This window comes from Danio aesculapii, chromosome 19 (assembly GCF_903798145.1).
Source record: "Danio aesculapii chromosome 19, fDanAes4.1, whole genome shotgun sequence".
In the NCBI taxonomy this organism is placed as follows: Eukaryota; Metazoa; Chordata; class Actinopteri; order Cypriniformes; family Danionidae; genus Danio; species Danio aesculapii.
This window is the reverse complement of record NC_079453.1, coordinates 19,386,585-19,458,673: the sequence shown is the minus strand read 5'-3', so window position 1 is coordinate 19,458,673 and position 72,089 is coordinate 19,386,585. Positions and strand designations below refer to the sequence as shown.

The following is a 72,089-nucleotide window of genomic DNA, read 5'->3' as shown; positions in this document are numbered from 1 at the left end:
TGTACTGAACCACAGTGGGTTCCAGTGAGCTGGGTTTACTGAGGACACCTTCAGAACATCACTATGTGTGTGTGTGTGTGTGCGTGTGTGTTGATATCTGAGATGATTAATGTGAGCCAGAGTGAAGATATGTATGTGGATTGACCAACAAAATGAGCGTCATCCCACAAAAGCACAGTTTGCCCCAACCTCCTTTTTTGTGAACACAAAGCAATGTTTTTTTCTACTCAAACTCAAAGGGAAGAGTACTTATTTATTTTAGTATTTGTATGTTTTTAAAATAACTTACTGTTTTGGAGTCCAAACGATGAGAACCTTGGCTATCCAGAGGCCACATTTTTTTATTTATTATTGTAGTTGTTTTTTTACACGTGTTCCTGCTCTTTAATTTTTGTAGTTCCTGAATGTACTGTGATGTTTTGATTCTTACTCAAATGAAGGACTTACCTGACAAGAGTTTACCAGGCCAAGGGCTCATGTAGAACTTTATAGATCCTCAAACCATGAACCGCAAAACTGTTTACACCCAGCAAGCACTTTTTGTTTTCAAAAGATGTCTAAAAGATCTCTAATAGATGTCAAATAGACGTCTAAACATAACTGTCTCTGCTAAAACAAGGCTAAATTTGGGCTGTCAGTGAAAACCGAATAGACATTTAAGAATAGGCCAAAACTAGACTAGTCATCAAATAAACAGAAATTATTGACCACACATATAAATTTTGTCTATTTAACGACTAGTCTAGTTTTGAGATATTCCTAGATGTCTAGTCGGTTTTCAGTGACAGCCCAAGTCCCTTTAAGGCAAGTCTTTGGTTAGGAAAAAAATCTTTGAAGCATCTCTCAGGCATCTGCTTTATTCACCATATAGCAATCGATTATTGGCTCGTGTACTAGAAGGTGGGCTTTATTCGGTATAGAGCGATCGATGATTGACTCGTGTACTAGAAGGCGGGCTTTATTCACCATATAGCGATCGATGATTGGCTTGTGTACTAGAAGGCGAGCTTTATTCGTCATATAGCGATCGATGATTGGCTCCTGTACTAGAAGGCGAGCTTTATTTACCATATAGCGATCGATGATTGGCCCGTGTTCTAGAAGGCGGGCTTTATTCACCATATATCGATCGATGATTGGCTTGTGTACTAGAAGGCGGGCTTTATTCGCTATAAAGCGATCGATAATTAGCTCGTCTAATAGAAGGCGGGTTTTATTCACCATATAGCGATTGATGATTATCTCCCATACTAGAAGGCAAGCTTTATACGTCACATTGACCATTACACTTTTCTCCTTTCAAAAACATACGAGTGACATGTCTTGTGTATTCTATAGTCTTTTAGACGTCTATCAAACACAAAATTGTTTGCTGGGCATGCATCCTTATCTCTTAATCTTAAAAGTTTATTTGCTTGTTTTCATATCCAAGAGATCTCTCTCTTATGCAAAAGTCCATATCAGTGTGCGCAGCTTGTTATGTTTATAGTGTTTTGTAAAATGTCATTCGCTCATTCTTGTCTGCTGTTCAACGTTAGGCTGCACATTGTGTCTGTATATTCTGATCCTGATGTTGTTTTCTTTAAAGTCTTTTAAGGACAGTCCTGTGGGTTGTTTTAGTTGTTGTTTTTCTCGCTGTTTCTTCTTTACTAAATGTCTCAGATTGTCATGACCTACTGCCAAATGTATTTTTGTCTCCATGTCAACAAAACCTCTACAAGGCAATAAACAGACAGACCATTGTTACTGTCTTCCTCTTTTCCATTTAATAATAAATGTGCAAGAAATGAAACAGAAGCTCTTTATTTGCAGAAAAATACACAGGCACACATAATACTTTGTTAAATTATAGTTTGATTGCAATAACAATAAAGTCTTATTCTATATACATTATGTATAATCTGTAAAAAGTTTGCTAGAAAATACAGAAACAAAAGAAGTTTTTTCAAAAATAACTGATAAACTATAGCAGGGGTGCTCAACCCTGTTCCTGGAGATCTACCTTCCAGCAGATTTCAGTTGCAACCTGTATCAAACACACCGGCCTGTAATTATCAAGCAGGGATGTGATTCTTCCCAAGGATTTCCATATTTTCCGAGCTCAATGGGGCGACCCCTGTAATTTGCGTACATTTTTTGAAAGGGGGGTGGGGGGGTGGGTGCTTGTCTTCCGGTATAATGTCATAAAGGTATAATGATATTGTGTAGTCCTATGTGCGCCTTTCACGAAGCCGCTGACAAAATGCAAGATTATGAAATTGCTTTAAAGGCATGCGCAGCTGTGCACCTTTTCAGCTTTCACATTTGCATGTCATGACCACATGCGCTCTACATACATTACAAACACAGATGCAGGACGCACATTTATTATCCTTTGCAAGTCATCTGTCCTTATGTCTTCATTTATTCAGTGCTACAGCCTGGCACCTGAAATAGTCATGAAATTGTTTAGTTGATAATACCAATTTATAAAAATATATTTTGTAATTAATTAAGTGAAGTTTATTTACAATCTACTTTCGAGAGGATCACATGCTTATCATTGAACACAGCTGGTCATGCATTAGCCAATTCATAATTCACCAATCAGACGATTCCTAAGTCCCTATAAATATTGTTAAGCCTGGTTTCTACTTCTAAGTCGAGTAATCAGCGTGACCAACAGAACATGCCTTGCGTGTGCTGTGCATTTTAAACTTAGGCTCGCTGTTTGTGTTGCTCTGCAATAACACTTCCAAACTCTAGCGGGCAGTGAGGTGTTTATATTCCTTTGTGTCGAGTTTCTTCGCTGGTGTTTTTTTTTATTTTTATGAACGCTACATTAATTTACAAGAGGCTCAAACGCGCTCATTTTGAGGCGGGAACCGGCTGACGTGCAACAGCTTTAATCATAAGGTAAACACAAAACAACAGTCTCCATCTGCAGCTCCTTCACTGGACTCGACTTATGTGAACACTTGCTCAATCGGGCTCACGCTGCTCTCGGTCCTGCGCACGCTCGTCAGAGCTTCCAAGCCAACCAATCACAGAGCTTACGCTACGTGTTGTTGCGATGTGTAGTTACATTTTTTTGAGAGGTGCACATCAGCGTCAGCGAGGGCTATGCGTTTTTCGCGCAGGCTGCGCCGGAGAATACGCGTGCGCTTGACGCAGAAGTAGAAATCAGCCTTAACCCATATCACAGCCATCTTCGTTTTGAAGAATCCCCCCTTCCACCGATACTTCTCATTCATTCCTAGCATTAGACTGTTGCCTCACAGCACGAACGTCACTGCTTCTAGTCCTAACCAAGTCAGCCGACCTTTCTGTACGGAGTTTACACGTTCTCCTCGTGCTCACGTGGGTTTCCCCCAGGTCCCCCGGTTTCCTCCCACCGTCCAAAAACACACAACTTAAGTTAATTGACTAATCCAAATCGGCACCATAGACGTGCTCCTAGTACGTAGTTATCTCTTAAGAGCAATCACTATCTGTTCATTAGCTACTACAGCAGGGATGTTTCGAGACCTACCTGAGCTCAAACTCCCCTTTCGCCCTGCAACGGTAGGCTCGAGGATCTTATGAGCTCAGGGATCTCTCCCGGGACAGCATGCCAAACACACTTTATAATCAGTCATCAGCTATGTGTGAACTCTTGAAAGCTATTAAAAAGCAGGGACTATGCCGAAGGAATGCATGATATTTTTCAGGGTGGAATGTTTAAGCATATTAGACTGCTCAATTCAACTGGACTTAATATTTTTACAGTTCGAACTGTTGACTGATTAGTAGTTTATTTATCACGTGGAATAAAGAGTTGACTAAATTACAGGGAAAATTATATTCTTTAGACACAACTAACCGAGTTAGTGGTGCTATCGAGTAGCGGTGTGTGGATCTGTCCTGACATTGAGGTACAATTATAAACCCATTAAACATTATTTAGGTGACCATTAAACTGATAAACATTTAAACTTATAAGACAAATTGTGTGGCCAATAAAAAATATTTATATAAAGAATATTATTATTTTTTTAAAATATTATTACTATTGTTATTTATCTGTTTTGTTGTCGGCTGATCACATGCCTGATCAAGTGCTGTTCAGGTCCTAGTTAGTTGGTTCAGATGTGTTTGATCAGGGTTAGAGCTGAACTAAGCAGGAAGGTCGATCTAAAGGAACAGGGTTGAGCATCCCTGAACTATAGGAATCTTAACATTAATTCTGCTAAATCTCAATATTTATAGGTTTTTAATTATAATTTTACCACATTTCTCGTCAAAAATAAAATAGTTATAAAGTATATATGCTAGTAAAAATATAGCTCGTTTGGGATGTGTTAGCTTTTGAATAACGTTTATGCATGTAGCTTTCAAACTGAATCATGTAGGCTACTGTATACATTTCTAAGGTTATTAAGAAAACTGTAGCATCCCAATTTATGCTATCAGTCAAAGTACTGACGCTTTTCACGCAGTGCTAAGTGATGCAAGGCCATGAATGGCAATGCAGAGTACAAGAGGAAGGAATCCCACACAACATGCCATTTCTGAGGTAATCGTGTCATTCTCTTTCTTTAGTAAAACATTGCAAGACTTAAAAAGTTCCTCCATTCTGTGGAATTCTTCCTCATCTTGAAGCGAAACAGGAACTGTGTCCTTGCAGAGTGGCGTGACATTGAAAGTCAGATGAATGACCTAGGTGTACCGAAAATAATTCCAATTTTACTTATTTTTCCCTTTATTCTCAGTGAGTCTGAATAACAATTACAACAAATTCAAACACCGAGAATTATACTCACTAAATCCTGAAGACAGTTGAGACGTTCAGAAGTGCAGAAGGGTTCTAGCAGTTTTAGTCCTGCATCCGTCAGTTCTGAATTGAAATATGAAGAGAATGAAGTAAATCCAGAGTTTATGTACATTAGAAAAAATATCTTTACATAATACAGACGTACTGACCCTCAAGAGCGCAGAGAAGCATTTGCATGGCATATATGAGATCCATGTTTGGCTTGCTTGCTGCTTTTGAACATCCATTCTGATTGGATTTGGCACTGTGACAACCATTCTGATCAGGCACCATGACAGGATGGCTGTGATTGGCTGTTGATTTCTGACATCCATTAGAAATGGACAATGTCGATGTGGGATGTTGATTATTTTCATGTAATTCCAACTTAAGTAAGTGCAAAAATTCATTGATAATCTGGCTCTGTTTTTGAGATGGCTCTTTGGTTAAGAAACATGGAGCTTCGTCACTGCTCAAGGTTTCGAGCTGAAAGACACAAATACAATGAGATCAGAAACACCCATTAAAAGAAAAAAGCTATAGATCTTTTTCTTCATTGCTGCATGGAAGCCACCCAAAGACTATAGAATACACAAGACATGTCACTCGTATACATTTGAATGGGGAAAAAGTGTGACTGTCAATATGGCGAATGAATCCCCGCCTTCTAGAACAGGAGCCAATCAGCGATCAATATATGGGGAATAAAGCCTGCCTTCTATTATAGTAGCCAATCAGCGATCAATATAGAATTACAAGTCTCCAGGGGAGGGGCTTGGACCAGACGTGAGTTTTTGTGATACAAATATTTAGAAATGAAACTAAATAGACAGTTGTTGTTTATTTTTGTATTGGTTATTCGTAATATGAAATGTAATTGTAAGCTTGGCAAGTATTTGTATAAGTTTTGGAGAATTTGAGGTTTCCCCATTCAAACAGAATGCCCGAGTATACTGCCTGAGAGGCTTTTCAAAGATGGCCGCCGAGTGAAATGACTTGCCCTAAAGGGACTTTGGGCAGCCATAGCGACCAGCGTTTTCTGGTAGGATGCTGAGAACTTCCGTTTACAGCGTTTACAACTGGTTAATCTTGATCAGAAAATGGTTGTCGATTTGTTTTGAGTGGCTTACGGAGTGCTTTTGTGATCCACAACTTTGATTTTGAAAGGAGTAGTTAAAGATGTTATTCTTCTGTCAGATGCGCGAGTTCAAGCGCGAAAGAAAGATTTTCTCCTAATTCAGTGTCTGCAGGATAAGACGCTGAAATACAGCGCCAGTGTTCCCAACCTGTCAGCTGTTATACTGGACCCAGCAGCTCTTCAATGCACACACGCACACAATAGATCACTGCATTATAGAGCAAACCATATTACTGGCATGAAACTTAACAGGTATGTAACGAAGCCATGCAATTTACAAAAAATAAAAGTACATTACTGATAGTTTGCTGGCTGATTTGCATGTTGATTCTAATCGGGAGCTGTTTATGTTACATTTAGTTAGTTTGTATTGTGTAGTACCATGTCTTTTCAAAATGCCACTTTATTTTCACTTTGTGCCAGTCTTTCAATCAATGTGTTAGTGGGACAGTGTGTTTGTGTGTATGTCTAACATTTTGATGAATTTCATTTGTTTGAGTTGGTTATATATTGTTAAAAAAAGAGAAAACGTTGACTTTGACTTGAGGCTCCATTTAAATGACACAAGATGCCGTCTAAAGCCTGGTTTCTACTTGACGTGTCCGCTATTTTGCTTGAATTCGCACGGCGAATGTGACGTCATCGCTGTGTTTGCGGAGGTTCGCTTTGGGTGTGCGCAACATGATTTCGGCTAGCGGAGTGCATGAATTTTTTTTTAAGCCTGAATTTATACTTTCGCACCTCACGAAACGGACGAGGCTTTTATACTTGATGCGTTTGCCGTTGTGATATTTTTTAAAGCGAGCAGTCAAAAGAAACTGATTAACAGAGAAGTAGAAAGTTTCCAGAACTACGTCATATCATTAATATCATTCAATATTTTTAAACTAATTATTTTTAGTATTTTTATTAATTATTTTAATGATTATAAAGATTTTTATAACCGTTCAAGATTTTTTTTTAAATCAAACTTTGATGCGTCACTTGCTTTTGTTCATATCTGGGAAAGTTTTACCTATTAAAGTTTATTAAAATATTATTGACAACAGAACATAGGTTGCTCTACAAATATATTTATTATGGCATGAATAAAAGCAAAAAAGTACACTTACTAAAAATACAGATTTTTTTTATAGATTTAGCCCACTCTACAATTCACACATTACTGTCTGGCTAGTTTTTGTCCTCTACTGATGCTATAAAGGCAATAATGGTCCAACATTCCTGACCATTATCCCCAATAAAGCCTAGAAAAACAGGGCATCAGTATACGTACAGTATATGTACACCGATAGGTTCAAATATTCTTTTCCAGTTATCAAAGAAATTATTTGTTCCTTAATTATAGTTTTGTAACTATTAAATTGTTTTAAATTCAATATTGTAATATATCAGGGGCGTCGCTAGACCCAATTCACTGGGGCACGGGGCCCAGTAAAAATCTCTAGTGCCCCAGTAAATGCATTGAGATATGATTTACTTCATTTGCAAGTGTATTTATTAAGAGTGGTAATTCCGAAATAAAAACGGTTATTCTCTATGTGCAACCGAACCCCCGCTGGTGAAAGCAATGTAATCAAAAAGCAAACTGATGCAAACTCTCGCATGCGCTGCTCTTCTGCCAGTGCAAGTCCCGGTAGTTAACATGCGCGCCAAAAAAGCAGGCTACCTGCTTGTTAAGCGCTGCTCATGCATTGTAAAACCAGCGTAACAGCCTTTTTTGTTTTGCAAATCGACAAAACTAAAGTTTAAACAATATGATGATGATCTTACTAAGCATGCCTCCTGATAGATTCTTTCTTTGTATGAAGCAAAAAGGAGGGATGACGAGTCAGGGAGGTAACACTTAATAAACCTAATTAGCTGCCAAGTGTCAAGTCTACAACAGATAATTCTAAAACACATCTTTTTTTTTTGTATTTTATTGAATTGTCTATAGAATTTAATTCAAATGAAATTAATATTTATGCAAAAGTAATTTCTTAAAGGATCTTAGCATATCACTCCAGTTGTCTTAACATTGTTTTCCCGTTACATTTAAGATTATTTAGAAGAATAATTGTATAATAATAAGAATACTTTTATTTATAATATATATATATATATATATATATATATATATATATATATATATATATATATATATATATATATATATATATATATATATATATATATATATATATAGGACGTGCCCCAGTAGAGCTTTATGTCTAGCAACGCCCCTTTAATATATACATCAGTGTAAAACCCGTGACTGGTGGAAAAACATATTTCTGTAATTATGTACCCGGGTTTCCACTTTTGCCATGGCCTCTTTTGACTTTAACAAACTTATCCCTCAGGTTTATCCAAACTTTTTAACAAAAACCTTCCTCCTTTCCCATTGCTGTTGCAATTTCTAGCCAAGAATTATTGATCATCTTGTTATCTCTATGATCACGGCTCATAAAGATGTCTGTACAGACGTCAAGTCAAATCACTTTTATTGTCACATCATCAGCAGCACGTGTGCTGTGACGAGTGAAAAGAGTGATGAGTGAAAAGCTTAGGTACTTGAACGTATACCTAATTCAGACAAAATCTCTTCAAAGTGGTTCACATTCAACTCAAATCAAATGCGGCGCCGCACGCACTGTTTGCGAGTCTAAAAAAAAACATGTGCTCCGCCGACCGAAATCATGTCACGCGCACCCAAAGCAAACAACCTCCGCAAACTCTGCGATGACATCACATTCGCCACGCGCACTCAAGCGAACTAGCGGACGTGTCTACACTTCTTTCGGTACTGTTCCTACACAAAAATATTTTGGGGTAACTTTTGCAAATTTGTGATTGAGTTTATTTCAATTTTTCTTTGTTTTGGGAAAATGTGCTATTTGGTTTTATTGATACAGACAATAATACTGAGAAAGCGTTCTACTTCATAAATTTTTTTCTTTTACTTGCTAAATATCACATGCATAAATGCAAATTCTCCAATAATAAACCGCTTTTTAAGGTATTCATAAAAGAATTAAAACAATACTTTGAAACGTTCAGGAAACACTAAGGCTAGGAAAACATTATCTTGTCATGCCTATTTAAAATTCCCCTGTAACATCGGTACTTCATTTTGAATTAATTACACTCTTAATATTTACTTAATATTATTTTTATTTTAAGCTTTACTTTATATGTATTTCTTCTTTAACTTATTGTATTTGTCTTCTTTACTGTTATACCCCCCTGGCATCCTCTATGTTCCTTCTATAGTTCATAATGTTTCATTATGCTGTAATAATTGCTGACCATTTACTGTTGGATAGAAAAAAAAATAAATAAATAAAAAAGAACTAGCGGACAAGTCGAGTATAAACTCCTCAACCAGGCTTTAGACCGCATTATTTAAATAATAAGTCCAGGAGGTGGCGCTGATCGACAGCAGTATTACTTCAAAGAAGTTAAAAGCAAGTAAAATAGATTAAAACTACCGTTTAAAAGCTGTTCGAAAGTGACTGTTTATAAGCATCAAGCTGGCGACCGGACATTACTAGCATCCTCCTTACTAATGGGTAATTTTGTGTTCTAAGAAAAAGGTCTATATGAGGGACTTTCTCAACTTGGAAACTTGAAGAATGTTAATGTGGCAGTAACTGGGAAAGTGCTGAATTTGCACATTCTGAGGAAAACAAGTAGAGCAAATGCAAGCAAAAACCCTCTGTTAAGGAGTTTGAAGAAGAATCTGCCTCATTTCTAGGATTGTGTAAAGGGCAAGTAATAGGCAAGGCAAGTTTATTTATATGGCACATTTCATACACAATGGTAAGTGCTTTACATAAACAAGAATAAAAGAATCAAGTATAAGATAAGATTAAAAATAACAAAGAATAAAACTGATTAAAAACCTATAAAAACATATTAAAATGTGTTAAAACGGGTTTTAAAAGGCACCTATGATGAAAATCATCTTTTGGAAGCTGTTTGGGCAGAACTGTGTGTAGGTATAATGTGCCCACTGTCATATTGGGGTGATATAAACACAATAAGTCTCTTTTTTTAAATTTCTGACATTAAAATAGTATCCAAATCCTTCCCATTTTGAGGTCGACTGCAACGTGACATAGGACAGCCATGTATTAACACGTCACACATATAATCATATCAAGACAGGACGTGCGCAAAGCCAATGGGATTAAAAGATCTGTTCAGCTCGCTGTGATCATCAATCATCATCAAATGTGATCAAGAATGAGTTTTGCAAGATTAAAACGTTTTTAAAACAGTGCATGTTTGTAATAAATTACAGCGATTTTTACAGTCTTTATCAACACAGCCGCATGTCTATCATAAAAGCATAGTATTTCTCACAAACGTTACGTGAGATCTGCTTCCTTCATGTTTTTCACTGTGCTGTTTATCTGAAGAAGACGAGGCGGAGATTGAGGCACAACCTGACTGGCAAGTGGAAATGGTGGGCGGGGAGAACTTAGCATTAAAGGCACAGGCAGCAAAAACAGATACAAGGTGTTCAGAGCAGAAAATTCCAATATTTTGAAAGGTCTAATAAATAATCTGATGGGTGTTTTGAGCTGAAACATTACAGACACAAGGGGTAAAATAGGTGCCCTTTAAAGGAATGAAAAAGAAAAGAAAGACAAACTTGTGATCTGTTGGATGTAGCATGGTGCTCATTCAGTAAAGGCACAGCTAAACAGATCTTGATGTGAATGTGTCTAATGTTAGAGCACATCAGATCATTTCTGAAAGCTGATTCGATCAGCGGAGGGTGTTTCACCCTGCTTTGAACTCTAGAAAATTTACTTGATCCTAATGATCTTAGCAATCTGTTAGGTTTGTATTCAGTGAGCATATCTGCAATGTATTGAGGTTCTAGGTCATTTAGTGAATTATAGACAAGTAATAATACATTAAAATCTATTCTATTCGTAACTGGGAGCCAAAGACCTGAGGACAGGAGTGATGTGCTCAGATTTTCTGGTTTCTGGTAATAAAAGCCTCAAAATTCAAAAGCCTTGTAATAAGCCCTAGTAACACTCTAGGGTTTTTCTACAAGTATTTCAATGAATGCCCAATAAAGGGTTATAATTTACTTTCTCAAAAATGTCTTTCAAGAAAAAAAGATACTTAAATAATTTACTGTTCCTTTTTGATGTAACTAACTCTTTATTATGAATGGACTCAAAATGTATTAAAAATGGCTTATTAAAAACACCAGTTAATACACCTTTGCTTGTTGTTGTAGTTTTGGTTGCTAGACTTATTAAAAGTACATTGATTCAATATGTTAAATTGTTCTCTTATATACATAGGTATGTGGCTCAGGTAGGTACAAAAATACCCCAGAAACAATTTTATATGCTAATTTATAACCACAGGAAAACTTGGTTCTGACCAGATTTGTAACTCTCAAATTAATGAGGTCTGCAGCTTGTGTCCGTACCTAACGCTACTGAAAATAATTTAGTTACTTAATTTCTTAATTAGTAAACTTAATTTAAAATACTTAATTTCCTCCAGTCCCCCACTACACCTTGGCCCCACATTCATTTTAAAAGAGTACTACCCTGTACCAAAATGGTGGCTTTATTGACGCATTCTTTCCAAAAGACAACAAAAACGTAGGCCAGTGGTTCTTAAACTTTTTTCACCAAGTACCACCTCAGAAAAAAAAATGTCTCTCCAGGTACCACCATAATGACCAGTATTGACATACAGTAGCAAAGTAGGCCTAATTAAGCAGCTACAGCACTGCACAGTTCAAAAACTAGACAGATTAATATCTATTATTAAGAATATGTATTATTTTCAGCCACTTTAAATATTAAATAGTTTAAACATTAACTGTATTTGCAGACAAAAGTTTTTAAAAGTTAATTAAAAATGGCGCTGTTCTTTAAAAGTAAAAAGAAAACTGCTGTACTTAAAGTATTAATGTATAGCCTATTCATCAAAACCTGGAAATGTTACTTGGACCTGATATATATATATATATATATATATATATATATATATATATATATATATACACCATTTTTTATACATTTTGAAATATAGGTTGCATGTACATATGACATTACTTGCATTTTAATATGATTTGGAATTACATATTTAAATTAGAAATTAGATCTGCTGCTCATCATTTACAGTAGGCCTATATGTGTCAGAAAAGCGAGGGATTAAATACATTTATACAGTGCTTGACCAACTCATACATCACATCTTAAGTGAACCGTGAAGTTTGTGTTAATCGCGCTCTGACCACCACTGTTTTCAAGCAGACTCGGGTACAGTTCGCGGTTCCTCCTTCTGTGCACACGAAGACTAACTTTAATTATATTCTACCTCTAAGCTTCAAGCAAGGCAAGTTGCTTGAGTCTATGTTCTGTGTCTCGAGCCATTTGAATCACATCCAAATTAATTAGCTTAAATCTGAGGTAACAAACTAAACCAAAAGCCACAATGCTTTACAAAACAAACAGCTTTATATATCGAAAACAGACATTATTTTACACAACTATGAGCACACATTTTAACACATTTGTAACCATTATTTTACCAATGATGCAGCATGGAGAAATTCCTGAGTTTGCAGTAATTGAAATGCCAACACAACAGGACTGGTCTGCAGAATGGCTTCTCTAGTGCATGTGTATCTGCTCCACAACTGCCGGACGCCTTTTCCTCTGGCTCTGCGGCAAGCAGACTGATTTTTAACATCTGATGATGCGATGCACTAAAGTAAACATTCTAAGCACACCGGTGTGAACGTATGCTTCAGGGAACAGCCAATGCTGTCTGATCATAGTGTTATCATATGCGTCAAAGGGTTAAACATGTGTTTTATTCTTTTATTATTAGAAGGAAGGAAGCCCGTGTACCTTGAGAACCACTGACAAAGCCGACTTTTAAATATCTAGATAACTAGATAACTATGTTCCATGGGGCAGGCGTTGCATTGCAAAACCGCCCAAATTTTCACTACCCGCCTATGTCCTTTTTTTAACCGCGAAAATAAATTCAAAACCGCCCAATATGGCAACACTGGCTGCCTGCTTCACAAAACTGCTCCTATTTAGTCCACCTGCCTCTTTTAATTTAAAAATAAGAGTCCCACATGCATAGTATGTTTAATGCAAGCTAAGACCAACTAAAAAACTAAAAAATCAGGGGAAAATATCAAATGCAGCCAGAGGTGTGCATATTAATGTTTCCACGTGGATGGTCAGAGTCAGTGTTTTGTTTCTGATAGGCCAGTGGATTTTACACATACGATTTACATGAGAACAGGGAAACAATTAGGCTCACAGTCAGTCATTTACATGTACTGAACACTTATGACTCAGCTATACCTATTTAGATATTCATCCTAAACCACGTTTTAATCTGAGCTACTGAGTTCTTCAAAACAAGACACAGAAACTTTCCCTATATAAATCACTTCATTCTGTTACATTGTTGCATAATCCTAGTCCTTATTCTGCTCATTATGACATTATTGTTTTAAAGTGTGTTTAAATATGTTGTGAGTTTCATGGTAGCGCTGTGGGTAGCACAATTGCCTCACAGCAAGAAGGTCACTGGTTCTTGCTGTGTTGAACCAGTATCCAGTTGATACTGATATCAGCCTTCATGTTTAGCTCAGATCTTCAGTGCTTGCTACATAATATACATACATTACAAAATCTGTAAGCAATGTTTATAAAAAGCAAGGTATTGCATTGCGAATCAGTCATGAATGTAGGAATGTAACAATTCACTTATTAACTCATTATATGACATAACACTAATTGCAAAGATCTCACTATGCAATGTGAACAATTTTACAAAAATGAGTTAAGGTGATTTAATGAAATGAGCCAGTGCCCTTTTACAATTTCAAACTAAATGTCAATTTAAAACAAATAAAAAATATAAATAAAATAAATAATCCTACCTACTTGTCCGTTGCTACTGTGCATGTTAATCAAGTTTGTAGTAAACACAATGGTCAATGCTGTTAAAACAATTTGTTTAACATCTCAACCATTACATCTCTAGTCACAAATGAAGGGTGTTGTTATGCATGAAGCATGGTGAACAAACATTGTATTCATTATAGAGTACAGTCTCTAATAATTTTGTTTACATAATTTACTGTAAACTAGTGATCCATGTGATAAAAACAAAAACCACCCATTTATGCAATTTTACAATATCCTTGATAGCGCTGATAGCTCCAAATAGACCTTCATATGTTGTCATCTTGAAATGATGTATGTTACGACATGGGGTAAACTCAGCATTAGTACAGGACTTTAGTAATTGTTCCTTTTTAAATACAACATCACTCACTGTGTCCGCCAAAGCTGACAAGATAGTTCGGTCCAGCATAATTTTTCTCAACAGGATCAAGATGGAGGAACGGAGATCAATAGACAGGTCAGACAGTGCACAAAAGCGTGTCTGTACATCTGAAAGTGCTGCAAATAGACCACAAATTATTCTCATTAATTCAGAAATATCCTAATAAAGACTAGAAAAAGGGAAACAGAAAACAAGTCAATTCCCACTTCTGCTTCCTCACACACTGATGCAAGACAAAGAGGAACAGAAACAAACCTTTCTTCTGGGTGTGAAGTGGGAAACCTTTCTGCATCAGTGCACACTGACCATCCACTTCAGAGGGAACGGGAGAGGGAATCTCAGACGTTTCATCTGTGTCTAATCCTCTTGGGAAAAGGCACAACTCTAAACTCACACAAAATTCAAATAAAAAAAAATATATGTTTTGTCATTATTTAATTATTTGTTTGTTTGTTTCAGTAAATGACAGTTAGTAAGAATAACAAATGTTTTTATCTGCTGTGACAGAAAATCAGGGTTATTTTTATTTTGAATTCTGAAGTTTAATCATTAGCATTGTGTTTTTCTCCTTTTTTATTTATTTAAACAATGTTTTTATGCTGTAAATGTAAAAGTTTTTATTTTGAATTTAGAAAAAAATGTCATGAATGGTTTACAAAATATAAAAAAAAATTTTACTTTAAAAAAACTATAAACTGTAAATCCAAAGTTTAATTTGTATTATAATCTTTCCCATAAAACTAAAATTGTTTCGGCATTATAATTAGAAAATATAATTAGAATTTTCAGGAAACTGAAAATGCCATTTTTGACTAATAATATTTAGCGGCAGAAAATAAAAAAGGCTATGCTGCGTCAATGTTCAGCACACAGGTTTCATTCTTCCTCCAGCCATTGTTACCATGTGGTATGAAGCAGCTTTCAACGATGCAGAAAGCACTGCGCTATGAAGCCCATTAATTCCAATGTTTTTTTCATTCAAGCGCTGTTTGTTGCAGCACTATCCGAAGTAAGAGCAGTGAAACATACTAGCTATATTTCCATCCAAAACTGCAAATAAAATTTATGCGCAAATCAGGAATATCACGTAAAAGAAATGTGAATAAAGCATTCGCATTTTCCATCCAACAAGTAAAAGAGAACAAAATCGTCACTTTCTGGTTATCTGGCGCCAAATATGAACAGTAAAATGGAATTTGCTGCGAGAATCTTCTCTTTATTTAATAAATGACTTACATCTCAGAAGACAAATGCCGACAAACAATGAACATGTGGTGGCGTTTGAAGCCCTGAGACGCAGAGCGCAGACATTCTTGACAGTTCTGGAGGTAATTAATAATATAATAAAACTAATAATGCAATGGTCAAGGCGTTTTAGAATGACCAAAACAACATTTCAGATGTTTTACAATTTGCCCAGTCGGCTGGTTTGTCCTTTCACAGCCACACACATTTTTATAAATCACATGAATTTTTTAATGCACATACAGGAATTTGTTAATAAAAATAAGTTTATCTTACTTAATTATGTGCATAAAATATTATTATTTATTAATATAATTATTATTTTCAAAATTCATGTGCGTATTGCCGTTTCCATCAACCGATTTTTTTTATGCGTACATCCAGAATGCACATAAAAAAAGTAGATGGAAACATAGCTACTGTCAGCAATTTTTCAGATGTGCAGTGGTTAGAAATAAGCTCAATAATCCACTTTGTAGATATTCACTCATGTACATGTATTACTATGTATGAACTGCACATGCTCACAAGAAAAGCAAAGGCCGCTCAAATATACAGACAGGGTATTTTTAGTATACTTGTTCCTGCTGCCTGCAATAGTGCTAATGTGCTGTCATGGCAACCCTGGTAAACAGACCAGGCTTGTTTTTTATTTAATATAATTTAAGTAATTGAGTAATTGAATTGATTTTACAAAATAACATAATATAATTTAATAAAATAATAAATAATTATAACAAAACATTTTTGGTTTTGGTTTTTCAGACAAGTGCTTCCAGAATATTCAGTTTTGGCCCATAACTTTCACTTCAAAGGATCTCTACAAATTAGCATAAAAAATTGATTTTTAAAAAATCTATAAAAACAAATTTAATTCATTCATTCATTTTCTTTTTGTCCAGTTATTAATCAGGAGTTGCCACAGCAGAATGAACCGCCAACTTATCCAGCAAATGTTATATGCAGCAGATGGCCTTCCAGCCGCATCCCACCACTGGGAAACATCCCTACACACTCATTCACACACATACAACATAGACAATTTAGCTTACCCAATTCACCTTGTGGGGAAAACCAGAGCAACCAGAGGAAACCCACGCAAACATGGGGAGAACATGCAAACTCCACACAAAAATGCCAACTGACCCAGCTGGGGCTCGAACCAGCGACCTTCCTGCTGTGAGGCGATTGTGCTACTCACAGTGTAGGTAATTTGAATAAGCTAAACTCGCCGTAGTGTATGAGTGTGAATGCAGGAGTATATAGGTGTTTCCCAGTGTCGGATTGCGGCTGGAAGGGCATACGCTGCATAAAACATATTCTGGATAAGTTGGCGGTTCATTCCGCTGTGGCGACCCCTGATTAATAAAGGGACCAAGCCAAAAAGAAAATTAATGAATGCATAGACATTATAATAAATAAAGTGAATTGTAGTATTCAGCCACATATAGGAAATGTTACTGACCGAAACAACCTTCTGTATCGATGCTTATTTCCATGACACTGTAAGCCAATACTGTGTCCGGTGGAATGTCTAATTTAGTTTCAGAACCATGGTGTTGTTTACCACTGCCTTCAATGGACATCTGAAACAGCACAATAACACAAGGATATTTATTAATGCAATAATCTAAACCCATTCACTTCAATAGCTAAGCACGTGTCTTACAAACCTTATTCAAACACCCTGTAAACACAGCATGGCATCCGCTTTTCTCCTCTTGGTTCCAAATAATTTTGCAGTTACGGGTGGTGAAGATTCGCTCTTTAAGGATGGCAAAGGTCTTGTTCTTACTTTTGGACTGCTTGATTAAAGAGTGTTTTAGGTCCAGCTTTCTGCAGGGGTCATCAAAATTAATAATTATTACATTAAATGAAACATTTATAAGTTGAAAATGTATTTTTCAGGTAAATAGTTTAAAATGAATGTAGGGCTGATATTTAACAGGTTAAGGTGATAGCTCAGCCAAAAATAAAAAAAAATATTTTACTTACCCTCAGATCATTTAATGTGTTGGTGACTTTTTTTTACATCAGTACAACATTAAAGCCTTTAGCTGAAACTTTGGTGATTCATAAAATGCATAAAAAAACCAAATGTGATGTACACTCTTATTGATGCGCTCAGCTGTTTGCAGAAGCTGTGAAATAATGGCATAAATGTTTACTGGACTTTAAATGTATTGTCAGGAGCTACAGCTACTCATTTTTATTTTATTTTTTAGATTATGAAAGAACTTGCATATTATGAATCACCCTAGGACAACTGAACCTAATTTTAATGTCACAAAAAAAAGAAAGCAAAAGTTCACCCAAAACTGTAAGTTTCCTCACCACTCACACTCGGGTGGTTCTAAACTTACATGAATTTCTTTCTTCTGATTAACACAAAACAAGATATTCTGAAGAATGTTGGAAAAAAGCAGCCATTGACATTCATAGTAGAAATAAAAAATACTATGGAGGTCAATAGGTGTTTCTTTGTAACATTCTTTTTTTGTGTTCAACAGAAGCTCGGAAGTGGAGGATGATTAATTAACGACAGAATTTACATTTTTGGGTGACCTGAGGGTGAGTAGAGTAACAAAATATTTTTTGTACTTTAAATTTCGTCATCATATACGCACCCTCATGTTGTTCTAAATTGTTTTGATTATCCAAGAAGATATTTTTAAAAATAAATAAATAATAATAATAATAATTTGTTTGTTTTCTAATACCGTTTACAACATATGGGCATACAGTGCTCAGCATATACTGTATGAGTACACCCCCACAAATCTCTCATTTAAATTCATATTTTAATAGGATGCTTTACAATATTATATTTGTGCATATACATTACATTAGTCAGTACTGAAGCCAAATCAGGTACTTATCTAACAAAATAACTTACAATAATGGTTAAAAAAATTAGTAGCCCCAATTTATATGTTAGGGGAATATATTAAATAAAATTTCAAAAATATAAAAAATCAAGAGAAACAAAAAATATATAAAATTTTGTTGAAATGTTGTAGTTTGTCATTTTTCTTGCAATATTTAGCATGAATTTAAATGTATTATCTTTACATTTCTAAAGATTATCTGTGATTAAAATATAATTTTAATGAATAAATCCGTTTAATATATCTGTTTTGTTCAAATGCACCAATATATATTACCCATATTCAACGAGAAATGGATAAAAATATTCATTTTCAAAATGGAGTGTTCTCATTTATGCTGAGCACTGTATATAAATTCAGGAATTCAAATCATTTTTGGATGAACTTGGCCTTTAACAGATAACTTAAGGTTAAAGTTTAAAATCTGAATTAAAAGAATTGATACATTTTTTTCTTATTCTTCTTAGTAGGCAATTAATGATTATTATTGTGGATTGACATATCATTGTGTTTTCTAACCTTCCTCTAGTGTCGTTCAGAAGTTTTGGAATATCCAAATATTCCTTCTGGAGTGTCCCGAGGTATAAATAAAGTTTTGATATGCTCCGTCCATTCAAATTTAAGGTAACATCAGGGCCTCCAACCTCTGCAGATCCAACCAGATCCTTTCTGTTTGTTTCATTGTACTTTACAAACTCTTCCTTCTTACACTCTGATGTAAACAAAGGGAAAAAGAGAGATATTCATTTAAGCATGGACAGAAGCATGACATTTTCATTTAAGCATATTTTGCTATTTTGAAAGGACTCCTACAGCACATTTACATAAAAAAAAAAAACATAACCATGAATTTTCTTATAATATACATTGCAGGTCCTTCCTTTTTTTCTCATGTGTCTGAAAAGGTTCTTTCAATATTCGGCCTCTCTAATCTCCTCCCTTTTGAGAGCTTACTCTGTTCTGATCAGTCAGATAGTTCAGATGTCAGAAACGTACCTTACACTTTTTAAGGATAAAACTTGTGAAACAAAGCAAGATTCTCAAACTTGGGGTTTTAAGAAAAGCAAAAAAATTGCCTATGGTTGATGGAAGATTAATGCCTGAAAAGTTATAGGTTGAAAATTATTTTAATAATATATTACAACTGTTGCAGAGAAATTGGTTGAAGTGCTTCCACCAAAAATTGGTGTATTCAATGATAAATTAGTTTGAGTATTAGGTATAATTAGAGTATTACGTTAATTAAAGGTATTAATCCAGGATGTATTTTGTTTAATGCTTTTAGGAGATTAATAAATCTTAAAAGTAATAAAGCAACAGGGTTAGATAAATATTCCAGGGCAGTTCCACAAAGACTTAGTTAAATGTATTACCGGTGATTGTTATAAAGCTTACAGTTTGACAAGGTAAGGTTCCTGATGAGCTAAAACAAGCACAAATTATTCCTCTTTTTAAGAAAGCTAGTAGGTTTGAGGATCCTAATTATAGGCTGGTATTGATTTTAAGTGCATTGACAAAAGACAGCAGATTGAAAACCATCTTTTTTAATATAATACACTGATTTTAGGAAAAATCCAACTACTGAGTCAACAATTCTAGACATAAAGAAAGACAAAAAGAAAAACTTTTAAAGGTTAAGGCAATGGGTTTTAGTAATATGGGTAGGCAACGTAAAGTCCACACTAGGGGCTTAGTAACTACTAGCTAGTTAGTAACTAAATTCATTCTCACTTCGGTTGCACCACATGTTCTTAAGGCAAACCGTAGTTAGTAGGTCGTAAGCTCTCCGTAAAGTCATACGTAGTTGCACTGAATGACGTAATATCCAATAAAAAGCATTTAAATTGTTAAACCGCTGTAAAATTCTGCAACTTTTAAATTACATTTTTTTTAAAAATCAAATTTTTATAGTACATTAAATTACAGTCAGTCACTAATAGCAGATGACGCTCACACCTACATTATGAGCCATGAATACACGCAAAATACACATGAAGATCTCAAAACATTAAACTTGAATTTTTTTTATAAACCTACACATTAGGCTTGGACGGTAATACGGTAATATAGTATACTGCGGGATCTAAAAATAGCAACGTGTCAGCTTCAAATTTCCAAATAAAGAGTGGGAGTGGTCGGTAACTCTGGTGTAATTTAAACGGGAGTGGGCGAGCGGTCTAACAATATCGGCCCCGAGCAAGCAAGCACGCGCGCATCTGCGTAGATACTGTTTGTGTGTGTGTGTGTGTGTGTGTGTGTGTGTGTGAATGAGAGAGAGAGATAGCTGTCTGCGCCTTACATCATAATTTTTTTATTATGATAAAAAACTCCGCTACTCACCCGTTTGCACTGGCTTCCAGTTGCTGCCCGCATCAAATTCAAAGCTCTGATGTTTGCTTACAAAGTGACCTCTAGCTGTGCTCCTTCGTATCTGCTCTCACTCCTGCAGATATATGTGCCCTCCAGAAACTTGCGTTCTGTGAATGAACGTCGCCTCGTTGTTCCATCCCAAAGAGGGAAGAAATCACTTTCCCGAACTCTCACATTCAATCTGCCCAGTTGGTGGAATGAACTCCCTAACTACATCAGAACAGCCGAGTCACTTGCTGTCTTCAAGAAACGACTAAAAACGCAACTGTTTAGTCTCCACTTTTCCTCCTAATCTGCAATTGCCTCTCTGGCTATACCACTAACTGAGCCCTCTTTCTCTCTCTCTCTCTCTCTCTCTCTCTCTATTAAAAAAAAAAAAAAAAAAAAAAAAAAAAATTCTACTAATGTTTTTGCTTCTTAGACTTTTACACGCCTGAAACTTGTCTATAGCGCTTGTTCACTGCTGCTCTTATAGTTGTGCAAATTGCTTCCTTGTCCTCATTTGTAAGTCGCTTTGGATAAAAGCGTCTGCTAAATGACTAAATGTAAATGTAAATGTAAATTATGCACGGTAATACCGGATATCAAAGTAAAATAGAGAGGAGGTTTGACAAAATTTGGTAACAAAATTTGGATACCGCCCAAGCCTACTACACATAAAGAAAAAGAGCAGAGAGTTTTAATTGATGGATAAAATTTACACAAAACACAAAAAAAAAAAAATGCGAGATTTGAGAGGAAAATAAGGCTGTGAGTAGAGGGAGATCATTCTGTATTATGATCGTGAGCTCCTCTATGTAAACTAATCTCACTGTTGTCTCTTTTCTACCGTTATACATGGGGAGAGGCTGCTGTGAATATTTAGTTAGAATGTAGCGTTACGTTTAAACTCAGTTCAGTGGTGCTAAAATATTTAGTAGAGTGTAAATTGTAACATAGTGTCCCTTTAGGTCACAACTAGGCTACTTTTTAACTTACGAACTGCTGGTACAACCGGCAATTGAAAGGGTCTCTAAATGGTTTTGCTTAATAAATTGTCTTTTGGGAAAAACTGAATTTATTTTATTTTTTATTAAAGGTCAGAGATCAAATTATTATACATAAACATGAAGTAAAATGTACTGACAGTATTTTTAGAAGAAAGGTTAAAAAACATGATTGTTTTATCGCTGATGTTGACAATCTTTTTAGTGAGTTGTTGAGCTGATGTTGCTTGCACTTCATTTATTAATTGCTCATCCATTTTTTTTATTGTGGAGGAATCAGTTTTATTGGACTTGTTTAAAAGTAAGTAAAGGTTTATTTATATAGCACCTTCCACAGACATTGGGCTCTATTTTAACAGTCTAGGCGCAAAGTCTAAAGAGCAGGATGCAAAAGCATTAAGGGCGTGTCCGAATACACTTTTGCTATTTTAAGGATGGAAAAATACGCTCTGGGCTGTGGCGCATGGTCTAACAGGGTTGAGCTTATTCTCATAATGAGTTATGGGTGTGTTTTGAGCATAAACCATTCAGGAGTCTCATCTCCCATTCCCTTTAAGAGTCAGTTGCAGCGCATTAAGCTCTCTCGGCCACCATACTTTAGACCTGCTCTCAGCTGGTCTATTGCACAGTCTATTTTAGTTCCTCAAAAAAGCAACACGCCAACAATGCGCCTTAACACACCTCTTTTCTAGACCGAAACACCCATGAGCCCACAAAGTGGCACAAATGGATTTGGCATTTAAACAACGTGGCAGAAAATGGGAAAAGTAAGGTTGCGTTGGTCTGAAAATAGTAACACGTCGTGGACACACGTCTTGCACCTTATTGCGCCGGGTGTATGATAACCAGAAAACAGGTATAAGAAAACATATCAACAAAAGAAAACATATTAAAACAAGTTAAAAATCCAAGAAGAAAAACACCAGTGTAAAACCAGCTCACCATACTGTTATTTAAAAGCTTGACCAAAAAGATGTGTCTTTAAATGTCTTTTAAAAAGTTCAACTGATCCCAAAGTTCTCAGTGTTAGAAGAAAAAGATTTCCAGAGTCTTGGGCCACAACACAGAACACACGATCACTTTTAGTCTTAAGACGTGTTCTGGGAATGACTAAAAGATGTGCCACAGGAGTGACCATGTAAAAGATCTTAAATATAAAGGGGGGCCTGACCATGCAGAGCTCTATATGTAATTACCAGAATCTTAAAATTTACTGTAAAACTAATAGGAAGCCTATGAAGAGCCTTAAGCACAGGAGTAATGTGCGACCTCCTTCTAGTGCTGGTTAAAAGCCTCGCAGCTGCATTCTACACAACTTGCAATAGCTCCATAGGAGATTTGTTCAGACAAGTGTACAGAACATTACAATAGTCCAACCGTGAAGAGATAAAGGCATGGACAAGCATCTCCATCTCTTCCTTTGAAACAATATTTCTGATTTTTGCTATATGCCTCAGATGGAAAAAACACGTACGAACAACATGGCTATTAAAACACAGAGCTCTATCAAAGATGACACCCAGATTTCTAATGTCACTGCAATTTGAAGATGAAAAAACCCCAAAAACTTGCCTAATCATTGGGGTGATGCTATCGGGAGCAAAAATCAACATTTATATATATATTATTTTAAATTTTGTCAAATAAATCAAACAAACAAAAACCAAACAATCATTTCAATATCTGATTGTCAGCACCAATGACTTCTCTCAATCATGATCATACAAGAACAGAAGAAATGATTTACTTTTTACTATACAAAGTCAAGCATGCGTCCACATCCTTTGAAAATGCATGCAACGTGGATTTACTTTCACAGAGACAGTGCCTTCTCCACATGTTACCCAGACTACAGTGTTAGAGAGTGGATGCTTATATGCATGAAAAACGCACTTTACCTGGTTTGAGCTGTGTTTTTTTCTCCTTCAGCAGGTTATTGAGTGTAAATTCTGTTGGTCTGTATTTGATTCGCTGCCAAAACCAACATTTCTTGCTTTTCAGTACCACTGCAAGCAGTTGGAGGTTTTTAGAGTCATTGAGGCTGGATGCTGGAATCAGAACACCCGAAGGATCGATGTGTCGGACAAACTTCTTTGTTGCCGTTTCAAACATCTTCTGCACAACCAAATAAAGAGAAAGCATTATATCACAGTGGCAAATTGATCAACATCTTTATATACTGACTTTTGCAAGCAGTGTTCTGTTCTCACTGTTCTCCAAATATATGTTCATTTAGATCAGGGGTGTTCAAACTCAGTCCTGGAGGGCCGGTGTCCTGCTGAGTTTAGCTCCAACTTACTTCAAACACCTGCCTGGAAGTTTCTAGTATATCTAGTAAAAGCTTGAATAGCTGGTTCAGGTGTGTTTGATTAAGGTTGGAGTTCTAGGACACTGACCCTTCAGGACTGAGTTTGGACACCCCTGATTTAGATTGACCATCCTCCATTTGTTGTGAAACTGGACACTTATCATAAAATGTGAAAACAAACACCACATTTCAGTACTGCCCATAATACACCAAACGTATTTTAGCATAAACTGTGTATAAACCTATTTTGAAAGAAGCGAAAACCATGACAGTACCACAAAGAGAAATAAATGACAGATATAGAACGGCTGAACATGAATCGCAAGGATTAGCTGAGATTAGCAAAAGGTGAAACAAATCAAACCTCACAGCGAATCAAGATGTCAGAGACTGCTGTGAAGTGCTGAAAATAGAATTTCAAGTGTGTCTGTGCGCCGCAGATGGTGGTTTGTTATTGTTACAAACCTGATTCATTACGCTAACAGAATACAATAACATAAATCCTTTAGGGGAGAAAATAGGGGGAAGTTTAAAAAGGGGGATTCCAGTCAGTGGAACGTCCCTAACACTGACCTGGTAAACTCATAGTAACAGCTGCGCTTATTAAACAGCCTTACTGAATGGTAGACAACAGATGTGAAACAACTGAAACACCTTATTTCAGGAATACCTCAAAATGAATTGGCATATTTACCTATCTTCATGTCATTCCAAACATGTACGATATAATTTGTTCCACTTAGCATAGTTTAAACAATATAAGAAGTAGATATTTTAAGTATGTTGGAAACCAGTAACTACTGACTTCTGCAGTGTTTCTTCTCCCTACTACGTGTGTCAATGGTTTACCATTCTTCAAACTATCTTCTGTTCTACTCAACAGAACAACAACAACTGGTTGGAACAAGTCAAGATTGAGTAAAAAATGACAGAATTTTCATTTTTTGGGTGTACTGTCCGTTTAAATTACAATTGACATGTAGCTGTTCAGTTCTTTTGAATTGTTTTCAAGCTTAACAACTTCAATAATTGTAATTACAATAAATAAGACAGAAAAAGAACAAAAAAAAAATTACAAAAACAGAACTTTACTTCGAAGGTGAACAATAAGAGTATCTACCTTATTTTGATTCAGATAAATGGACGAGTTCTCCAGAAGCACTAAACAGCATGTTTACATAACCCCACAGCAAACTGAGACAAAAACCCACATGTAAAACTTTGCAATTTCCTTTACATGACCATGGCGCTATGTAATTTGTTTATACTAATATTAAATTAAGAAGAAATAAGCAGATTAAGAGAATGATTGTTTGGTTTCTAAATAACAATAAAAGTTTTAGTACCTACTTTTGGTCAGAAATTCCGTCTTCGGTCGCGTGCTGTAGAAGCGCAGCCAAAAGAATAGAAACAGCGGTGGATTATGAAGAAATGCTTCAATATATATAGCCTAACTACAGCTCCTCACAGTACCTCGCCTGTCACTAAAGTGCTATAACGCAGCACGTTCACTCACACTTGAGCGTCTACTTGACTCCTGAAAAGTCCCCTTAACGTAACGTGAGGGTATAGGCTAGTCATTGAACTGACTGACAGGAGGAAGCGCTACTCAACTTCGGGACATTCTTAAAGGTTAAACGTAAAAAAAGCTTAACGTGGCTTAAATGTACAGTTAAAGTCAGAATTATTAGTCCCCCTTTGAATCTTTTTTGCTTTTTTAAATATTTCCCAAATTGATGTTTAATAAAGCAAGGAAATTTTCACAGTATGTCTGATAATATTTTTTCTTCTGGAGAAAAGTCGTATTTTTTTTTTGGCTAGAATAAAAACAGTTTTTAATTTTTAAAAAATATTTTAAGGTCAAAATTATTAGCCCCTTTAAGTTACTTTTTTTCTATAGTCTACAGAACAAACCATCATTATACAAACTTGCCTAATTACCCTAACCTGTCTACCTAATTAACCAAGTTATGCCTTTAAAAGTCACTTTAAGCTGTATAACAGTGTCTTAAAAATTATCTAGTAAAATATTATTTACTGTCATCATGGCAAAGGTAAAATAAATAAGTGATTAGAAATGAGTTATTAAAACTATTATCTTTAGAAATGTGTTGAAACAATCTTCTCTCCATTAAACAAAAATTAGGGGGGGGGGGGGTAGATAAACAGGTGGGCTAATAATTCAGGGGGGCTAATAATTCTGACTGCAACTGTACCTAAACACCAACCAGAGAAACCCAAATTTCCGTCAAACTTTACATGTAATTAACACTAACTATTGTAAAACGAACAAGCCCCAGTTCCATAAACAATATCACGACAAGCATTTCTCCCCTTCGTAGTCCATTAAAAAGAAAACGCTTATGTGGATTATGTACTTTATGCTACCTTAAAAACAAGTTTTCTACCCCACTGAAGTCCAAGCTTAATGTGGTTTATCAGTTGTTAAAAACATTGACCGCTTTGTTAGCATGTTTGTTTTTGACTATGTGAGATAATTTAAAGAAAAAAAACTTTGGATATGATAAGAGGTGATTTCATTTGTAGCCTGCATGTGTAAATGCATAGCTTTGCTTATCATGTAAAACTAACCTTTATTGTGCAGTATATGGCGCAGCAGAAGGGAAGTAAAAGCTGCCCATATGAAATATAACTGAACACAAACATGTGCTTTCACTATTATAGTGCGTCTGAACCGCAGGTCGCCGTGTAGGGTAGTAATGGTAGTAACCTACTCTCTTTTGTTGGTATTCTTGTGAGATGTGATAGATTGGTCTTTCAAGAATAGTTTTATTCTAACTAACCAAGATATTTATTATTTTATTTTACCTCCTTTTGAGAGAAAAAATAAATAGATATAATCAGGTATTTAAAAAATAACTAAATAAATAAAACCTCTCATTTAGTGTCATTTCTACCAAGTCAGGTAAATTAAATAAAACCTTCAAACTCCAAGGGTAATTATGATAACACATACAGGCATTTGCAACGTTTTAAATGCCATGCTCTCTAAAATCTTTGAAAATTATAATAGAACAAAAAATAAACTACATTTTAAAAACTGATGCTTTAATCTGACAAGTCTGACTTTTATTCCCAAATATTTATTTTTTAAAATATAAAAATTGTCTATTAATATTTAGAATATATTTGTTTATTGTTTGCACTTTTTTTCAATTTCAATTTCAACTTCAATTTTGAGAATATACTATTTATTTTATTACACGATTTCCCCAGGAAATCATAAATGACTAAAATGTTATGCACATTCATCTGAATAACCCCACATTAAAATATACTGTTGTAAATACCATAATTTTTTTAACCATATAGAAATTGTATTATACTGTGTATATATATATATATATATATATATATATATATATATATATATATAAATAATAGCATTTATTTATAACGTTGTTAACACGTTGCAGAATACTGAGATGTGATTTATACTGCATTATACTTTAATTTTTACTACAATAAATTGTGGTGTACTGTTTCTAGAAAAAGTACAGTATCTTTTAGATCACTGCAGGTGTTGTATTACCACAACGGCTATAGAATTACCATAAACGATTAATTACATTTATAATTTTTCTTAAAAGAATAGTTACAAAACCAGGTCCAGGACTTTAAATATTGTTGTGGACCATAAAAGCCTTGAAGTCAAACATGTTGTCATTACATTTTGTTTGGGGGGGAAACTTTGCAATGTGAACACTTTTTTTTAAACTAAAAAAATGCATTTAAAAATTACAACACTAGTAATACAGCCGTGGAGAATCTTTTTATTTTGCTACAATTTGTCTTTGTTTTCTAAAACTTCATTTCTAGCTTTGACTGAGGGGAAAAGCCCAAATGAAGACTGCATGATGTTCAACCAAAATAACTCTGAGTAAGATCTTAGCTTTAGTGGGAATTTACATTCTTATGAGTAGTGAAGTTGTGGTCAGGTCTGTGGTCTGTTTTTTGCTTTTATGGTGAGGCTGGAACTCGGATTCATAATTTAGTTTAGAGAGCAAAGTCAAACATGGAGTACATAGCAATGCCTATTTGTCAGGAAAGCACCAATGACTATTTATAGTGTTTGTTCACCATTATGAAAGGTCCTCCATTACAAAAAAAAAAAAACCCTTGAATGAAAATGATCACTATAAAAGGATCTTTCTAATGTTAATAATTTCACCAACCATTCAGTAACAAACATGGTTCCAAACATTTGAGTTTCTTTATTCTGTTGAAAACTAAACAAGATATTTTGAAAAAATTTGAAAACCGAATTCACTGACTTTTTTATTGTAGGAAAAACTAATACTATGAATGTCAATGGTTACAGGGTTCTAGCATTCTTCAAAATATCTTCTTGTAGGTTTAGCAGAAAAAAGAAAAGTAAAACTGGTTTGGAACAAATGAAGGGCAAGTAAGTGATGACAGATTTTAGAACTTTGGGTGAACTCTCTCTTAAAGGATTTTTCTAACAAAACATTTTAAATATAAGATAATCATAAAATTCCAGCATTTTATTAAACTAAAAAGAATATCCAAAAGCTTCCATATAATAAAAAACAAGGAAACGTCCTTCGAATTGTGCACACTATTTATTGCTCAAACCCAACATGTGGTCAGTCATACACTGATGTAACCTGTCCTCAATCCTCTGAAAGCAACAGTGCCCATCTGTTTTAAGTGTGTTCCCAACTAAGGAAAGTACTGTTTGTTTATCATATTTTAAAAAACACCACACCCAGAAACAGGACCGCAGTTATCAAGTGTAACAGGCACAGCACTTGAGCGCATACAGACTGTCGCTCTTCCACATACATACACAAAAAAAACAAATATGTGCACAAAATAAACAACCTTTTTTTAATCTATGTTTGACAAAAAAAAGTTTTTCAAATATTATTATATTTTCTATTATCATCATCCCTTTACAGAAAAATAAATCTATGTTTAAATAATTTCATGGACATCATTTTTGATTTCTACATTCCATAATAATGTGAATAGTTGGAGTCATCAACTGAGTCAAAACTGTGGTGTTCAAACATTTATATACAAACTTACCTAATGTGAATGTCTAAAAATTCAGTCCAACATTTCACTCAAAATCAATTCAAAATCAAATTTTTAACATGTATACAAATAAGGAGTTATATTTTGCACTATTTTAGGACCAAGATTCACTTTTATGATAATTATGCACCTTAAATTCTCATTCCTGTAGTAATTTGACTTTATTAAATATTTTGTGCTGATTAAATAAAATGAAGAGCAGCACAACACACACTACCACATTGAAATTTAGATGCCTAATGTTTTGAACATTACAGTATTGAGATATTATTAATATTTCAAATTATTACACTTAATATTAATATTATTTTGATTCAGTAAAGGCATTTTCTTTAACTTACACATTTTGATTACTGAATAGAAACAAGAATAACAGAGAGCTTTTGAATGGAAACAAACTTATTACAGTATATCCAGGCACTTATGAAAGTCATTGGTCAGTGCATTTGCAAGGCAGTTTGTCAAGAAGGCATGAGTGTGTTTCTAAAGATATTTTCAATATAATGCCATAAATGTATCCATTTACCAAAGATAAATACCAATACAAAAACATCCACATATGCACAGTACACATAAATCCCTCAGTGTTAACAAGATTGCACTAGATAATATATAAAAAAAAATCATGGATCTATATACAGGAAAAACAGAAAAGACAATGACACAAATAGACTGTTGGTCACCAGAGTACAGGAAATTCTAGTTTGCTGAATCCAGGATCCTTCCTGAGCTCCCAATAAGTGCCATTGCTCACCCATGTGTCGTCTTTAGCACGCCTGATTGAATTAACAAAACTGCATTACAGACAGAAACTCGTGATGAAAACTCGAATGCAAAAACAACTGCGTCTGTGTTCAAAACAGTCACTTACTTGAAAAATCGGGGGGAGTGGGTCATGTTATTTTCTTGCAGGACTCTCCTCCTCTCTCTCTGAAGGACTTCAATTCTTTCTTTCTGTTCTTCTGCTCCGGCAATATCACCCTCTTCAAGTAATCTAATCAAAAGTGGGCCAATAAACAGCCGATGGCATACAGAACTGGCTTTTAGAGGAGTTTACTTGGGGAAAACATACTTGAAATGGTTTGAAATGTGCGTGTACCTTTGGTCCGGCCTAAAACGGGTGTCTGTTGGGGGCAAGAGTGGCTTTAAACCCTCCTCCAATTCATTTAATTGAATTGCAAACTGGGTGAATCCATAGAACTGCTCATGATTCTCAGGCATAGGATCTATATGGAAATAAATGAACAAAAACAGTGCTATGTTAGTGCCCCCGAGGTCATCATCTGCAAGTTGGCCTATATGCGTGACAAGTGTTTTTAGCCAACTAAAAGTAAAAAAAATGGCTATTATCAGATTCCTTTTACAGCATCGATTTTACAGCAAGTTTCCTTTTACAGTATCGATAATGTAATTGAATAAAAATGTAGACAGTTAAACAGACCTAAATTCATTATTTGTTCAAGAGTAAAACAAGATGAAGTAACGTTTTTAAACTAATTTTGAGAGGAGCAGGATTGATCTCGACTGGTCTCTCTTCCGTAATTAGCAATAATCCAATCAGATTGATCCAAGCCTACAATAAACAGACTACTGCCTTATGTTTATTTTGTAATGTAATGTGTATTTATATAGCGCATTTATTGTGTATGGCCATACACCCAAAGCACTTCACAATCATTAGGGGGGTCTCTCTACACCACCATCAGTGTGCAGCATCCACTTGGATGATGCGACGGCAGCCACAGGACAATGGCGCAAGTGCGCTCACCACACCAGCTATTGGTGGAGTAAACAGACAGAAAATAAAGCCAGTTCGGTGGGGTAGGGATGATTGAGAGGCCATGATCGTAAGGGCCGATTGAGGGACTTTGGGCAGGACACCAGGGTAACACCCCTACACTTTACGAGAAGTGCCATGGAATTTAATGTCCACAAGTGGTCAGGACATTGGTTTACCGTCTCATCCGAAAGAAGGCTCCCACTGACAGTGTAGTGACTGACTTAGTCTAGTTAAATATACACATTACATCTTCATTTTGGAAGAATCCCCCCTTACACCCCATCTCCTCCTTTTCCTTCTTTACTTTGGGGAGACATGGCATGGAAGAATGGAATTTAATGCAGTGCATCCTTTTTTGGTGCCAGACCCACTTTATATTGTGTCCCAATTAAGTAGAGAAGATAATTAATTAATTAATTAATTCAGATCTTAAATACAGCGAGTTTAAAATGACTAAAATTACTTTTTTTATACAGAATTACTCAAATTACTCAAAATTTAAAGTTCTTGTGCATTTAGCCCTTTGGACATGCAATGATTGACAGAAATTGGACACAGGCATTATTTGGATGAACTCTGCTCCAGAATAATATACAAACAGCGCTGCCATGAGTTGTAGAACAAAATCAGTAAACTTTAAAGGCGCTATAGAGATAGTTAATTCAAAAATCAAATAGTGAAAATTTACAGTTAATTTACTGAGCCTCAGACCATTCAAGATGTAGGTGACTTTTTCTTCACTAAAACCTACGTGTATTATCAGGGGATTGATTTGGACTTGTTTGTACACTTTTATTTTTAATGTCAAATGTAGTTGACCACTGAATTACACTATATGAATCACCAAGTAAAAATCTAGCTAAAAATCTTCTTTAAATAGTATGTATCGTGCTCTCTTTTCTCAATCTCATATTAATTTAGAGCATTTATAGAGTAGTACTGCATATATCTTTTCTCTGAAAAGCTTTTAATACTTTAAAAAGTCAAAAAGTCTCCAATTCTCTCCAAAAAAAAAAGTCAAAAGTGTGCAAGTGGGATATCTTCTACATATCAACTGACTACATTCTTTGCTACTGCTTTAAACAAACAAGCAAACAACTTTGTAATCTTAACCCTTTAATGCATACAATCACATCAGTATGATCAGTCTAGGTTGGTCCCTAGAGTATATGATGACACTAGAAAGTTCAGTGCATCATTGATCAGCTGCTGAATTCAAAAAGAAATAATCTGTTACATACAGACCATTTTTTGAAACATGAACCATGCTTGAACATGAGAGTCTAACTCTTTAAAGGAGTGGTCTAATGCCATTTTATTCATTTAGAGTTATTTACACTTAAAGTTCTACTGAAAAAAAAACATGATTTAGATCTTCGATTGCCAGAAGGGAAATAAATAACTACATTTTCATTTTTAGATGAACAATCCCTTTAACATTGGCCAGAGACAAGATGAACTAACAGACATACTGTTCTACAAGCAGCACAGAGAACACTAGCAATGACTGATCATTGTTGTGCTATACATGGGCTTCATTCAGTATACTTGTTGATTTTGTCCTATGTGTGGTTTATTGTTAAATTTAAAAACCTAAATGGTAAAACCTCACTGTTCCCGATGCATGGAATTGTTGATAAATGTCCTAAATACTGAATGGGAGTGGGAGGTTATCTATAAAGGAAACTCTGTCTTTAGAAAAGTCCAAATGGTACATAAATATATAAAATAACAATTTGGTTTAAAAAATGACAATCATAACCATGACATAATATGACAATCGGCCATAATGTTTAGACCATTTAAATACAGTTGACTCACTTGCTCTCCAGATGCATGTTGCTGAAGGCGGTTTGCCCAGATATAAGGCCTCGTTCCATTTGCCAAACAGAGAGTGAATGATACGCCCCTCCAAATCAGTGACCAGACCCTCTACCTCATTAGCATTCAGACCCCCAGACCTCGACTGAGTATAAAGGAATAAAAGAAAATCATGTTTAAAAACAGGATATATCCACAAACCATTCATGAAATGAATGCAGAACATGTGGCAAGACAAACACAGACGCAAACACACACAAGTGAAATTAATTCCCCACAATAGTTCTCTATTTTAACTGATTTTGATGATATGATATCAATGCTTCAATTTAAACAACCTGCTTTTTTCTGCTGTTTTCAAGTAATACTTGAATAAATCTTCACACAATATTGGTAGCATGTAGCTCAATTAATTCATAGAACAAAAGGCAGGTTTTGTGCCGTAATTAATTTTAATCTCGAAGTTCAGTGACATATCAATTTAGGAGTTCAAGTGAGGCCATTAGAGAGAATGAATTCTGCACCTAGCTAATTAATTGTACTATAAATTTCCTTGTCATGTAAGGTGTAAAATAAATATAATAAAATTAAGACAATAAAATATATAAAATTATTATCAAATGATAATTTTCTGTTAATTCTGTTAATTGTGTCCAAGTGAGTGAATGCACAAAAGCTATGGCACTTTTTTCCCTTTGTTGTACAATCATAACTATCATAACTATCACAACAATCATACATGCATGAGATTATGCATGGATAACATGGAGTCTAATGGTATCATATTCCAAATCCTGCGTGTCAAATCCCATTGTTAGAATGTTCAGAAATCGAAGAAACCATTGTTGTTTAAACGCATGTCCAAAAATATAAATATGAATAATGGATAAAACGTTTTCAAACCAAATGAAAATTGAATTTTGAAGGTTCACTGAAAACATTTGTTCAAGGTAAACATTATTTGATAACACGCATAAAATAAATCTAATTGAAACAAACATTTGCGGGGACTTTTATCATGTTTTGAGGAACATAGGAAGGTACTGCCACCTAGTGGTAGTTCTGACAACAGCCTTGCTTTTATATTATGCCTTTTATCACGTTTTTCATTGTCATATCTCATACCAGTTTCACACTGGTTGCACAAAGACAGCAAAGGTTGTGTACCGATAAAACATTCTTATCCATTGTGTCACCTATTTCCGGTGTTCACCCCCATAATCAGGCATGTGCTTTGATTAACGCTAGGCAAAATACTCTACTGTGATGCAACAATGTTCCTCTCTCACAATTTATATTCAATATATAAATTATATTTCAAACAGAGTAAGTTGTGAGCATGGAATACACCAGTGCACAGTACTTGTGAACATGCACCCTATACTGACACATAGGAGAAGAACCTTAAAATCCTTATTTTTCTTTTATTTGCGAACAAGTGTGTTCTCGTGGTTTTATAATATTGGGTGATTCAAAAAGAATACCACAACTAAACTACCGTACCACAACTTTGCACTACTAAAACCGTCCAATTTAGCATGACCAAAATATCCCGGCAATAAGGTTTATATTCATTTTAGTACTTTTATGTATGATACTACTAAATGTCTCATGTATGATGAAAATGTCATTTGCAAATTGTGAAATGCCTCACTAAGGCTTGTTGAAATTTAATCTCTACTGTTAGTTCAGGTGCATTTTGACCAAGAACACTGCTTTAATTAAGCATTAATTGTGCAGCACAAATATACACTGCCAATTCTACTTTGCATGCAATGTGAATGCGTTAGTCTGTTAACATGGATGGCAATACAAATATAAGGTGCTAAAATATCCAGTGTGAAACAGGCCTAATACATTACATACCTGGTCAAAGAAGTCACCACTCCCCACTACTACAGTACATATTCTCTATGTTTTTACCTATCTTGCTCCTCAAGACAATGCATTTTGAATAAATTCATCCTATTTACAATTTTGTAAATAATACCATCTTTTAAATAGAGTAAAAGTCAATGGTTACAGGTTTTCAACATTCTTCAAAATATCTTCTTTTGCATTTGACAGAAAAAAGAAACTCATGAAGGTATGGAACCACTAAATGGTGAGAGAATGTTTATTTTTGGGTGTAGTGTCACTTTAACTGTTATATTTCAACAAAATGATTAGTTTCTATCGCTAAAAAGTTATTTTAACTTTATGCAGATTATAAAAAGATTGCGTTACTTGTACTAGTAAAAATTTTTGGAAACAGACATGTGAAATTAAGAAAATTGTGTCAATACGGAACTATGTCTTGGTTCTTCGAATTTTGCATGTCCTAATGGTCTCACCTTAAGAAATGTGATTTTGCAATGACTGACATCTCCAGTAGTGGTCGAGTGTTTAATTGACATTTCCCCATAGTGCTCGATCCAGCGCTGACCACTCAGAATGTTATGAATGCATGAAGTGACCTTACTCCACTCATAACAATCCCCAAAACTGAGAATGAGCAAGTGATAGAGTGAGACAAGACAGGATGTAATGGAAGCGAAATGGGAAGCAGAGTAATTATAAATATAACAAAATTACCCTGGCAACTCTAAATGAGTGACTCCCATGGGAACGATCTCCATCGATTTTCCCCAAAACTTATTCTTCCACCGCATATCTATTGGACAAAAGCAGAGAATGCACATCGAAATCCTGCTGAATGCTACAAGGTTTGACACTAACAAAATGCGCATCACTTACCTTGCCAAAATGTGTAGCTTTTGGACTCGCAGTGGCAAGCGGACACAGGTGGATGGTGACTGACCTGAAGCACACAATGTAACGGTGCATGAGATTGTGTATGCTTTTGTTTATATATTTAGAAATTTTAAAAACGTGTACTTACTTGTTCAGCAACGAAGCGGAAGCCCTTATCTGACCGCATACACTCGAAAGTTTCTCCCAGTATTGGATTAAAGGGTTTTCCTCCTGCTCTAGTGAATGAGCATGCATAGGCAGAAATAGCAAATGCTGCTATATAAACCTACAGACCCACAAAAGTAAGATATATGGTTAAACACAGGACTGTAAAGCTCTCTGGAATTCGTGATTATGAATAACCAATTATGGCATTCCAAGGTATATTCTTAGATAACAAACGGTAAAACTAAAACCCGGGTTTAACCAGGTCATATGAATCATCTTTAATGTTAGTGATTATATTAATCGCTGTTTTTTACTGTTTCGCGCCATCTTGTAACTAAACAATAATAGAAAACACATCTCAATTAATTAAGTCAAGATTCTTGTTTGTATTTATTTTGCAGTTAAGTAAGCTTAAATTAAATTTAAAACTATTCATGCTGAAGTATACTTTCACACTTTCTATTTTTCTGATGAATACATAAGAATATCTTTCGAAGAATATTAGAAACCACTATCAGTTGACTTTCACAATAGGAGGAAAAAAATACTATGTACTATGTCCCACTGAAAGCAAAATTGTCAAATTTCCGTGACTTTCACCGACTAAAAAGCTGTATTTCCATGACTAATTAGCACTAAGCAGATAAAAAAGAAAATATATTTTAACACTAAAGCAAAGCAGGACTGGAAGTTACATTGAATTGTGTTCATTCAAGAGATATTATATATGGAAGAGTTTTTCATTTTTATTTGATTATAACATTAATACAACAGAGATGAATACTTTAAATATTGATTCTTTTACATCAATTGAAAACTTTAAATACTTGAGTACTGTTTATATATATATATATATATATATATATATATATATATATATATATATATATATTATATATATATATATATATATCATAAAACATACCCTGACTTTCAATGTCTGGAGTTGCTCTCAAAAAATTCCATGCTTTTCAAGAAATTCCATGACTTGTGGTCAATGTAAGTCAATGGCTACTGATTTTCAACTTACAATACAACATCATCTTTTGTGTTCAACAGAAAAAAAATATCAACCCAGTTTGAAACTAGTGGAAGGAAGTAAATGATGACAGAATTTTCATTTTTGGATGAACTATCCCATTAAGCACTAAATTTGTTTTATATTTTACAAAAAATGTTAAAGATTTTTTTTAGAGCCCCTATTATGGGTTTTTTAAAAAAACGACCTTCCATGTACACAGCTCTAAATGAAGTGAAATATCCAGCTAAGACTTAAATCTGAAAGTGCACCATGTTTAAAACTATTGATTCATCTATAAAATAGTCGACTCATTGTGGTACAAATGAATCATGGAGGTAACGAGTCTTTAGCCGTGTTAGCGCGACGTCAATACGGAACTCATTTGTTACGTGCGCAGACCAGGGAAAATTGATACCCCCGGCCCCACCCACAAACGCTTCAGAAAGCAAAGGAGGAAGACAAACACTGTAGCAGATCCCGGTTGAATCAGGTCACAAAGATGCTGTGCTCTGAAGTGCGAGGGAAAGTTAGTGTTATTTTCCCTACCCATAGGGAGAGTGTGAAGACTCAGTGGTTGCAGTTTATTTTTGCAAAAATACCTCAGCATTATAGCCCCAGCCTTGTGCCGTGTTCCCATCATTTTTCGAGTGCTTCTGGAATCTACACACTTACAATGGGGGATTCATCGGCCGTTTGTTAAAAGGAAGGATCAGAAAAGCTTACTGATGCATGGGACTTTGTCAGAGCTTGACAGGAGCTTTACAGTACAAAGTTTATGAATCAGTTCCTTCCTTTATTTAACAAGTGTAAGTAAGTGCAATTAAAATGGTTGCCTCCTTGTTTTCTCTAGCTTCCAAATTATTTATTATGTGGTCAGGATAATTAGGTAAAAATAAATGCATATTATAAGACCATGAAAGTGTTTTTTGACCTTGCATGCATATGAGCCTGTTGTTGGAGACCCCCAAAACCAAAATATGGCCTTTGTTAATGCATAACAGGGGCTCTTTAAATAAATATTTATATTTAAATATGCTTTCCATGAACGTATGGTTTGTTAGTATATGACAATATTAGTCAGAGATACAAATGTTTGATAATCTGGAATCTGAGGGTTTAAAAAAATAAAAATAAAATATTTTGAAAATCACCTTTAAAGTTTTCTAGATTAAATTATTGCCAATGCATATTACCATTCAAAAATTACATTTTGATATATTTATTGCAAAAAAGTTAGCAAAGTTTTGGGATGAAATCAATCATTTTGACTCATACAGTGTATTGCTGGCCATTCCTACATATATACAGATGTGCCTAAAGATTGATCTCACCATGCGCATATGTGGGTCGTGTGTGTTTGCAGCAGTGTCCAGCAGGTGGCAGTATTCAACTTCCTCACACAGTCTCTGCAGAGTGTTCATGGGTTCATTGAGTTGAACAGGCATGGCCACTTTTGACAGGTCTTTACCAATGTTACTGCGCAGGATACTCCACAGATTCACACTCTCGTTTATGCGTGCACTTGGTAAACGTTCCCGCCGCATCACTGCGCTCTCATTGCCATTACCTGGAGACACTAAAACACACAAACTGTTAATTAAGAAACACAAAGCTTCATACAGGTGAACTTAAGCGTGTCCCAGTTCCTCACCAAAAATCTCCCTCATGTTGCCATTCTCATTCCTGCAAAACTCTACTGATGTGCTGTCACTCACATCACTGACGTAAGAATCATCATCAGACACCTGGTCATGAAAAAAAAAAAAAAAAAAAAAAACTTTCAAAAAGGCCTTAAAGAAATGAATGTTTACAGTGACTCACATTTACAGTGTATATATATATATATATATATATATATATATATATATATATATACACATTTTAAGACATTTAAAAACCATTTACATGGTGTATTCAAAGATACATTTTAAGACCACATCACCACTTTTTAGGTTTTTTACCAGTAACATTGGGGGCACTTGAACTTGTATATTCATTAAATGCTTATTGTAAAAAAAAAATATTCGTCCAAATTGCTTAATTACAACACCAATTTTAGAGAATTTTAGAGAAAATGTTAGAACGTTAGAATTTCAGAAAACAGAAAAAAATCTAATCAAAATGAGTATGACAAAAATGTTTATTTGCCTTTAAATCACAGGCTGAACTACCTGACTTAATTTACCAATCACCAAGATTCAACATACATTAGTGTGTGCAGTTAATGATTTAATATAGATTGGATCATTTTTAAATATCAAGTAAATCTACGGTATTTAAATGGTTACACAAAAAAAAAAAAAAAAAAAATTCACAGGCTGATTGTATGTATATATATATATATATATATATATATATATATAGATATATATATATATATATATATATATATATATATATCTATATATATATATATATATATATATATATATACATATATATATATACATATATATATATATATATATATATATATATATATATATATATATAGATATATATATATATATATATCTATATATATATATATATATATATATATACACATATACATATACATATACACACACCCATATTTATACTTTTTTTTTTTAAGCATTTCATGCAATTTCTCTGTGCTCCATTATGCTAGTTTAAAGGTTAAAGGTGCTTAAATTTGTTTTATGGCGAGTTCACACTACACTATTTTAGCACTGACTTTCACTCACAAACCAGTTGTGAAATCTCTGACAAATGTCTGAAATCTGAGGCAAATCAGTGCGCATTTACACAAGAAGCAATCACGTAGTGTGTATAATCAAGGACGCAATTGAAGACATGTCACAAAAGCCTGTGAAATATTTGGTATGCTTAAATATCTGGACCTGTTGACGATTCAAAAACACACTGTAAGAAATAAGTTGACCTATACAAATGACCTATACCCAGTGAGAGAGCAAAATTCAGAGCATCGGGGAATTTGCGGAGGGGTTATAGACAACAAAATTAGAGTAAACGATGACAATAAACAGTAACAATTTCCTCGTCACTGTCACCACTAGCTTGCTTGAATCGGGATTTGTGGAGCTGCGCTTTGGTGGATTCGCTCTACAGTGTTAAGCAGTGAAATTTCAACCACACTGAACTAAACTAAACTGAACTTCAACTGAAATCTGGACTTTACTAGGACTATGTTAAGCTGTTTTGACACAATCTACATTGTGAAAAGTGCTATATAAATAAACATGAATTGAAATGAATTAACAAAGAAGAAACATTTGCTTGACCAGCAGCAGCACATTGCAAAATAATTTTTTACATTCAAATTTTTTCTTTCTCTCTTTGCAAAATGCACATTCCTGTCCCCTGCATCTCTGCAACCATCTCCTCTTACATAATCTTTATTTCTCTTTTGCCCTTTCACAGCAAATCCGCACACAGGTCATTTGAATGGCAAATTATTCAAAACAGTTATTGCAGGGTACCTTTCCAGTCTTGCGCGTGGTCTTTTGTTATTTTCTTATCACTTTTCGCATATGTTTACAAGTCATACTGAGTTGTTGGTAATTGTTTCTAGTGTTGAAAAGTTCAAGCCTTTTGGTGAGTGACTGGTGTACTACTTACAGCACGTTGGAAACAAAACGCTCTTTATCATATCTTAATGTCAGACTTATACGAATAAACAGTGACAAAAAAACAGTAACAATGCCTTTGATTATATATAAATCTGAGACTCATTTTTTAAAGAACGTAGTTACTTTGCTTTTGCAGCACAGAAAACCTTTATCTCCATTTGATTTTTGAAAATGAGCTGATCTTGTACATTCACAAACTACTACTGTATATCACCCACTATATGAAAGGCACAGTAATATTTGTAAAAAGTATTAGAAAATAACAGGGCCACTTTAAAAATCACATTTAAAAGATGATTTATGCAAATCTGACCTCATTATCAGATGAGCTGCCAGACAGAAGGTACTCTTTAGCATCAAAGAACTCTGACATGGATTCTGGGATTGACCCTCGACTCTCACTAGACATTTGCTGCAGCAGAGGCCGTGACCCATCAAAGACGTCCTGATTGGGCGAGCAGATAAAATGAGCTTTGTTTATGACAGGAAACAGATTACATAAATGTTTAGTCTGCATACCTTCTCACTGATACAATCCAGCGTGTTCTTGACTCTGTCTCTCTCTGAGCAAAGTGAGGAGTACGCTGATCGAAGAGTGGAATGAACTAGAAGAAAGAAAAATTGTATAATTTAACAATATGATCTTTATTATATAAAAATGTCAGTAGCTGATAACAATACCAGTAAAACTGTATTATTAGCAGTACAAACTTTGAAACAACAGCAAATCTATTTAATTAATATTTAAACATTTTAAAAACAGTTATTAAAGCAATTAAAGCCTGTTAAACTATAATAATTTTATTATAAATCATGGCGACTTTGTTGCTTGTATAAAATTGTTATTCACAAAATAAAGCAAAGCAAATAACATGCAATGATATAAAAAAAAAATTTATTCTACTGCCAAACAATAACTGCTTTACTGCTACTGGGCTGAACAGTTCTCTTGGCTTAACCATTCCATTCCATGCAGCCAAGACTTTCAGTTAGGAGAGGAGTTCACTGCGTTAAGGGAAGTGTTTCCACTATTGTCCTGAACTGTTCTAATAACGGTCACGAATGGTTCCAGTTGTATATCCAAGTGAGCCTGGATTACAAACCATTCTTGGTACAAATGGTTCTACGCATAATTTGACAACAGTGCTGGACTTGTAGAGTGTTTCTGCTGGTGAAATCACCACTCTGTTGCCTTCCGGTTTCTTCATAGCTGTCTAAGTGGAAGCGTGCTATTTATTTATTTCTGTTATTCATCAAAGTAAAAAAAGTCTCCCAAAAACAGAAATATCTGATCAGCATACACATCACTGTTTACATTACACTTGCATTCCCAAGGCAATGACTGACATATTTGTATTGCATTCCAAAGAGTTCTGCTATCAGTACCACTTTAGAAGCGAAACCATTTTTGTGCTGACTGGACACCAATCAGCGCAGAATGGAACCGTTCACTGATAGTGGAAAAGCATCAAAAGAAATTAATCTCAAAGATTTGAGATAACTTTCAACCAAAAATAATTCTGAAAACTTTTAGCTTGACAATATTTACACAACTATCAATACTTTGCTAGGGCACCCTTAACCATAATCTCAAGTATAAAGAAGCTGTGGGTATAATGTCACAGTTTACTTAAATGCTATCCTCGTTTACATCAATGAATTTTCAAAAGTTCACACTTAGCTGATGATTGATAATAAAGTGTCTTTGCTGTGCTGTCCCTGGAGAGAGCCCTGAGCTAAGAAGTTCCTCGAGCTCGGGCTCCCTCCCATTTAAAGGGCAAGAGGGGAGTTTGAGCTCAGGTAGGTCTCAAATACTCTCCTGGTTTAGTTATGGCTTATGACAGATTATAGGGATTGCTATGGAGAGATAAACTGTCTTTGGACTGTGGGGGGAAAGGGGGGAAACAGAAATGTCGACTGGCCCATTAACGACTTGAACCGGTGACATTCTTGCTGTGAGGCAACAGTGCTAACCACTGAGCTGCCGTGGGGTGGAAGGGGAATTCTTCAAGACGAAGATAACTGAGGTAAGAAACTCTGGTTATTTATAGTGTTTTAGGATTAATCTGATTGGTAAATAGTGTTAGTTAATGCAGGACCAGCTGTGGTCAATCATAAGAACGTGATCCTCTCGAAATTAGTTTAGAAATAAACTGTACATGGTGTCCTGACATGAACTTGTAAAAGAAAATGTAAAAAAAAATTATATCTGTCTGAACAATTTTTGGTAAAACCGTAAACTCTGGTGCAGCATTACTGGTTCAATGATGTCACAGGTGTATGTTCATGGTGTAATTTCCAACAGTTTCAAATCAAATCAAAAGCAAGGACCAGGACCATTTTATTAATATAATATATTATTTCTGAAATGGTGCAAACGTGACTATTCATACTAACCAGTGCCAGCAAGCCGACAGAATTCCTCCTGCATTCGAGAGGCTTCTGTGGGCGAGTCTGGACTCTCCGAGCATGAGTCTGGTGAAATGGGTTCTGAATATACCAAGTTAGGATGAGACACGTGCAGACGAGAAGATGGAGCATCAGGATTCTGATGGAAAAAAAGAGTGTAACTGCATGGGAGAGAATCTGTGACGATATCTGTAATTGTACAGTGACGTTAGTTGTATAGTTATTTTACCTGTAGAGTGTTTTTATTTTCTTTGCTGTAATTCTTTGATTTCCATTTTTTGTGTCCTCGTTTCTCTTTTTTGGAGCCTTCGGTCTGTGGTTAAAGTTTCAAATTAAAACCATGACAATTATTTGTATTACTTCCTTTTAAAACTGAACATTAAATGAAATAAAACAAATTCAAGTTTGTTTTATTTCAACATTTCTCATTTTTGTTTAAAATTGGAGTACAAAAATATCTAAAGCAATAAAAATGAGATAAAGAGCAAACTTAAAACAATATACTTTTTTTCATTTTTTGAATTAAAATTGCATTTTGTTAAATGTATATCATTAGATTGATTGGTTAATCAAATATAAACTCAACATATTGACACAAAAAATACATAAGACATGCAAATGCTTTTTACCTGCAATAAGTTGATGGCAGGTGCTGAGAATGTTCGATGAAGCACCTCCATATTTTTCAGCAGCAGATTTAATTCCAGCAATGACGATTCACACTCTGACAGATCTATCAAAAAGGTTACCATTTCATCTTTTAACTTCAAATGTTAAAATGTTGTCCTTGATCTGAGAAATAAGTAGTATTTGTGCCAAGAACAGAAGTGCAGAATGATGTATCAGTGCAGATTTTTGCAACTACCTTGGTAGCATTTCTTCATATCTTGTGAGTTTTGGCGCCAGCTGTTCTTCAATAAGGCTGAAGGCTGCTTAGAGATAAAAGAACGCTGGGGACACTGAAAAACAAGACAATGTGTTATTACTGTAAACCTTTGTGTGAAATAAAAAAAAAGACACACAAATGATAAAAAGTAGGTGTTGGTCCCTAAAATATTTTTGAGTCTTTTATTCTCACCAAGGCTTTATTTATGTGATAATAATAAATATTTGAAAAAACATACATAAATTACTTCTGTGATGCCAACCAATATTCCAGTCTGCATTGTCTGTTCAGAAAACATTCCATAATGTTGACTTGATGATCAAGAATCATTTCTTCTTATCAATTTGAATTATCAAAACAGTTAAGCAGCTTAACATTTAAAAAACAAAATCATTTATGTTAGAAAGTTGCCCAAAGGGGGACACACACCAGAAGCGCCGCTCGGCGACGCATGGCATCGCACCACGCAGCGACATGCATTTCAGAATTTTAAACATAGGTTTCTATCAGGGTACACACACCAGCGCCGCCCAGCCACGACTCAGGGCACTAGTCATATTTCAGCCGCGCCACAGAGCGCCATCTGAATAGTTTCATTTTAAATACATGCGAATGTGCGCATTTGGTGTGCGATACTTTCAACTGTCATGTGCGCGCCGTGTTGGGCGCCCAGCGGCGCATCCGGTATGCAACCTGCTTAATGCTTTAAAAATAAATGCTTAATAAAATAAATGTATTCATTTCATTTTGACATTTAAGACTTACAGATCCCAAATATTTGAACGTTAATGTACAGTATGTCACAAAATAGAGTATACTCCTCACATTTCTGCAAATATTTATTTATATCTTTTCATAGGACAACACTGCAGAAATGACTTTTGACACAATGAAAATTAGTCAGTGTAAAGTTTGTATAGCGGTGTAAATTTATTGTCTCCTCAAAACTAAAAATACAGCTAATCATAGCTGGACCACTGGCAACAAAAGTGAGTACACCCCTAAGTGAAAATGTACAAGTTGAGCACAATTAGTTTTCTTCCCCTGTGCCATGGGACTCATTAGTGTTACACTGTCTCAGGTGTCACCAGATAGCAGGTGAGTTAAATTTGGTATAAAAGCTCCTCCACTCTCTCAACCTGGCCACTGAAAATTCATCATGGCACCTCATGGCAAACAACTCTTAGAAAACCTGAAAAAACAAATTGTTGCTTTATATAAAGATGGCCTATGCTAAGACAGCAAACACTGCTGCAGCACAGTGGCCAAGACCATCCAGTGCTTTAAGAAGAAAGGTTCTTCTCAGAATGGTCAGCCAAAGAAGCTGAGTGCACGTTCTCAGCATCATATCCAAACTGAAAAACAGACAGATAAGGGCTTTCAGCATTACTGCAGGGATTGAAGGGATGGGAGGTCAGCCTTTTAGTGCTCAGACCGTACGCTGCACTTCATCAAATTGGTCTGCATGGTTGTCATCCTAGAAGGAAGCCTCTTCTAAATATAATGCACAAGAAAGCTTGCAAACAAATTTGCTGCAGACATGCAAACTAAGAACCAGCATTGGAACCATGTCCTGTGGTCTGATGAGACCAAGATAAATCTATTTGGTCCAGATGGTGTCAAGTATGTGGCAGCAATCAGGTGAGGAGTACAACGACGAGTGTGTCTCGCCTACCGTCAAACATGGTGGTAGGAGTGTCAGAATCTGGGGCTGCATGAGTGCTGCTAGTATTAGGGAGCTACAATTCATTGCGGGAAATGTGAATTCCAACATGTACTGTGACATACTGAAGCAGAGCATGATTCCCTCCCTCCAGAAACTGGGTAGTAGAGCAGTGTTCCAGCATGATAATGACCCCAAACACACCCCCAAGATGACCACTGGTTTTTTAAAGAGGCTGAGGGTAAAGGTGATGGACTGGCCGAGCATGGCTCCAGACCTAAACTCCATAGAACACCTCTGGGGCATCCTGAAAAGGAAGGTGCAGAAGCACAAGGTGTCAAATGTACACCACATGTTGTGATGGAGGAGAGGAAGAGGATTCCAGTGGGAAACTGTGAAGCTCTGGTCAACTCCATGCCCAAGAGAATTAAAGCCGTGCTGTTAAATGATGGTGGCCGCACAAAATATTGACTTTTCACATTTTCACTTAAGCCTAGTTCACACTACAGGATTTTAAGCCTGATTTGGAAGTTAACGAGCTTGCCGACATATCATGCTGTGATTGGGGAAAAATCTGCGGGTGCTCGGCAGTCTTTATGTGTGAACTACTAAACAATGCATCAAAGAGGCTCGCTGATGCGCCGCAGACACCTCGCAGACAAAAATCCATTATCTAGCATGCTGAATATTCCACAGTAGTCGGCCGACTCGACACCACATGCGGTCAGTTGTAGTGATAAGCTGCTGCCAATGAGAGAGAATATTAGCATGAGCTGAATAGCTATGTGCTCAGGAGCTCAACAGAAACGTCTGTGATTGGCCAGAATGGGCATTGATGCTTTCACTTCGTTCTGCCTTAACACAGACACAAGAGTAGGCTATATTAACAGTGGAACTTGAGTTCTGTAGCTATTAGCATTACCATACTTAACATTCTGACCATTCTCATATAGACGTCATAATGTCACGTCATATTTACATTCAAAGCTTCTGTTGAGATATTAAAATTAAGCTTTGAATGTCAGTCATCATATTTTATGACACCATTACCCTAAAAATATTATCTTTTTGGTAATACAGCCTATAAATATGTAGTTAAGATACAAGAACACGCAAAGGTCTGGTCCTTGCTTTCATTTTCACTTTCAAACAGGAGCTATTTCTCTGCACAGAATCTGCTGTTTTGAAAGATATATCTGGAGTAAATTTATGCTTTTGCTATCAGAAAGTTATGTTTATGTTAGCAGGAAGTTGCTAGGCAAAAAATGCATGCATATTTAAAGTCACAGCGAAAAGTAGCAGACATGCATGCAGTCATTTTGACCAATATGGTAATTAAAAGTAGAAATGCTCAGTTATTTACTGTTTTGTAATTTAAATATTAACAATGTTAGTAAGAAATACACAGAAATTAAGGAAACGTCAGGGTGTTATAGATATGTTAGTTTTATTAAACTAAAAGAGTTAAAAGAGTTATTAAATTACAAAAATTAAAAACTGTGTATCTCTCCACTTGAACCTTGCAGATGAGTGATTGATCTGCTGACGCATAGGGGTGTACTCACTTTTGTTGCCAGAGGTTCAGCTATTATTGGCTGCATTTTTTGCAATTTTGAAGGGACAAAAAATTATAATGCTTTACACACTTACAGTGACTACCCTTTTCATTATGTCAAAGAGTCATTTCTGAAGTGTTGTCCACTGAAAAGATATAAATAAATATTTTCAGAAATGTAAGGGGTATACTCTCTTTTGTGACATACTGTATTCTCATTGTTAAATATCGTTTTCATCTCTGTTAAGGATTCACAATTTGCATAATTAGTATCATCAATATATTAAAAAAAAACAGTGGTCCTATTATTTACATTTCACTGCAAGCAATTCTAGAGGTTTTCTGCAAATGCAAACTTTATTGTACATAATTTTAAAAACTGTGCATTTTATAATGTTTTTATGGGTAATTTAAAGGGCACCTAGGTTACCCCTTTTTTTAGATTTATTATGAATCTTTTGTGTCTCCAGAATTTGTCTAAAGTTTCAGCTTAAAACACCCATCAGGTTTTTTATTATACCTTTTACAAGATTCTATTTTATACATTTTTGCACAGATTGGCTGTTTTGCTGTACTGTGCCTTTAAGGCTAGTCCTCCCCGCCCACCATTTCTACGTGCCTTTCTGCGTGCCTTAATCTCCTCCAACGGCTGCGTCAGACAACACACAGACATAAAGGAAGCAGATCTCACGTAGCGTTTGTGAGCAATACTACAGTAAGAACTTTACCAATGAGTTTTTGATGCAAGTGTTGTGTTAAGTAACAACGTTGAGTCACACACAATGTCGTTACAAAGTTCACGCGCACACACACAGACACACACTCACACACACACACATATCCAGCACGGACATGATAGGCACATACATACAGACAGCGTGCGTTTAGCTTTGCACTCTTTTTGCACGCAAATGTGACAGGATACAGGTTAATCTCTACTGCTGTATTGATATCTATTATGTTAATCTACAAAATTAAACCTGATTTAACGTCCACAAACAGGGATTGAAGCGTCTTCCTTTATAATTGGCTGTGTTGATGAAGTAAAGCTGAAGTGAATTGCTATAATTCATTACACACATGCACTGTTTTAAAACATTTTAAACTTGTGAAACTCACTCTTCTTGATCACATTTGATGATGATTGATGATGCTAGCAAACTGAACAGACCTTTTATTCCCGGTTGCTTTGCGCTCGTCTTCTTTTGTTGATATGATTATACACATGACTACCGGGACGAGTTACGCAGCTGTCAATCAATTCGGTGGGCGGGGGAACCGCACTCCTACGTCAAGTTGTGGTTGGTCTGAAAACCGCTCCAATTGGTCCACCGTTTTTATGTTGTTAAATTGAAAAAAAAAGGACTCAGTGCGTTTATATCACCCCAATATGACCGCCTATACACTATACCTACACATATTTCTGTCCAAACAGCTTGAAAAGTAGATTTTTCACCATAGGGGCCCTTTAACAAAACATTTTAATTACATTTTTTAAGTCATAAACATAAAAGCAATACTACAGTAGCAATGACTATCTATCATAACCTAAAAAAAATAACCAAATGTCAGGTTCAAGCTGAATTTAGATCTTGTTGTTGTGTTTTTCCTTACAGCTTTAGAGTGAAATATTCTGTTGATGGAGCAGAGAGTCTAAAGGCTGACATGTATATTCCACTGTGACTGATTACTGTATAAACAGAGTAAGTACTTGTCTGCTGGAGGCGGGGTCAGATTGCAGCTGTCTCTCTGGAGGCTCCATGGCAATCTCATTCTGACGGAAAATTCGATGATGCCGTAGTTGCATCACCCACTGTTCAAACAGATGCCGAGTCTTTGCCTGTGAATGTCACAGTAAATGCAGCACAATAAGAATGTGAATTCTCAAAATAAGAACAGTTGTTTTGTGTATATATGTCAATACCTTCAGGTGATAGATACTGTCCTCTGTGTCCAGGTCGATGCACATGGACTTTTTCTTCATGGCCATGACAGAAAGACCAACATCAATGCGGCCTCGTAACCTCCCTTTCTTTAGCTGAGGAATCAATCACATAGAAATGAATGAAACAACATCTCTGATAGGATTTAAGCAAGTTTACTTACTGTAACATAAGTGTGTGTGATATTCGTTTCAAGTTTAATTTTATAGGGCTTTTCACAATAATTACTGTTTCAAAGCTTTACAAAAGGTGCACATTATTGTATTACAATTAAAATCAGAAAAGTTAAGGTTATTGGTTACCAGAATTGGGGAAAGTTTTTAAAAGTAATGCATTACATTATTGAGTTACTCCCCGAAAAATAACTAGTTGTGTTACTTAGTTACTTTTTATGTTAAGTAATACGTTAAGTTACTTTTCCTTTCCTTGCTGAGGCTTAATCTCTTTCAATCAAATCAATGAGAATATGTCTGTTGTAGTGAAATGTAAGGCTCTGGCATCTTGGTTTCTATCCGTTCCTGAACTCTCCCAGGAGTGTGGGATTCAATGTGAATACGTTCATTTTAATTCAGCAATTAATTTTTTAAAAGTTTATTGATAAAACAAAAAATTAACTCGCTTTAAATTTTTTAAAAAGTAACTAAAATATTACTACTTCATTTTTTAAAGTAATGCATTACTTTACTCGTTACTTAGAAAAGTTATATTAATTTATTACATAACTTGCGTTACTTGTAATGCGCTACCCCAAATAGGGCCGGTAAAAGATTCTAACAGTATGATAACCTTTGATAAAAATATCACAGTTTCACAGTTTTGTGATCACTGCTCTAAAATATACTCTTTTTAAATGTCTGGGTAAAAAACAAGAACTTTTTTTCCGCTTTGAACACAATGGCTGCATCCGATGGATGCTACGCTATCCCATGATGCACCGCGAGAGAATTCATGAATAGGAGTGGGTAGGTCACGTGATGATGACAATATGGCATCCACAGTATGTCCGAGTTCCATTCATACTAATCGCATTCATAATGTATAGAACGTACTTTTCTATCGATCGAGTAGTAAATTCAAATACAGTACCTACTGAGTAGTAGGCGATTTCGGACGCAGCTAATATATTTTATTTTGAGAGACATTTACAATATTTTGAAACAGTAAATATGTCAGGCTAATAATTCAATTGAATCATTGACCTCTGCTGTCTTTATTAGTTTCAAAAACTCAGATTTCTTTGCAATTTAAACTGCCATCATTGGATATCTTTTCTGCTGAAGATACTGTTGTCCGAAAAAAAAAATAACAAAAAAAAATCTTGCATATACCGAAGAAATAGTATAACAGAAAATGTTGGTGGGTTTTAAAACCTTGACTTTCAAAACCGCAGTATACCTTGAAAACAGTTATCGTCCCATGCCTAACCCTCCAACACTGTTAGTTACTATAAATGTATTAGTTAGTATATGTAGATGACTAGGTTTTCACACTCACATCAGTGCCAGTCTTGGCATATGTAAGGATCCCCCTTTCAAGCAGGAAATATCTCTGTTAAATACAAGCGGAGAAGAAAAAAAATAGCTTTTTTTAAGCACATTTAGGTTACACATAATCATTTAAATATCAATAAGTTGACAAAATCACATGAGCACCTTATGCCAGCCTTTCATTGGCCACTTCCTCTTTTTTAACAGCAAACCTTCCTGCTTCTCAGGCATTTGGATATTTCCTATCAATCCCTGCAAATCCTCAACCACCTCCCAACTGCCCTAAAGAAGAAGAAAAAACAAAACAAGATAGAAGGACAGAGATGTAACTTTGAATAAAAAGCTGTGTCAGAAAAAAAACAACAACAACAACTTTCCTCTAGACATATGGAGATATTCAGTAATTCAATTTACCTTGATAATGAACATCCACAATATTGATATCATGGGCACATAAAAATAATGTAAAAAATTGTTATTTACATTTTTACAATGTCTTTTTAGAACACTCAGATTGTTGCATTTCAGTGGTTCTCCAAATGCTTAAGGCTTAATAGGCAATTTACTTTCAAATATAAACAAGGTATTGTAGCTTGCTACATGCTAAATAACTAATAAAAAAATTCTGTAACTTTTATAGGGCTATTTTTGTTAACACTTTACAATGTAGCTAAACTTGCATCACAACAGAAACTCCACAAACTTTTATTAATCTTTAGTAATATTTATTTTTTTGTTAATGACTATTAATGTATTAATATCAAAAGTTGTAATCATTTTATTAATCTGAGTTAATAAATAGCAAAATTCAGTTGTTCTAACTAATATTAACATGGTAATTGTAATAAATGTGGTTATTTCTCACTGTTGATTCTATTGCATAAACTTACTTTACAATTCTTTTACAATTTGATTTGTTTAAAACATTTACTCTGAACACGTATATAAAATAAAGCAATATACAAAATTTTTTTCTGGTTATTATAACCGTTGAAGTCAAACTTTTTTGTAAATTAGGTCATATCTTGATAATGCTGTATATTGTGATAAAAGCTTTAGCAATTCAATTGCAATAAGAAATTTGATAACATTATTTCCTCTCTATGCTGATGTAGATGATAGCAAATAATGTCATCACAACTTAAGTCAAAGTATGATCATAATCCACTGCTATAATATAAAATGTAATAATTTCACGCTTAATGTTATGACAAATGAAATCATTTAAGTTCTCAATCCACCTCTAAACTTACTTGTCTTGCCTGTCTGTTGTCATCCGATGAAGAATTACTCTCTTTCCGTTGTTGAAATGGTGTGACAGGTGACGTCTTGGGAGACAGTGGTGACAATTGCTCATCTGAACTCATCTTGCAATTGACTTACTGTGAAGACAAAAAAGGCAACCCTCAATGCAAAATGACAGTACCTGTGTTACATCAAGTGGCCAGCAGAGGGCAAAACACACAGACAATTATAAGAAGTGTGTGGCAAATACTGTCAGAAAATGATAGCGAAGGCAGAAAAATCAATTAATCTGTACATATATATTAAGATAATAGATATATTGACTTGGATGGAATCATCAAATAATTCATATAATTCAAAGTAAATTGAACAGTTGAAAAATGTTAAAGAAATGGCTTCCATAAACATGAAAATTGATTTTTCTTCCTTCCATGATGGTTAGTGGCTACTATAAACTATTTGATTTCCAACATTCTTATTAACACCTTCTTTTGTGTTAAGCAGAATATTAATGAAATGTCTGAAACAACTTGAATGCGAGCAAACGAAGAGTAAATTTTCACATTTACTTAATAGTCTGAAGGGAAGAAAAAATTCAAAATAAATAAATAAATAAATCGAATGAAGCCAAATGAATATTTTTACACTAAAAACATTATAATGTTTATAAACTTTTATATAAATTTTTATTTGATAAACTTTTATGTTGAAACTTACAAAAACCCCATGATGATTAAACCAGTATGAACAGTTAAACTTTGACCATTAAAATGGCATCCAAAAAAAAAAAAAAAAAAAAAAAAAAAAAGCAAGCAAATAAATCTAGCTTATCTATTTATCAAACTTAATCTGGGAATTATGCTACTTTTGTCACGAATAACTAGACACAGGATTTTTTTTTTCATTTAAAACCTTAAAGGGCACCTATTTTACCCCTTTTTCAAGATTTAAGAGAAGTCTTTTGTGTCTTCAGAATGTGTCTGTAAAATTTCAGATCAAAACACTCATGACATTATTTATAGTTCACAGTATATTTATAGTATATGATTTATATTTAACCTGTCAGAATATTGGAATTTTCTGTTCTGAACACAATGTAGCTGTTTTTGTTGACTGTACCTTCAATGTTAGTTCACCCACCGTTACCACGAGTCTGTCAGAGTATCAATCTCTATGGCTGCATCAGATAAACAGCACAGTGACAGGCATGAAGTAAGCAGATCTCACATAAAGTTTGTGAGAAATACTACAGTGAGAACTTTCCCAATGATTATATGATGTATTTGTTGTGGAGTTAATTCAAACCTTTCTGCGATGATGAGTCACACACAATGTCGTTACAAAGTTCATGCACAGTGTGTGCGTTTAACTTTGAACAGCAAATGTGACAGAATACATGTTAATATGCACTGCTTTATGGATATCCGTTATGTTAATGTACAAAATAAACCTCAGTGTTTCCTCTAGGATTTTTTCCAGATGTGGCGGCAGGCCTTTTTCTACACAGATCTACCAACTACCTGTGGCGTTATTTCAATGACAAATGTCGTGAGCACAGTATTAGAAGTCGAGATCACATTCATGTAATAGCCTACAGCATGCAGATCTCTTTGCTTGAGCGCCTCTGCTCGTGCACAAAACTTCTTGCACGGCCCTCAAATATAAGCCGCTTTAAGAGCGCGCAGATCTTCTTGTGTGCTCTCAAATAAACGCTGCTGAAGTGCGATTTAGTGCGTTTATGTCTCCATCATTTATCAGATTTGCTAGGAATATTTATGAATGTCTCTGATAGACCTACAGAGCGATATTAATGCATCGTGAAGTAAAGTGAAAAGGCTATACGTCATGTTTGCTGACCTCACGCATCATGCACCTGTCAGTCAGTCAGTCAGCACGTAACCTTAAAGGGTTAAACAAATTACGCACAGCACTACTACGGTTACAAAAAAAGTTTGCGCTGTTATAATTCACTTACCTTTTAATACGTTTTAGTGCGATTATTACCCGCTATTAAAAAAATAAAATGTTTTGAATGGAAAGCTGTATTGTAGCTGTGGCGAGATGAATTTTGGCGTGGCACCCCGCCATGGAAGAATGAATGTAGCGGAAACCATGAACCTGATTTAAAATCCACAAACCAGGATTGAAGTGTCATCTTTTATAATTGTACTGACATGCGGCTGTGGTGATAAAGACTGCAAAATCGCTGTAATTCATTACAAAAATGCAGTGTTTTTAAAACGTTGTAAACTCTTAAAACTCATTCTTGATCACATTTGATGATGATTGATGATCACAGAGAGCCGAACAGATCTTTTAACCCCAGTTGCTTTGCACACGTTCTGTCTTGTGGAAATGATTATATGTGTTACTTCGGAGACATGTTAATACGCGGCTGTCAATCAATTTGTTGGGCGGGGAAACCGCACTCCTACGTCACATTGCGGGGGGCCTCAAAATGGGAAGGATTGGATCCTATTTTAACTTCAGTAAATTAAAAAAAAAGAAACTAATTGTGTTTCAATCACTCCAATATGACTGTGAACACACTATACCTACACAGTTCTGTCCAAACAGCTTACAAAAGATGACTTTCATCATAGGTGCCCTTTAATATTGCAAGGGAAACCTTTGGAAGAAAATTAACATAATTGGCATCAAAAAGTTAGATAAACAAAACTGAAGGAACAAATAACGTTTATCGGGTTGTTTGTTCAGACAGTACTTCATCTCTCCTGAGTCGAGAGAGAGAGAGAGAGAAAGAAAGTGTGTGTGCATCTGTTTGTGTGTGTCTGTTTTCGGAACGCGCTGTTTTGGCTGCACAGGCACGTATGTTCTAAACCTGGGACACACTGTTCTTGTGCCCCTATCCTTTCTTCTTTCAGTGGATCATGCAATAGGTTACAACTCGCATTCAAACACTCACTTGAGTATGAACAAAAAGAGCTGCCGGTTTATTCTCTCAATTTTAACCCATTAAAAAGACATTTAGATACAATAACATGCAGATTTGAGTGGGTTGCAAATGACACTGCATCAGAAGCAATTATTTATAACACCACAAGACCTTTTGCAATGGCAAGCATTTGAAAGTGCGTGGAAAACTTTCTGAAACATGGGTTTGCTTGCATGGTGCAAACATTTGAAGTGTTGCTGTCACAACAGAGAAACAGACTTTCAATCAGAAACCAACCTTTTAAACTCTTGTGTGCAATATCTTTATGGAGGAGTTTCTAGATTTATGACAAGGTCAGATGATTCATTCATCCACTCTGGTTGTGTTTAACAGTATCTAAAGGCTAAGCTCACCCAAAATGAAAGTTCTGTCATTATTCACCCTTTACTTTCTCCATACCCTTGCCCTTGACTTCCATAATATGATAAGCAAATTCTATTGAAGTCAATGGTTACATATTTCCAACATTCTTCAGTAATTTCTTTGAGTTTAACAGAACAAAAAAACTCAAGTAAAGGGTGAGTAGGCATGGGCCGGTAAAAGTTTCAGATGGTACGATAACCTAAAAATAATATATTTAATAAAAATACCAAGGTTTCACAGTGTCACGGAATTGTGATTGCTGCTCTAAAATAAGTTCTTTTTAATTGTCTGAGTAAAAATAAACAACCTTTTTCCCCCATTGAACACAATATATTTTATTTTAGGAAACATTTATAATATTTTGGAACAGTAAACATGTCAGGCTAAATATTTCAAATAAATCATTGACTTCTGCTGTCTTCATTAGTTACAAAAACACAGATTTATTTACAACACATAAACAAACATTAAAAAACTTAGATATACCTTAGGAACAGTATAACAGAAAATTTTTGTGGTTTTAAAAGCTTGACTTTCCCAAACCGCGGTAAACCTTATAACCGGTTATTGTCCCATGCCTAGGTAAACGATGACATAATTTTCATTTATGGGTGAACTATCCCTACATGAGGTGTTGATAATGGTCCCATCCATAATAGACTGGTTTTAACTTTACCTCAAATGTTATTTGTAGTCCTTGTTTATTTTCTCAATAACTGACCAACAAAAATACAGTATAATTAAGATACAAAATTAAATGAAATTCGTTGCAAAAAGATAATTTTTAAACAAAAATATATGAACAATGAATGCAACTGTGTGGATGGTTGAATTGCTTTGCTCCATGGAATATAAGGATTTAATTAATGTACTATTGTATTAATGTATTAAGGTTTATTTATCATATAAACCTTGTCATATATTTGCTACAGTTTTTAATACAAGTCATTATTTTAAAGATTATGTCTTGAGCATCTGATTTTTCCTCGGTGTTGATGTGCTTTAATTTTCTTCGTCTCATTCATGGCAGGTTTAAGTGAGGTTTTAAGCCTGCCATGCACTATTAAAGTGTTTAATAAAAAACTGGCCTCAGACAGTTTAGTTTAGTCTTCGTCAAACCCGCAGGAAAATATTAGGCTTTGCTGAAAGGCTGGTTATTTTACCATCGATGAGGGTCAATAGTGGTAGCCTATTACAGATTTCAACGAATATATCTTAATATTAAACAGGAAACATAAACTGGACCACAACAGATCCTACCAATGTTGTAACAAATGCTCAAATAATGTAGCCTAGTTCACAGCAAGCACCATGTTTTAAGTTAGATTGTGTGGTCTGTCATATACAGTAGGCCTATAGGTCTGTTATTTTTACTAAAGAAGATATTTTATTTGAGTTTATGATTAGCACATATAGAAGCTATATTATGTTAAAAAAACTGTGCAGTATCGGTAGATACTCTTTTTGGATTGATCATTTCCAAAAAATTGTATCGGTGCATCCCTACTGTTAACAATGTATAAACTAGTGATTCTTCAGAATCACGAAACACAGTTGGTTAAAAAAAGAATTATCATTGGTGCACAGCTCATATGATAAATAAGCCCATTTCCTTAAACATTTCCTGAAACCAAAACAGTACTATAAAATACAAGCATACGCAAACAAAAAACAAGGGTTTTGTTATTTTGGTGAAAACTTTATTACTTTCATGGCATGGCAGACATTTGGCATGGAATTGCTCGTTTACCAAATCAGATAAACATCAAGAGCTAAATCTGAATGTTGCATAAATAATATTTTTGAATTTAGTTCTGTTATTATAAAGAGGGAAAAATAGGTAAAAGGTCACAAATTACCAATGATAAAAAAAATGGAAGTTGTGGCAACCAGGGGAACCGCTACCCTACCAATCTACATAGTAATTTTCACTTCAGACTCACACACACGGTAACAAATGCTGCAAGGTTAAAGACAGTTCTGAGGCCTGTTGCACTAATCGAGTTGAACAAACTCCAGGTTGCAGAGTAAGTTTCAGGTTGACAAATCCAATGCAAAAATTAGGATACATTGTTTCACTATGGTTGATATAAACATTCTCTGTTAAGTCAGGGTTTAACACAGAGTTAGCAATTAACACTGGATAGCATGCACATAAAAATATGACAAGTGCAGCAAACAGCCAATCACACAGAACATGAGAGAGTCAGTCAGTTTTAATGATTTCTTGCGAGAGTCAGCACAATTCACTTGACGGTTGAAGATGGAGATATCACTGCCAGAAATAATCAATTTAAACACAAGGTTGATGCAGTGAAAGTCTGATAAGGCAAGTTAAAGAAAACATTATTATATCAATGCAAATCAATCATTTATTTTAATAATTTTAATAAACTCAAAAAGACATTGAATAAAAACGTATATGAATATTTAAATGTAATTATTAAAGCCATTAGTAGCAATAATTGTCGATTCAAATGTATTTGAATATATATTTAAATATTATAATTGACATAATATAAACAAATTATTATAAATAAAAAAGCAAAAAAAGAAGCATGGAAACTGGCAATGGCTTTATTGCATCAGATATAGGTCACAGCTGATTAATCCAGTTTGGGTCTGCAATCTCTAAACCGGAATAAAACTTGCTCCGGAGCAGGTTAGCCATGTAGCTCAAGTTACCACGGTGACAAAACTTGATCAAAACCAAACTGCCTTCTCGAGCCCAAAAACTCAGTGTTTGCTCAAACTAAACGTGAACTTGCAACAGGCCTCTGGGAGGTCATTTATCCAAACAATTTTGATTTAAGACTTTGGCTCAGGTATTTCTGAGTGAACAAATCAACCTTTGGTCCACTGATCAGTAAAATAATCCAGTCACAGGAATATGCAGCAAGACAAATCTTAAACAAATGTGTTTTTAAAACTTATTCAAATGCTTTCTTATGTTATTATAAAAGTATGCCCCTCAATTGAGCATTTATTTGTGTATTTTATTATTTTATGCACATCCTGACATTTACATATATTAAGCAATATATAAGCTAACATGACAGAATGATGGTCTTAAAGGGATAGTTTACTTGCCAATCATGTTATTCCAGACCCTGAGACCTTCGTTTATCTTTGGAATGCAAATCAAGTTATTTTACACCAAGCAGAAGAAACTTGAATAAAGTTTTTATTTTTATACAATATTTTTTATTTGAGCACAAAAGTATTCTTGTGGTTTAATAATATTCTGACTGAACTTCTAAAGGTCAATAGCTTGGAAGCACATGTGGGTGAGTGATTAATAATAGAAAATTTACAAATGGACTTTTTACATTCAAGTGTGTTGTTTGCAAGTGCAAAATGCAACATTCATTCGTTACAAGTTCTGTGACCAGTGTTTTCATGCAAGCACAATAAACTTGTGTCTCTGGAGGGTTCCATAATATTTAAATCAGCAACGCAATCTAAAACTGTAGAACAAACTGTAGAGTCAAAAGACTCTTTTTCAACGATGTAGGCGCCAAGTCTAAAGCACATGGTGCAAAAGCATTAAGGGCATGTGTGAATCCACTTTTCTAATTTTAAAAATGTAAAAACATGTTTTGTACCGGGTGCATGATCCAAAATAGTTGTGCTTATTCTCTGAATGAGTTATGGGTGTGTTTGAGCATTTAAACCAATCATAGTCACATTTCCCATTCCCCTTAAGAGCCTCTTGCGTCATGCCATGGCGCATTTGCTATTTACATGGTGGACTTTGTTAGTGGAAAAACTGGAAGCTTTACTAGGGACAAAAAAAATAAGCCTCCTCCATTTGGCCTCTTTACTTTCTTTTTATTTTACTTTTACTCTTTACTTCACTTTCATGGGTAGGGAAACAGTGTTGTACGCACTCCACTGCAGACATTCATTAGCCTACATATTTAATTGCAATTGTTAAGCACAAAGATTTGATTCAAAACTACTTCTAAATTCAGTTCTAATTTCCAGCAAACAAATAAATAATCAATAATAACAGTGTGGAGTTATATCCAAACACATCTCCTATTCTTACAGTATGTCCCATATGGTGATTCATACGTCTCCAAAACCTGACAGGTGGACAAATCTAAGTTTGTTTTTATTAAAACAAATCTAAATATGCATGGAATAAATAATACTGCTAATAATAACAATAATAATAATAATAATAATAATAATAATAACAACATTATACAAATGCAGATTGTCATGAATAAACTAAAAAAACCTGACATGAAGGCATGGAGGCAGTGGTTTTTATATTTATGTAGAAAATAATAATTTTTGTAACATTTTAATCCTTTAATTTTTTTCCTATGTAAAGATATTTGTGTATTGCTGTACATCCTGTGTGTATGTGTACATGTTTTGGACTTGCATATAACTACTATGCTCTGGACCAGCTTTTACTTGGTAAACAGCTGTCTATTTTAGTTCCTCAAAATAGCAACAATGCGCCTTAACACACCTTCTTTTTAGCCTGGAACACCCACGAATCCACAAAGTGGCGCAAATGGATTTGTTATTGAAACAACATGACGCAAAACATGAAAATTAGGGTTGCGCTAGTCCAAAAATAGCAACAACTCGCACCAAACACATCTTACGCCTTGTTGCACCGGGTGAATGGTAGGGCCCTAAATGTGAAAACACAATCTGATATTTAATAAATACTACTATATAATAATGCTAAAATAAAATGTCACAGGCAAACACTCTGAATGACCACAAACATCTACAAACACCCTTATCATAGAGTACATCCACACCCAGCAACACATACATGCATGCATGTGTGTAATGTTTACATAATGTTAAATCTTTATGTTAAAACTATGGGAGTATGTGGATAGGGAAAACACAGCGACACCACAGACTACTAATGCTTTGGTCATTCTCATGATATGAGTCACCAGGGCAAATTTGTGGTGAATACACAAAGCACACACACAAAAGGTCCTCTTGTATATGTGAGTCAAATTTGCCTTGGGATAAACATGTTGGTATGCCATACAAAGTAAGTTTCCTATAATTCAAAAGGGGTCATTTGCTTGCTTCTTTTTAATTTATGCGTGTTTGAAAAGTTGAGTATAAATACCAGTACTTCAGTGCAGGTTTTCTAATCTAAATGTCTGATTTTTGTTTAGTTCACAGAGCCAGACTTGTCTAAAGCTTGGCTGAGGTATGCCGGCAAGCAAGCGTGCACAACTCCTCTGAATAGATGTTGGTGTTTAGGGGGAAATTAATTCCTGTGGTTTTGCATCCTCCCATTTGTACACACTACAAACACTCCTCCAGGAACTGCCTTGCTTTCTATGTTGTGAATATAAAGTATACTTCAACTTATTTACATTACTGCTAATTGACCATATTGTGTTGTACATTATGTACTAGGCATGGGGCGATAACCATTTTCAAGGTATACCGTGGTTTGGAAAAGTCCAGGTTGTAAAACCGCCAAAATTTTCTGCTATATGGTGGTATGTGTAAGGTATGTGTACGATTTTTTTTGTTTAACAGTATCTCCAGCTGAAAAAATATCCAAAAATGCTGTTTTAAATTGTAAAGAAATCTGTTTTTGAAACTGATGTAGTCAATAGCTATGTTTCCATCTAAAACTGCAAATTACCTTTATGCACAAAACTGGAACATCACATTAACGATGTGCGAATAAAGCAACGTTTTCATTCAACGAGTCAAAGAGAACAAAATCGTCACTTCCTGATTATCTGGCGCCAAATATCAACAGTAAAAACAGAATTTACTGTGTTAGGAGAAGCTGCATTAATCTTTTCTTTATTTAATAAATGATTTGGGCCTCAGAAAGCAATCCTGACATGTAGTGAACGCACGGTAGTGTTTAAAGGCGTGACATGCGGAGCGCAGAGGCTCTTAATTCTGCAGGTCATTAATAAAATAATAACACTAATACTAAAATGGTTAAGGCATTTTAGAATGACCAAAACAGCATGTGGTCAACCTGCTGGTTTGTTCATTCACACACATTTTATCTCTTATAACAAAATCACATGACCTTTTTTAATGCGCATACTGCAGTTTGTGCAGTGAAAGTGATTCCATCGCAGTTTATGCTCGTCTTTTCTTATTGAATAAAAAGTTTATCCTACTTAGTTATGTGCATGTTATTTATGCGCATTTTCAAAATTTATGCGCATCTTGGCATTTCAGTCAACCAATTTTTTATGTGCATATACAAAATGGGGGGATGGAAATGTAGCTATTGATAAGGTCTATAGATTAAAGGGTTATCAACAATCGATCATCAAGTAATCATTAACATCCCTAAATGAAATATATTAAAGGATATTTCACCCTAAATTCACCATACTCACCATTAAAAGGATAGTTCATTCAAACCTGAAAATTCTGTCCCCATTAACCCACCTTTTACTTGTTTGAAACCTTTACTTTTTTCTGATGTTGAACAATAAAATACAATAACTTGTAGGGTAATATCTTTGGTTGTTGACAACTGAAAAACGCTGAAAAATGGTTAAGATTGTTTGTTTGTTTTTTTTTTTTTTTTTTTTTTTTTTTTTTTTTTTATTATTATGTTGTCAGAAAAATGTTAAAACATTTTACAAAATCTGTTAAATCAGCTGCACAAAAGTGACTAGCATGCTGAAAAGCCTTTAAAATTAATTTATATAAAGATTTGACATTTATTGTGATAATTATCAATATCGATTGATATTGTGATTTTTATTTTATTTTTTGCCATGTCGCATGTTTGCTAATGTTTGGTTGCTATGTGAACATTTATGGTCCTGCACTTGGTTGCATTGTGAAATTCCTAGCAAATGTGTTTCAGTAAATGTTTTGTTCAGTTGCAACAGGCTGAGCTCTCTTGGCCACCATACTGATGACATTTGTAGATATTTAAACTTTTCATGTGTCTTGTATGGTGAGTCTGAATAACCTATGATGTAAACATACAAGTTGCCCACGCAGTACAATCAGATTTAGCTGTAGGGCCAAACAAAAGAAAAAAGTCAAATGGGAACTGACATTGTTCATACTGACTTTTTTTGGTATGTGAACAGAACGTGGGTTTAAGTATTGCGCACACACAAAATATGACGACTGTCCCTGTATAATACAAGTCAATCATTAACACCACACACTGTAACATGGGTGGGGGTGTAGACTGACGGTAATGTGGGACCAAGGGCACAGAAGCATATCAAAGATACACTTATGACAAATACAAACTCATCTCAGGCCAGATTAAAAAGTGTAAAGGTCATTAGACTCAAATGAACAGCTATTGTGGGAGAAAGTCAAACAGAAAAGTGCAGCTGACATCAGTGACTTTATAAATGGAAAACCAAAAAAACCCTTAAGGTGTTTGAAATGTGCTTCAGTCACATGACTTCAAAGCATGATCTTAAGGGGAAAATGAAAGTTAACTACTGTACATTAAGCATATTGAATATTACCACACAACTTTTTGTAATTGGTTTGTGTCAGACCAAAAAATTAACCCACTAAGGAGTCAATCTGACAGTCGACAGTCAACTCTTCAAAGAATGCACACAAAGTATTGTGTTGTAATAAGATTTAAAGCAATTTATTCAAGCATAAATTGGGCAAGAGTACATTTGGGGAAAACCTATAAGAAAGGTCACAAGCCACGCAAGTCATTTCAAACTCACATAAACCCACCTAGCATATCTCAGCAACATTATGAAAGTCCTAGAAAATCCTAGTGATCATAACAACACTGTGATGGGGAACAATATTTGAAGTTCTTCCTCATTGTCTAAATGAAGGTACTAAAAGCTACATAAAATGGTAGGTGAAAAGAAGCACAAAAAGTTATATATCTGAATTTATGCTGCAACATCAAGTACAACAGAAAGGCACAAGGGATAGTTCATCCAAAAATGAAAATCACTTTCATCAGCCATCTTTCACTGACTATACTTGTTTAACACAAAAGAAGATATTTTGAAGAGTATACGCAACCAAACACTTATTGGACTTGTTGACTTCCATAGTATTGTTTCTGCTTCTATGGAAGTCAAAAGTCAAGTCAAGACAAGTAATTTTCATTTTAATAGCAATTTTACAATGAAGATTGTCAAAAGCAGCTTGTGTTAGAATGCTGGTGTAATTCTAGTTAAATGAAAATTGATTCAATTTAATTTAATACAAATTTCACTGTTGAAGTTCAGTTCAGTTTAATTCAGTGCAGTTTAATTTAAAAAAAAATCACAGTTGAAGGCCACTAAGGTTGCTTTCACACTTGTTTCAATTTCCTGGACCGAACCCAGGTTCGATTGCCCCCCCTTGCCAACTTTTCAGCTACAGTAGTTTGTGTTCACATAATCTGTTTCCCCTCTGAACCCCGGTACGCTTGTATCATCAAGCTGCTGTTTTATGTACAGTTGTTGCTAGGCATATCACAGTCATTCTGCTTTTGCTGAATCTTTTGTGTTTGTTACCAAAATCAAAATACAGAGAGCCACTTGTGTCTATGTGCCACAAAAAAATATATTAAAAACGTTCAGAACATCACGCAATGTCTGCAGAACTCGTCTGTAGGGGAGACCAGCAGACATTATCACTGTTTGCCCTGCGTCGGTCCCGCTTGCCGCCAAGGTAGGTGAAACACAGACATACACAAGCGAATGAACATTATGAAAACTAAAGTTTGTTGTACAGTTGGTGGTTCACTTTCGTTGTTTGGTACACTTGCATGCATATCAGAAGTAAACTGTACCAGAGTTTGCACAATCCGTACCTCACACCACCTCGTTCAGGCGGACCCGGGTACTGTTCGTGGGTGCGCACCCGAGTTCAGAAGACAACGTTCACACTATAGCCAAACGTACCATACTCTGTCGGCAAACGAACCTGGGTGCAGACTAGTGTGAAAGCACCCTAAGAAACAATTTCACTAGCCCCAACCAAGCAAGTCAGAGGCAACGGTGGTAAGGAACCAAAACTGCACCACCTGACCGAAGTGAAGAACAAATCTTGAGAGAAACAGGTCCAAAATTGCCTACTACTCAAGTAGGTACTACATTTGAATTTACTGCACGACTGTTAGAAACGTACAGTCAATAAACATGATAGCACATGATAGCGTAGAGTCCATCGCATACACACTTCAGAATCTCGCCGGAAGTAGTAGATCATACAGGTACATGTCGCGTACTGTTTTTCGAATACTATGAATTCGGAAATAACGCTCAGCTTCCATACAGTTTTAATGTACTATATAGTATGGAATTATGCGATTTCAGCCGCAGCCCAGATTTAGTCATGGTGACCATTTCTCCTCTGGCCAAATGAAAAGATGCAGAGCTGCAGTCTAAAAGATGGCAGAGGGCTTGAAAAGTATGAGCTTTCTTTGTGAAGGTGTAGCAGGCCCATAAAGGACAAATCAATTTTGTCAGGTTTTTGTTGTTGTTGTTGTTGTTGTTGTTTGCATAGATAATTACAAGGTAGCCACCTCTATCAAATGTTGTATCACCTCCAAAAATCCGACAGGCAGTCACTGAACTGACAGATCCTAAATGCTGATCAAGCACAGGTTATGTATTTAATTGTACCCTTTTTAAATGAGAATGTTTTACTAAATAATATTACACAAATAATGCAAAAGTGTTTGTTTCAAGTAGCAAAACTTACCCCCCCTTCCCCACCCCCCCCAAAAAACCAACACAGTATATACAGTTTGATTGTATATCAAAACTCTTCAAAAATATCATCTCTTGTGTTCAACAAAAAAAAACCTGCTGCTAGTCACTTTCTGCCTCCAAGAAAAAAACTGAACAGAATGAAGGTCACTAAATAACATATTAAAGATTTTGCGTGAACTGTCCCTCATGTCAATAAATTCATTGAAACCACTTTTAAAGCAGATAATAAAGGTGCTGACAATAGAGCAACATATTGAGGTTTCTAATTTTCTAACAATAAATTAGCAGCAATAAACGACAAATAACGAGGGTTAGGGAGTGTATGAATTGTGCTACACAACAACACAATATTTGTGGTCGTGACTGACTCTAGTCCACGATGCAGGTCCCCTTGTTGTTGCCACAGCAACACAGTGACTCTTACAAAACCAATCAATCACATCGTACATTTTTTCAAACTTTCATAACAAACTGCAAAGCTGCCTGAGCCGAAAATGAACAAGGAAAAATATGTAGTGAATTTAAACAAAACTGCGTAATTGGCTCACAGATGAGTCAGTAAACCCATGATGATGAGGACAGGAAATAGTTTTAAAGGGTTTCTAAGGCGACAGTAAACTCAAAAGAAAAAATAAACGGCTATGATCGGGATTCGAGACTGATATAACGTTAAACAAAACATACTTTATTTATAAGACCGGATGTACATCAGTGGACATATTTTTACGACATAAGTGCAGAAATCACAGTTATAATTCTTCTCTTACAAACGCTAGCTCTTGTTTGATCATTAAATGGTTATTTACATTAACGTATATTACTTGAAACAAAGTCAGTGCCTACCACAGTCGCCAGGTTCAGAGTGACAGCGTGGCGCGGCGGCTCTGTCGTCGTGTCACTGACGGTCCACTTAGCAAAAACGCCTTATCAGCACATTTATACTTTGGACAAAGCGACTGTCGTCGGGTTCACCATCCCTCTTCTCCTACCTGCCAGGTCTTAAGTAACTTGGCTTCTAGGAAGTGTATATCACGAACGAAATGTCCGTGACGCACCGCTGTAATCCGAGAGAGCAGCGCAAGGTGGAAGAGAGACCACTGGTTTTAAGTTCACGGACTCCAGCTCAGGTTTGAACCTCGAACCGTGTTTTGAGTTCCGCGGTGAGGTGAGTGGTCGTAGGCGGGGCATCCGGAGATTGATGTTTAGGAAACCAATGAAAATCCACCACAGAGCCAACCACGAGACGGCATTTTAAAACACAACAGAACAGAAACTATTATGTAATTCTGGTACTCACTGGTAAGTAGTTCAAATATCTATCTATCTATCTATCTATCTATCTATCTATCTATCTATCTATCTATCTATCTATCTATCTATCTGTCTATCTGTCTGTCTATCTGTCTGTCTGTCATTAATTAAACTGAATTATTCACTAACTTGGAGAAATATCACCTAATATCCACCTGCATTGTGAGGACTGCCTTTGAAGAGGGAATCCCATCTCTCATTTACAGCATATCAGCACGATGCTATGATAGGATTAATTTATGTTAGACAAATGTGCTTATTTGCATATTATACCAGGGTTGCCTTAACAACGAAGGCTTGAGTTCATGCCAACACCCTTGTACTAGAAAGGGAATCCTCCCTTCAGTGGAATGTGCAAAACCAGTCAACCTGATTCAGGTACAATTTGTTTTAAATAAGAATCACACAGACTAGACAAACAACCCGAGCACAGCACTGAAGCGTTATAGACGTCATGTTGTCAGCTGTGGGAACAGTCTAAGCAGTGAAACTAGTGTTTTCCCATGACGGTGGGCAACAAGTAGAGAATACGGAAAATATGACACATTGGTTTCACTGGTATGCCATTTCCCCGTTTCTCTATGCTAACGATATTTTATTGTAGAAGTTTAAGCAACTTCAACTAAATAGGCCTAATTTAGCATATTAAATAGATTAAATTTACTACTGTAAATACATCCCTGCTTTATTTTTATTAAGTGGTTGACACATGAATGCACCGTTTCATTTAAAGTCATGACATGAAATTTTCATTTAAAAAAGTAACGCTAAACATATACAATTAATCAGCAACTTAGTGATAGGCTAATTTGCATAGCAAATATGTGGCATTTTATCAGATGGTTAAATTACATATAGGTAAAACAATACACACTGTAGGTATATACACAATAAAACCCATAGGGTATACACATTTTATAAACATACAAAGCAGTCGGTGAAAATTCTTACAATGTAATCAAGGAATTTCTTTTGATCCATTTCTTAATTTAAACATGTGACTTAAAGAGTGAATAGGTATTAGTTAGTAACCCTGAACTACTACTGAGGAAACAGAGAACTCTGGTGGTCAACTGGAGAATTGATAGGTGCAGTAGTTAAAAGGGAAAGTTCACCCAAAATGAAAATTACCTCATTTACTATTCCTCATGTGGGTTTAAACCTTTATGAGTTTCTTACTTCTGTTAAACACACACAAAAAAAGATATTTTAAAGAATGCTGGGATCTATCAACGTCTATAGTAGGAAAAAATGGGTCCGTGCCTGTGTGAACACCTTTTTTATGAATTTACCGGTAAAGTCGTTCCGGAAATTTTCTGGATATTTACCGGTATCACTGTGTGAAAGGAGGTAATGTAACAGTGTGCTATTTTTTGCTGATGAAATTATGACCAGGTTTTGATGACCTTGGAATTGGCATATCAATTTCAACAAAATAAATTGTCACACAACCGTACATTATACAGTTTTACAGTATGCAATATTACAGGACGGTATTATTGTATTATATATAGCGATCGATGATTGGCTCCTGTACGGGGCTCGATTTACCATATTGACCATTACACAGTCTTTGGTATTAAATACGTTATGTCTATGTTTACATGATTGTAGACACAGTTGTTCTCCAAACATTTGTAAAGCCAGTATTACGAAAAATGGTCCCCATGCTGTATGCATCCTTCTTACTCATCCTTGTTTCATTGTTATTCTTTTATTTTTTGGAAATACAATTAAAAGGTTGTACCTTGTGTACACTGTAAAAACTGGCCGTGATTTCAACGGTAAAAACTGTTAAAGTGCTACTGTAAAAATCCGTAACCTGGTTAACAGTATGTTTCCTTAACATATTCGGTGAATAACCGTAAATTGACTTTCCCAGAATTCCCTGCTTGGAACATAATTTTTTTTGCTTTTCGTTGACGTTATTATGGATCTTTTTAGTTGTTTCCCATTCAGTTGTGTACATTAGAGATTTATGTTACATCTAATGTTGATAAACATTGTTATTTCATGACCTAGCTGTGTGAATGACACTGAGCACCTTCTAGACACTGATATGCTTTTCTGCTCGTGGGAAAATTTGTTTGTGATGAGGATTGATTCATTATGTAACTTTCTCATCACCACCTGCATTAGGCTGTGTTAACATGTCTAACTGTGTAAGAAAAGATGTGTAAATGTTGGTAATTCAAAATACAGAAATATTACATCTATAAATTAATGAAATACGGTAGTTTACTGTTAAAATGAATAATTACTTTTACGGTTTGTACCTTATTTTTAATGGTAAAATATTGGCAACCACAGCTGCCGTTTTTTTACCATAAATTTGACGAGTTTATTTTTACAGTGTATATACAGTATGTGCTATGTTCATAAGATTGACCTTTTGAGCAATTTCAGAAAACTGGTTGAATGGGGTTATCACACAGTTCCCTTTATTAGTGAAATCTAAAAATGGATGCACCTGCACAGTTCATCAATTCAGGACACATTTTCAAAAATAAAAAATGCACCTAAATAGCTCATCAAAAAGTAAATTAATGCAGTAAACTAATGCCTAAAAGTCCAACAGCGAACCAGTGCAATATATAGAAACTGTAGTAACGATTATGGAATGTTGCCATTAATAAATTAGTAATAATCAATGTGTTTGAGATAACAAAATGTTTTAAGTGGAGGATGTGGATTTTTTTAAATATTCTATCAGCTGTACACTTTTCTCCTTCTTACGCATGCCAAGAAAGATCATTAAGGTCTCTGGAATGTACCTTTTAGGATTCTGTAAGTACGCCAAAAGTAATAATAATTCCTGATCAAGCAAAGCAATGCACAAACATCCAAGTTTGAATACACCTGTTTGTCAAGACCTATGAAACTATTCGAGCTAAATTGAAATGATGCTACAAAATATTCACATGCAGTACAGTGAAACTATTAGACACTTTCTGTGTTTCTTTCACACACTCACCCTTCTCTATGTGGTTTTTTGTGTAGCTGTAGCCCGGTGCTCGGCCAGTCATGCGACCAAAGAGCCCATATAGGTTTGGACCAACTTTGTGTTTGCCATAAACCTCAATAGTGTTAAACTGAGAGCATTTATGAACAAAAATCTTCATTCCTTTTTCTTAGTCTAGTTCTCCCATTTTCATATAATTTAGGGGCCATAGAATGAAAAACTGGATATACCTTAGGCATACCTGAATGATAAGTTCAGTACATGGTAACAAGAAACTATGAGCCTCAATTACCTTTTTTTCCCTCATTCTCATGTAAATTATTGTGAACTTCTGGTGAAACAAAAGCCAAACCAATCCAAACAAAACACTCATGATATTTAACATGATATCATTAATATGCATGCCCCAGCTGCATATGATTGGTCACAACATTTCGTATTATAAGATTCAAACATTTTTTTAAGCTTTTTTTTTTTCTAAGTTTAACACAGCTTATTATATGTCCTATGTGGTACTTGAAAATGGTACATGCATTAACTCTGGGGTAAGTCAGTGCAACAGCATGTAAACTGAGAAAATATTATATATTTTTATTATATATTTAATATAAATTATATATTTATAAGTCTTGTGATCCTTCTATGCTAAGGAAGGACTACAGTGACATTCCAAGCACAGGAGTCCTCCTAGTCAGTCAGAGTTCCTCATACCTCCAGTACACATCTCTACCATTTGTTTCACAGTAACATGTGCTATTCACCATACACAATGTATTCATGATTTGCATTTATGTAACTGTCATGTTTGACTGTTTATAACCTCAGCTAAGTAGTGATGAACCCAACAAAGACATTTAGATATTTTAATGTAAGATCTATGTACTTTTTTGTCATGGCTTGAAGAGAAAACTGTATGTTAGTACTTCTCCATCTTTGGATTGCTGTTGGTTGAGCTGGTTTTGTGGGTTGGTACTGCACTCATGTTTGTCAATGCTTTGTTCAGGAAATAAAATGGAAAGGTAACTTTTGACCAGGAAGAATGGCTTTAACCCTGATTCTTCCACACACTGGTAGCTTCATACAGTAACAAAGTTTTCAATTCCACATAGTGGTGCATATTGTTACAACTAAGTTTTTCTATACAGTATATTAGTATGTTTCATTCTACTGGCTGCACATTTAAATGTAATTTAAACAATTTTGCCTTCTTTAAGGCTTTGATATGCTTTCTCTTTATCATTGTTGATAATAACATTTATAGAGTCAGATTAATTTTGATGGAGTCTGATAAATAATTGATTTAAACATGCCATCCTTCAACTGCTTAGTATAATAGCAGTATAAGCTTCCAGCTTTACAATCTTACATTTTTGCAGCTTGTCAGAATTAAAAATTTGGGAAAAATAAATTGCAAATTTATTCAGCAGCCCCCGCCGCTTCATTCTAGTTATAAATCATAGGGTTCTAAATGAGCTTGTAATTGAGAAACATTTCAACAATTGTGGAGCTTCACAATTTTTGCACTTACCTAAGCCACATACCTTTAGTTTACAACCCCAAATCAGAAAAAGTTATAACAGTGTGGAAATCGCAAAAAAAAAAAAAAGTGTGATTTCTAAATTTACTTTGATTTGTATTTGATTGCAGACAATAAAGCAAACACTATTTAATGTGTTCCTCATGATTTTTATTGTTGTTGTTTTTTTTTTTTCAAAACAAACACGTATTTCACTCTTGGTTCTTGCAACACATTTCAAAAAAGTTGGGACAGTAAATAATTTACCACTTTGTAATGTTGACATTTCTTTTTCACAAAACTTAAAATACGGTTAGAGACACCAATTGATGAAGACTTTCAGGTGTAATTTTGTCCCTTTCTTCCTGCAAACAAGTCTTAAGATCAGCAACAGTACGGGGTCTTTGTTGTCACATTTTGCGCTTAAAAATGCAACACAAACTCTTTATTAGAGACAGGTCGGGACTGCAGACAGGCAAGTCAAGTACCTGTGCCCTCTTCCTTCACAGCCAGGACCTTGTAATGTGAGCAGAATGTGGTTTTGCATTGTCTTGTTGAAATATGCATGGGTGTCCCTGGAAAGATGTCTTCTTAAAGGCAGCATATTGTGTTCCAAAATCTACTTTTTAGCATTAATAGTGCCATGACAGAAGTGCAAGTTACCTTTACCAAAGGCACTTGACCATGGCAGACCCTGGCTTTTGAAGTTGTTGCTGGGAACAGTCTGGATGACCCTTTTCTTCTTTGGTACAGAGCACACTGCGTCCATTTCTTTCAAAAATACCTGAAATACTAATTCATCTGACCACAGTACATGTTTCCACTGTGTGATGGTCCATCCCATATGCCTCTGAGCCCAGAGAAGTCAACAGTGCTTCTGGACACTGTAAACATAGGGTTTCCTTTTGGCACAGTACAGTTTTAACTGTGGCATTTGTGGATGTAACTATGTATTGTGGTACTTGACAAAGGTTTGCCAAAGGAGTCAAAGTAACCCAATGTGGTGATATCGCTTATAGATGAATGAGGATTCTCGATGCAGTGCCATCTGAGGGATAGGAAATCACGGTAGATCAACTTAGGCTTGCACCCTTGTCCTTTATGCACTGAAATTTCTCCAGATTCCTTGAATCTTTTAATTATGTTGTGCACTGTTGTGAATGTGAAATATCCTAATTTATTTCAATCATTCTTTGAGGAACATTGTTTTTAAACATTTAAATAATTTGCTCAATCGGCCCATCTTTGCTCCTAAAGGACTAAAGCTGCGGTCACACTGGACCTTTCTTCCCATAGACTTCCATTCATATGCACGCGAATGCGTCAGACCGGAAACGCAGGGTCATGCGTCAAGTTTCGCAGGTCGCTGCAGTGCAAAGTTCAAGCTTGGTGAACTCTGACCTGCGAAATCGCATCACTTAACTACTTGAGACCAATCGAGGATCAAAACATGACCTCTCTTGACAGAAATTTAAAACATGGAGCAATCGCTCGCTTTTTTTAAATGTCTAATCATCTTGTTTAATCCCGCCCCTTTTCGCAGCACCGTACGACAGAATTTTGTACACACAAACTCTAGTGTGACTGCAGCTTAAACCGTCCATGGATGCTTTTGTACCAAATCATAATTACAATCACCTGTTGACATCACCTGTTTCAAATTACATTTTTTGCCAATTTACCTGATCACTAGCCCTAAACTGCTCCTGTCCCAACTTGAAAATGTGCTAAGATTTAAAAGGAAGCAGAAGGTAAGAACTGGTGAGGGTTCCCAACAAGTTTTGTTTTTAATAATACAGTTTAATAAACAAAAAATATATTAATATTAATAAT

At 35.2% G+C, this 72,089-nt stretch overlaps 4 protein-coding genes across 7 annotated transcripts in view; 1 reads left to right on the top strand and 3 right to left on the bottom strand.

Annotated features, from left to right (window-relative positions):
• pals2b (protein associated with LIN7 2, MAGUK p55 family member b) overlaps positions 1-788 on the top strand; it is a 47,627-nt gene extending 46,839 nt beyond the window's left edge. For all 3 annotated transcript variants that reach the window (XM_056480435.1, XM_056480434.1, XM_056480433.1), the window contains one exon: positions 1-788. This exon is cut by the window's left edge and continues 135 nt beyond it. In XM_056480435.1, coding sequence (XP_056336410.1) covers positions 1-42 — 42 coding nt within the window. In that variant the 3' untranslated portion in view covers positions 43-788.
• Positions 789-4,362: 3,574 nt separating this feature from the next.
• Positions 4,363-25,577, bottom strand: gsdmea (gasdermin Ea). Of its 2 annotated transcripts, none has more exons than XM_056479079.1 (10): positions 25,399-25,577; positions 23,643-23,859; positions 18,908-19,100; positions 17,174-17,336; positions 16,966-17,086; positions 14,511-14,639; positions 14,244-14,371; positions 4,942-5,257; positions 4,782-4,855; positions 4,363-4,677 (listed from the first exon to the last, which is right to left on the bottom strand). In XM_056479079.1, exons 2-10 carry the CDS (start codon positions 23,854-23,856, stop codon positions 4,450-4,452), a joined length of 1,566 nt encoding a protein of 521 aa, XP_056335054.1. In that variant the 5' UTR covers positions 23,857-23,859; positions 25,399-25,577; the 3' UTR covers positions 4,363-4,449. The 2 variants fall into 2 exon arrangements, with proteins under 2 accessions (XP_056335054.1, XP_056335053.1); XM_056479078.1 differs by having other exon boundaries at positions 25,403-25,577.
• Positions 25,578-28,637: 3,060 nt separating this feature from the next.
• On the bottom strand, positions 28,638-65,631 carry osbpl3a (oxysterol binding protein-like 3a). The gene is made up of 22 exons (XM_056479305.1): positions 65,311-65,631; positions 51,468-51,596; positions 50,380-50,496; positions 50,222-50,275; positions 48,709-48,822; positions 48,496-48,624; positions 43,546-43,639; positions 43,310-43,413; positions 42,910-42,993; positions 42,669-42,819; positions 40,791-40,876; positions 40,585-40,716; positions 38,309-38,402; positions 37,989-38,233; positions 35,617-35,754; positions 35,472-35,535; positions 35,310-35,388; positions 35,069-35,219; positions 32,736-32,880; positions 30,234-30,360; positions 30,006-30,128; positions 28,638-29,910 (listed from the first exon to the last, which is right to left on the bottom strand). Exons 2-22 carry the CDS (start codon positions 51,579-51,581, stop codon positions 29,814-29,816), a joined length of 2,442 nt encoding a protein of 813 aa, XP_056335280.1. The 5' UTR covers positions 51,582-51,596; positions 65,311-65,631; the 3' UTR covers positions 28,638-29,813.
• A 2,821-nt stretch (positions 65,632-68,452) lies between these two features.
• On the bottom strand, positions 68,453-68,927 carry LOC130247082 (cytochrome c-like). The gene is given in 2 exon segments (XM_056480264.1): positions 68,453-68,593; positions 68,727-68,927. Coding segments are annotated over 2 exon segments (342 nt in total).
• Between the last annotated feature and the right edge of the window lie 3,162 nt (positions 68,928-72,089).

Coding starts and splice junctions, on each gene's coding strand:
- gsdmea (XM_056479079.1), bottom strand. CDS start 23,856: ATGTTTGAAACGGCAACAAAGAAGTTTGTCCGACACATCGATCCTTCG. Junction 19,101..23,642: donor AAAAACACAGCTCAAACCAG/GTAAAGTGCGTT, acceptor TGTTTACATCAG/AGTGTAAGAAGGAAGAGTTT. Junction 14,372..14,510: donor ACTTCACACCCAGAAGAAAG/GTTTGTTTCTGT, acceptor GTCTATTTGCAG/CACTTTCAGATGTACAGACA.
- osbpl3a (XM_056479305.1), bottom strand. CDS start 51,581: ATGAGTTCAGATGAGCAATTGTCACCACTGTCTCCCAAGACGTCACCT. Junction 50,497..51,467: donor ACAACAGACAGGCAAGACAA/GTAAGTTTAGAG, acceptor CTTCTTCTTTAG/GGCAGTTGGGAGGTGGTTGA. Junction 35,755..37,988: donor ACGACCCACATATGCGCATG/GTGAGATCAATC, acceptor GTGGGTCTGTAG/GTTTATATAGCAGCATTTGC.